The sequence below is a fragment of the Chamaea fasciata genome, unplaced genomic scaffold (assembly GCF_029207755.1).
Source record: "Chamaea fasciata isolate MVZ Bird 193981 ecotype frontalis unplaced genomic scaffold, bChaFas1.0.hap1 SCAF_61, whole genome shotgun sequence".
Classification (NCBI taxonomy): domain Eukaryota; kingdom Metazoa; phylum Chordata; class Aves; order Passeriformes; family Sylviidae; genus Chamaea; species Chamaea fasciata.
Window position 1 is genome coordinate 665,385 of NW_027094146.1, and position 70,924 is coordinate 736,308.

Below are 70,924 nucleotides of genomic sequence, written 5' to 3' on the forward strand. Positions count from 1 at the left end.
GCACAGCTAAAACTGTGTTTCCCTTCGCTTCCCTGGAATGGGCGAGGAGACTAAAACTGCCTGGGAGGTTCACCTTAGTTACAAATGGTTGTCTCCTCAACTACACCAAGCAGCCCAAAACACAAAAAACAACCCAAAAAAACCAACCCAAAAAAACTAACTACAGTCCCATCTTTTGCACAATGAGACCTTTTTGTGAAATCCTGATGACAGGGAGTGCTATACACCTGGGTGTATACAGTTTGCGGGAATTTTCCCTGGCCCCCCTTGCTTTCTAACAGTGCTCACCCAAGTGGCGTGCTAGGTGCGGCTGAGATGTGGGTCCTTCCCCTGTTACAAGCTATACAAAACCCGCAACCCCTCTGTCCATCAAGATCCTGTCCGTGACGCCAATTTAATGTCACGATCCGCTCACACAAGCGGGGTTCGTGATGGTTTGTTTTAGGGATCTCAGAGCACAAAAGACACAGCGGGGGACAAACTCAGTTTACTCAATCACAAATGCACCTTTATTTAGTGCCAACAAATGCCATAGTGGGGAGAGAAATAAAAAATAGTAGGAAAGAGAGAGAAAGAGGGGAAGGGGATTATAGCTACAAATGTGGAGGGTCGAGTCTTTGACGCCTAACGATGCCTATAGACGCGATCTTCTCCAGTGGGGTGATCACAAAAGTGAGCGGGCGTCTCCGGAGGTTTTATAGGTTGGTCAAGGCGGGAAGCAAAGCAAGGGGCACAGAGCCAAAGCAGGAACCAGCTGTGTAAAGGCTGAGTGCTCAGGAACAAGCTGCAAACCGTACCTCCAGTACGGACAGACCAGTTTGGACAGGCAGCCTTGGCTCAGTCCGCTGTGACCAGTTCCATTGTTCTTGCACTCCGCTCCCATGGAGATGCATACCAGTCCTCCGAGACTTGGCAAGCGTTCCACCTCAGCCGGGCCAGGGGCTGCTTTCAGAGTTTGGGGTCTCAGTCCTCAATCATTGGAGACAGTCGTGAGGCATATCACATCCTTGGACAGACTCTGACAGCTTCCTGTCATGGGCAGAGTGGGAGCTTCAGGCAAAAGCTTCATTTCTTCACTGGAGAAACTCCTGCTGAGTCATGAGGTGGAGAAATGACACCCAGCAGACACCATGGGTCCTCAAACCCCTCCAAGATGCCTGACTTTTCAAATTCCATCTAAGAGAGGAGACTGGGAGTGGCTGGATCCAATCCTAGTCCCAGACTTTGTCAAAGGTTTACGTGTAAAAGACTGGACAGGTGGAATTGAACTGCAATGCAATTTGTCCCCCAGGATTACCGATTCAATACCAGATATATTTCTATAAATACAGCTATGATTGATTCTGATCAGGATTAGACAGAAACATTTATTTACACAACAGAGCAAATAGAAAAAAGAGAGTTATTTACTCCACAGTATAGGAGCTGTAACAATTATATAGAATATAGTGCTCTAGGAAGCAATTTTGAAGTAAACAGGGCCTTGTTGGACTTGTTTGAGCCCGTTCCAGGCAGAGCCTCCTGCTCCATGAGGAACTGCCTTTCCTGTGCCATGACCAGGGCAGGTCCCGCTGCAGGAAAAGCCCCAGGCCAAGCCAACACAACGAAGGGCTCGGGCACAAGTGCAGAGTGCCGTGCTGGGAGCTGTGCCAGGGAGAGCCTGAGGCACCAAAGGCACCTTGGCAGCAGCAGCTGCTTCCAGGCCGTGGCCAGAAGCCTCCCTTGGCAGCCCGGCCTGCTGGCCCCCACTGCACAGCTGCTGCTTCAGGGCTCATTTCTGCCCGGGCTCTGCCCCAGCCCGCAGAGTGACACCTCAGCCCTGACTCTGGCACAGCCGCTGTGCCTGAGCCCTGCAAAGCCTCAAGGTCACCTGCGCCTCCCTGGCTCTGGCAGCCCCTGGGGCAGGGGGGGAAAGGCCAGAGAAGGGGCTGGCTTTGGCTGCTGGATGTGGGCTCCAGCAGAGACAAGGAGGACTCAAGGGAGTGGATGGAGTCCAGCCAGCAGCCCCTTCTCCCCATGCAATCCTGGAATTGTTGGGATGGGAAGAGCTCTGCAGTGCTCATCTCATCCAAACGCCTGCGATGAGCATCTTTCACCAGATCAGGTTGTTCAGAGCCCTGTCCCAGCTGGACTTGAATGTTTCCAGGGAGGGGGCATTGACCAGCTCTCTGGGAAAGCCTGTCCTGGTGGATCACCAGCCTCATGCTCAAAAATTTCTTCCTTATCTCTCCGCATCTGAACCTCCCTTCCTTCAGTTTAAAACCAGCACCCTTTGTCCTATTGGGACAGGCCCTCCTAAAACCTTTGTCCACCATTGCATTCCCAATGAGCCAGGTTTCCGTGGCAGTTGCCGGGACAGGTGACCCAGGTGTGCTGTCCCAGTGAGGGCTGCCATGGAACCAGTGCCCAGCACTGCCCCTTTCTGCCTGGCTGAGCTGCCTTTGGCCCTGGCAGCGGCGTTTGCTGCTGGTTCCGCGGCGCCTGAGCAGCCGGCGCGGCACAGGGCAGGTGGCCGTGGCACAGCCCCCAGCAAGGGATCCCCTCTGGCTCTGGCCACTGACACCAGCCCTGGGCAAGGGGCCCAGGCACTGGGCTCAGGCCAGTGTCCGTGGCCACAGCCCCTTGCCATGGCCCCGGGCAGCTTGGGATGATGATCCAGCCTCCCTCCTGGCCCAGACCTGGGCTGCAGCGCCCTTCCCCACAGCCTGTGTGCACAGAAGCACTTCCAGGGCTCTCTGCATTTCCCTTGCCCTCACTCTTGCCTCACTCACACACCTCCCAACAACCCACCTGGAGCTTTGACTTGCAAGGAGTTCAAAGCTTGTCTGTCCTTGAGGAGTTGGTCTAATTCTGCCTCCAGCCAACTCTAAATTTTTGTTTATCGTACATCTTCATTGGTGTCTAAAACATTCCTTGCATGGTTCTGCCTTGGGGAAGGGGAACCTCCTTGGTGACACCTTGGGCTTGCCACAAATTGAGGAGATTGTTTGGAACTTAGGAGGTTTTGATTGCTAAGAAAGGAAGAAAACCTCTCTTTGTCTGAGTGAACCCAGTCCTCTGAGCAAAGCAGGTCCCAGGTGAGTGAGGAGAGGCAGGATGGGGTTAGGGAATGTGGAGCATGGTTGTCCAAAGTGGATCAGACCTCAAGGCACAGCTCCTCTGACCAGGCCAGACTTCCTTAGGAGAGACCCTGGATCAGTATCAGTCACTTGAATGCTGCAATGACCTCTGCTCTCAAGAGAAAAATACCCCCTTTGAAAAGAAGAGTGTTGATTCCTTCGACGCTCTTTGAAATATTTCTCCATAACTCTAGGAAAAAAGACTTCCTAAGGAACTGCACCAGGCCAGAAGGAAATCAAGGCACAGCCGTGGTTTGTCAGGACTTGCTTTCTCCTAATCAGCCCAGTGATGCATTTGGTGCTGAGCCCTGGAACCTCAGGGCCTGAGAAGAGATTGCACAAACCTTTCCAGGAGTCAAAGTCAGAGGAAAAACCCAAAGTGTCTGGAAGCATTAAAGGGTCACCCTGTGGTCCATCCCCAACACAGGTTCCTCATGGAGTCCTTGGAGGAGAGAACTGGAGGCCAGGATTGCACCAAAACCTCTCAGAGACTCAGTGTGGGAAGGAAAAACCCAAAGTACCTTAAACACCCTGAGTATCTCAAAGCATTAATGAGCCCCACTGAGTGTCAATGCACAGCTCTCAAGGGACTCCTTAAAGCAGATAATTGGGGCCATGATTGCACAAACCTCTCAGAGACTCAGTGGCAAAAAGAAGTGCTTAAATGTCCCCGATTACCTTGAAGCATGAATGAGCTCCACCGAGTGTTGTTACTGAGTAAAAATCTCAAGGGACTGATTAGAGCAAATAATTGGAGGCCACGAGTGCACAAACCTCTCAGACTCAGTGTCAAAAAAAAGTCCTTGAATAAACCTTGAGTAGCCGGAATTACTGATGAGCCCCACTGAGTGCTTTTACTGATTGAGAATCTCAAAGGACTTGTTACAGTAGATAATTTGGGCAACAATGGCACAAACCTTTCACAAAGTCAGTTTTAAAAGGGAAGCATCAAGTACCTTTAAAAACCTGAAGTGCTTTGAAGCATTAATGAGTGCACTGAGTGTCATTACTGACAAAGCCTCTCAAGGGACTAATTAAAGCAGATAACTGGAGGCCGTGATTGCACAAACCTCTCTGAGACTCCAAGGCAAAAGCAAAGCCCTAAGTCCTTTGAAAAGCCTGCAGTCCCTGGGAGCATTAAGGAGCCCCCAGGGCCATTCCTGACCAAGGCTCCCCAGGGACTCCTTCCAGCACATCCTTGAGGCCACTGGGATGGGAGGGGGATGCTGAGGGCAGGACAAGGGGCTGACAGTGCCCAGCCTTGCCGGGGCTGTGCCAGGAGGCCCCAGGGCCTCAGGACAAGGTGACTCCTCACGGCCCTTGGTGGCACAGAGGCTGCTGTGGCCCAGGGCACCAAGACTTGGCTTCTCTTTGTCCCCACGTGTCATCACTGCCTGCACTTCTCTGCTCTGGCTGGGGCCTGGGGACACTTTCTCTGTCGTGTCCCTCAGCGGGACCCAGTAAAACTTCAAGAAACTTTGGAGCTGGATTCTGACTTTGAATTCTTGAGAGGTTTCTCCAGCTCCCTCTCAGGGACTGATGTTCAGGGCCTCAGCACAAGCCTGGAGAGGGTCACTCAAGCCCTTGTGCCGTGTCTGTGCGGCTGAGCTGGGCCGGGCTCCTGGCACAGAGGCAGCTCCTGGCAAGGGCAGCGCTGCAGAGAGACAGCTCTGCCCAGGAGCAGCTCCTGTGCCCAGCCCAGCAGGGCTGGGGCACTGCCTGCAGCCACCCCGGGCACAGCACACAGGCACAGAGGGCTTCAACTCAGCCTGGGCTGGCAGCACAGAGCAGAGCTCACTGAGGGCTCACTGGGGGACAAATCCTCGCAGCGTTAGGAAGAGTCACTCCCAGGCTGGGGGAAGAGAAGCTGCAGCTCCTGCAGGGATCTCCTGAAGCTGGCACATCCCACAGCTTTAAGGCCCTTCCAGGAGGACTCTGAGCGTGGCTGCAGAGCAGGCATGTGGCCCCAGGGCAGGGCTGGGTGTCCCTGCTGCAGCACCCGAGGCACAGCACAGGGCAGCTCCCTGTTGCCGGGCTCTGCTGCAGGGCTGAGCAGCCGGGGCTGCAGCCAGGGGTGCCCAGGGCTGTCGTGCAGAGCAGGGTCCTGCAGCCCAGGGCGCTGCGCTGGGCCAGGGACTCTGCTGCCTGCCAGGGACAGCTCTCAGCTGGCCCGGGGAGCTGCTGCCAGCGCTGGGGAGAAGCTGTGGGGGGAAGGAGCCACCCTGAGCAGGGCAGGTGCTGCTGCTGAGAGGGGCTGTGTGGGGCAGGGCTGCTCCCAGCTCCAGACCAGCCTGGGCACAGCTCCGGAGGACACTTGCCAAAGGAAGCTAAGCCTGGTATTGCTGCAAAGACCAGGAGCTTTCCTGAGAGTGTTTTCAATTTCCTGCTTGGAAAGTTGGGGTGATGACAAAAACATTTTTGCTTTTGATGCATTTTTCATTTATTCGTAGCTCTGTCAACTACTATTATGTAGTTATAAAACTATTATCTTTAATCAACTCTATTCAACTACTATGACTCTATTCAACTACTTTTATATACTTGTATTACTATAATCTTTCATTAACTCTACAACATTTCCTACCCTTTATCTTAGATTTTAGAACAATAAGCTTCAAAATATATTCCTGAAATACTGCCCAGTCTTATTGTCAGGAAGTGGACCTACAAGATGAACAGTTTGTTTTTAAACCAGAGTGTGAGCAGTCAGAAAAAAAAGTGGCACAAAGAAGCCCTTGGACCTACTCCAATGGGTTGACCCAGGGGTTTGTAGCTGTGGATACTGAATTTCCTATTCGATGTTTCTGTTAAATATCCTAATTAATCAACCTCTAATCAATTGTTGAAATCAGGGGCTGGGTGTTCCTCATTCCCACTGAGACACCTGGAAGTTTCCAAGAAAGGTCTGGTTTTTACTTCACTGTTGTAACGCTGTTGCAAGGGGTTTTTTTCTCTTCTGATTATAGGCAAAAGAGGATGAGTGAAGCAGAACAGGAATTGTAATCACAGAACCACAGAACATTCTGAGTTGAAAGGGACACCTAGGATCATCAGAGTCATGTTTAATCATGTACAGAGACTCCTGATTTGTAACTTTGGGTGGTCAGTCTCTCTGCTGGGAGCCTCCTAAAGGGCCTTCAGCCACTCCTCAGCCCTCAGCAGCAGCAGCAGCATCCCCTTTGCAGGGCCCAGCAGGGCTCTCCTGAGCTGCCCTTGCCCAGCTGCAGACAGACCCTGCCCCAGGCCGGGCCCTGCAGACAGGCAGGTTTCTGTAGGGCTGGGCCCAGGGCGCAGAGGGTGGCATGGGCTCTGTGAGCACTGGCAGGGACAAGGCTCCTCTCAGGAGGGAAATGTCCAGGCCCAGGGAGAGGCTCAGGGAAGGAGAGGGGGCTGAACAGAGCAGTGCTGGGGGCAGGAGGGCACTGTGGGTGTGTGGGAGGTGCTGTGCACAGCTGGGCACGGGAACACTGTCCTGAGTGCCTGGCTGTGTCTGCCCTGCCCTCCCAGGCACAGCCCCACAACATCTTCTCTTGGTTCTGCCCTCCCCTGATACTGTCACTGTCATCTGGTGCTCTCAGGGAGGCTCTGGCATTTGCAGCAGCTGAGCCAGGCACTGCCCTTGGGATTCTTGCCAGGCAGCTGTGTCCATGGGAATGGGGTGTCCGAGCTTCCCTGTGACCTGTGTGGCTGTGGGCAAAGCAGTCCATGGGAAAGGGGAATGAGCTGAGCCCCCTCCCTGAGATCCCATCGTGGGCACACCCGGGGATCTCCTTGCTGCGTCCTTCCAAGCTCTGAGCTGCCCTCCTGCCTGCAGATCTGTGCCAGAGCCTCTGGCAGTTCCCTGAATGTGCCACGGGGAAGTGCAGAGATGCCACAGCTGAGGAAATGCTGTTGGGTTTGCCAAGGGAGCTGTGAGTGTCCTTGGCAGAAGGGGGTGCTGAGGACCTTGCCCAGAGACCTTTGGAGAGGGTGAGACATTCAGGGATCCCTCTGCTCTGGGCAAGGTCTGGTGCAGCAGAAATGCTGGGGATTTCTGACCTCAGAGAACCAGGAATGATGTGTGGGCAGGAAAATAATGCCTATAATTCCTTCCTGTTCTCCATGCCATTTAGAAGTGGGAGTGAAGATGGCAACAAGCCTTTCTGCATTAGGAGTGATTCCACTGACAAATCCTGAATATCCAGGCTTGTCCCTCTGCCACATGGCCAAAAACCCAGGGCAGCGGGGCAGGGACGGCTCCTGGAGAGCCCCCATGCACAGGCCTGGCTGCTCCTGGCACACTCAGACAGCACAACTGGAGCTCAGGCAGGGACCTGGGTGAAGGTTTTCCCAGAGCAGGAACAAGGGTGGGTGAATCACAGTGGGACAGTCCACAGGGAATGACCCATGTTTGGCTCAAAGCAGCCAGCCCTGACTTGTCACTGTCCTTTATCCATGAACATGTCCCCATGTAAAGCCACAGCAAATGTCCAACAGCAGCTCCATCAGCTGCTTCCCTCCTGCTGGCATTGGCAGACACGCGGCAGCTGCAGCTCCTGCACTTCTGCCTCTTCCTGGGCATCTCCCTGGCTGCCCTCCTGGGCAATGGCCTCATCATCAGTGCCATAGCTTGCGGCCACCACCTGCACAGCCCCATGTTCTTCTTCCTGCTCAACCTGGCCCTCAGCGGCCTGCACCACTGTCCCCAAAGCCATGCACAATTCCCTCTGGGACACCAGGACCATCTCCTACACGGGAGGTGCTGCACAGCTCTTTTTCTTTCTGTTCTTCATGTCAGCAGAGTATTTGCTCCTGACCATCATGTGCTATGACCACTCTGTGTCCATCTGCACACCCCTGCACTACGGGACCCTCCTGGGCAGCAGAGCTTGTGCCCACATGGCAGCAGCTGCCGGGGCCAGTGCCTTTCTCAATGCTCTCATGCACACGGCCAATACATTTTCCCTGCCCCTGTGCCATGGCAATGCGCTGGGCCAGTTCTTCCACGAGGTTCACCAGATCCTCAAGCTCTCCTAGTCCAACTACTGCTTCAGGGAGTTTGGGTTCATTGGTTTTCCCATCTCTTTAGGATTACGTTGTTTTGTGTTCATTGTTTTCTCCTATGTGCAGATCATCAGGGCTGTGCTGAGGATCCCCTCTGAGCAGGGACGGCACAAAGCCTTCTCCACCTGCCTCCCTCACCTAGCCGTGCTCTCCCTATTCCTCAGCACTGCCATGTTTGCCTATCTGAAGCCCCCCCAATCTCCTCCCCATCCCCGGATCTGGCCCTGTCAGTTCTGTTCTCGCTGGTGCCTCCAGCCGTGAACCCCCTCATCTGCAGCCTGAGGAAGCAGGAGCTCGAGGCTGCAGTGTGGAAGACTGATGGCTGGATGGTTTCACAAACATTAAACTGCTGGCCAGTGTCTCAAAATCACTTGTCATAAAAGTCAGTTTTGATACCTCTTGTTGCTTTACTTTGGAGGTTCTTTTCCTTTGTTTTACTTTTGTAATATTGTCCACAAAGCAGTGTCACTGTTTGTGCCATTTCTCATTTTGTTTGTCTCCACCTTCCCTGTGGCCACAGACTGTGTCAATGAGGGGCTGCACTCCTGGTGGCTTTAAAGGAACCCAAGGATCTGGCAGGCAAGTTTTCTGCAGAGATCCCCCTTTGGTTCTCTTCTCTGGATGAGAGCTGGGGGCAGATCAGTGCTGGCACAGCAGCTGTGCCCAGGAGCAGCAGCCCTTGGTGTTGGCAGCGCTGCTCCCGTGGCCCTGCCCCGCTGCCCTCCTGGCCCTGGTGTTGCTGTAGGGCCGGAGTGCTCTCGGCGCCGGGCACAGGGCTGGGGCTGGCAGTGCCGGGGCTGCAGCAGGGACAGGCCATGGGCTCCGCTGGGGCAGCGCTGACGCCTCAGGGCAGGGCCTCGCTGCTCCAGGCTCCTTGCCCAGGCTCTCTCCAGAACACGCCCAGGCCCAATGCTGTGCACGGAAAAGCCCCGTGAGCAGCCCCAGGGTGGCCGTGGGCAGGCTGGGGGCAAACAGCACGGCTGGGGCTCTGCAGGGTCCCTGGGGGAGACGGGAAGGAGCAGCAGAGCAGGGGCTGATCCATCCCCACTGTGCTGGACACCCCCGGGCAGCGTCCCAGAGCGTCCTCATGCACCTGCCAACAACATCCCCCCTCTGCAGCCCTGGCCTCTCTCCCAGGTCACACGGGGGCCGCATCCTTGCAGACACAGACACGGCAGCTCTGGCTCAGGAGCCCCTGTTTGCAGTGCCCAGAGCAGGCCTGAGCACCCCCATGGTGTTGGTGTGGGGAGATGAACCTGAGGGAGCACAAATGCCATCAGCCCCTGGGGCCAGGAAGGGCTGGGGGACAGGAGAGAAAACCACTCAACTTTGTTGAGGCCTCTGAAGTCAGCCAGAAAGTTTGTTCCCATCAGCTGGGAGTTTCCTGTGCCACTGCTGACTTATTAAAATATGGATATTGATCTACTATCGATACCCAACTGTGACAGACAGAAGACTCTCTAACAGTTTAGAGTTAGAAAGTATATGTTTAATGCAACGCCAGGCAGTTGTGTGCGATCACTCCCTAAAATGCACTGCCAAGTTACAAAATCTCTTTCTTTTCAAAAGTGTTGAATATCCAAAATACTAATACATATTTATAGCACTAAAACCTCCCATTCTCTGCTTCATATTATAATTAGCTAAAAAGCTATTAAGCGTGTGTAGTTTGTTCTTTGAATTGGGTCAGTGGTCCTTTATATGGGGAGGGGGCGTAAAAAAGGAAGTAAGTGGAGTCTCCCTCATTGTAAACTTTCAACCTTTACAATGGATATCAAGATAAATGATAACTGGTCACACTCCTGTTTCCTTTCTCAGTGACTGTTGAATGGGTTTTAGGATGCTCGAGGATTTACAATTGTCTGTGTTCCTAAATCTATTTATCAGTTTCTTCTGTTTCTCATTATAAACACAGCTAAACAAACACAAAAATGACAAGCAATTAGTTATTTAGATCCAGGATCGTTATCCTTGATCGCAATCCTTTCATCTAACCATTAACTTCTAATTCTTTCCAGCACAGCTTATCTATCTACCTACTTTAACTAATTCTGGCAAAGCTTATCTTTAGCTAAAACATTAACTTTTCTCAAATCCTTACCTCCTTTGAAATTCATCTCTCAGCTCTCCCTTGATTTCCCCGTGGTCTGTTGCAATTCATTGGGAGATCTTTTTTCCTAGAATTACGGAGAAATATTTCAAAGGGCTTCTAATAAACGCACATTCCTGTTTTCAAGGGTGTATTTTTCTCTTGAGAGCAGAGGTGATTGCAGCATTCAGTGACTCATATTGACCCAGGGACTCTCCTAAGCAGGCAGGTCTGGCCTGCTCAGAGAAGCTGTGCCTTGAGCTCTGACCCAGTGGACAACCTTGCTCCACATTCCCCAACTCCATCCTGCCTCTCCTCGCTCACGTGGGACCTGCTTTGCTCGGAGAACTGGGTGCACTCAGGCAACGAGGGGTTTCCTTTCTTTTATTTTTGCAATCTAAAACCCCTGAGCTTCCCCATGGAAAACAGACAGTCTCCTTGTAATAGATACATAGTATTAAATTCGTGGATTAAAATTGTGTGTATTAAAACTTTGCAGTGGAATGTAAAAAACCCCTGAATTCCTGGAAAGAGTTCCAGGGCATCTCTTCGCATACCACAGTCTTTTCCCAGTCCAAACGTGTTACCTCGACATCTGCCAGAGAGGTAACCGGGAAACGGCCCATTAAGCATGGGCTGGCCACATCTTCAGAGCTCATCAGGAGATCCGATACCAATCTGGGCAGAAACCTTCTGACAGAAGATTCGGAGACTTTTCATTCAGACGTCTTCTCAATTTCTCAGGAAACTCTTTCAGATATCCCTTGCGGACACCAGACATTTCAATGATTATGTTATGTACATGATGTCATGTTCTTCGGGTTCTTTGTTACCGTCTTGTTTTCGCCTCAGGGTAGAAAAATGGTATAAAACACCTCCCCTGAGACCCCGAATTTGTGGGCAGTACTCCGGAGAAGCACCCTTTGCTGCTCCCGGGTTGTCCACCCAACATTCGATCGATGTTGTCCTGATTTATCGTGGCGTTTCCCGAAATCGCTTTTCAAATTTGTTAAATAAATCTTTGATTTTGGAAATTGGCTCTGATCATTTATAACATCCTCAGGTGTGTGCCAAGCCCAGGGTGCCACCAAGGAAGTTCCCCTTTCCCAAGGCAGAACCACGCAAGGAATGTTTTAGACGCACAGGAAGTTCTAAAATAAACACAAATCCAGAGCCTGGGCTCTCTCACTGTTCCCGGCTCCTGCACAGTCCCTCTCTCAGCCCCTTGGCCCCCCGGAATCCCCTCTGGGGCTCAGAGAACAGCCGGCAATGGAAGCTTGCCCTGAAAAGGCACCATTGTGGTGCTCCCCAGCCAGGCCAGAAATGGAATTTTGTTCCTTTAGCCTGGGTGCAGAGACCCCCTGGGGCCTTTTCTGCACAGAGTTCCAGCCCCCAGCGTTTGCCGAAGGCGCTCTCTGCACATGTCACACTGCCAGGGCCCTGTCCTTGCTGTCACCTGCTGTGGCTGGGCCCAAAGAGAGCTCCTGCGCTTGCATTTCCAGCTGCCGTGCAACCAAAGCTGAGGGATCTGGAGCTGCCTGAATGCAAAAACTGAAATACGAGCTTCTCTCGAAGGGGAAATCTCCCCCTCCTGTGCTAACCCATGGCAATGCTGGCAAATGCACCAGCCACGGCCAGAATTCAGATTTCACTGCTAAACTTCCTTATATCCAGGGATAGTTCCCATGGGAATATTGTCAGGACAAGTCTGGCTGGCAGTGGTTTCACAAGGGTCACTTCCCATCTGTCCCCAAAACTCTAGGGAAGGCTTTGTGCTTTCCTTCCAATGGGAAAAAACCCCTGTCCTGCTTCTCCAGGTGCCCATGGCTGAGATTGGGATTCCACCTCCAAAAATTCCCTCTATCCAAAGCCTGCTCCCAGACAAAATCTGCCATTAATGACAAGTCTGGGTGACCTTGGCCTAGTGAGTCTCTCACCTGCCTTCCAAACCCTGGGGCTCTGTATTTTCCTTCCTACGGAAAAGAACTGTCCTTCTTGTCCAGGTGCCCATGGCCAGAATTGGGATTCCACCTCCAACATTGCCTCTTGTGAGAGACTGGAGGAGATTGTTGGCTGGAAACATTTCGTGCGAGGGGGAGGAAGGGGCAGAGGCAGCCTTACCCTGCCCTGAACCCCAGCACTTCTCAAAGCATTGACTTGACCCTGTAACCCAAATCCCCCAGAGCCTCTATCCCAGCCCAGCAGTGTCTGCCAGTCCCTGGCACACCAAAGGCAATGCTCCACACCCACCTCTGCAGCCCCCAGCCCAGCTCCTGAGTGACCAGATGACCCAAAGTCCCATCTGGGGGAGGGGCCCAGGAAGACCAAGGGGTATTTTAGGCTGACCACAAGGCAAGCACACACGTTGACCCTAGCTCCTCTTGGAATTTCTGTCTGAACACTGCTGGAATCCAGGAGCTGGTAGCAGTGTGTGTTCTTCTCTCTCTCTCTCTATATTTTATTTGTCTTTCTCTCTTTCTGTGTCTTCCTCTTCTAATTCCCTCTTCTTGCAAATTTTGCTTAACTTAAAATTGAGCAGGCTTCCAGTTTGTGAAGTTGAATGGGCCAAGTTAACGCTTTGAGCAGTGTTTTTTTGTTGACTGAATGTCATAGTAAAGCTTTTGCTCAAGTTTCTCTGATTTTCTAAAGTTGCCAGTAAAGGCTGTTTTGTTGTTTTAAGCTTCTGAGAATCTCTTGTCGGTACTTCTCCATTGTTTCCAACTCAGAGTACACAAACAATTGTAATTCCTTTGCAATGTCTCACGGAGAGAGTTGTTTGGGGGTTGGGGCTCAGGGCTTCTCTGTCCTGCTTGGCACAGCCCAGGCAGGGCTTTCACAGCCACATCCCACACTCCGTTTCCCACCTGGACCCGCTGGTGCCTCTGAGTTCTGCCTGCCCAGCCCCAGGGACGCTCTCCTTGTCTGCCCATTCCCCCACGGTCTCTGGGCAGGGGTGGCCTCAGTGGGAGCTGTGACACCCTCCCTCAGACACTTGGAGGCTGCTGCTGGGTTGGACTTCTCCAGAGGCTTGTTCAGCCTTCAGCTCTTCAGTTCAGGAATTCAGTGGCCCAGGGCTCCATCAACATTCAGAACACGTTAACAGGCCAAGCCTCTGGGAATAATTTGATTTAAGTTTTCAAATTTTTCTGGTTAATTGGACAGATTTTAGAACTGTCCTCCAAGTGAATGTATAATATTTTAAAGGACACTGAGAAAAGATTTTTATGGTCCTGTTTAGAGGTTTTATTCCCTATTAATACACTGATATGTGCAATCTCCAATTGGCATTGAATCCAAGTGAGACATAGACTTTAAAGAATTAAGGATTTTAGAGAGGTTAAGATTTTAGTTAGAGATAAGCTTTGTAGGAATTAATTAAAGTTTGCTAAAAATTAAAAGTTTGTGGTTAGTTAAGGGAAACCAGATTTGAATTAACTTTCCCAGGCCTCAATAACTGATTGCTTGTCAACTTTATGTTTTGCTTAGCTGGGTTTGTAATGAAGAACAGAGAACCTGATAAATAGATTTAGGAGCACAAGACGATTACAGAAACTCCCTATTCAGAAACCCATTGAAAGTCATGCACCTGGAGAAATGGGAGTCCTACCAGAGCTCATTTGTCACATTTGCATTGAAAAGGTAGAAAGTTCAGAGCAAGGACGACTCATCTTACTTTCTTATTTTAAGCCCCCCTCCCCTTGAAAAGGAGCACCGACCCATTTCCAAGGCCAAACTAGCATGCTTAATTGTTTTTTTGCTAGTTACCATACTAAGCGGAGAATGGGATGGGGGGTGGGGGGGGGGCTCTGAATACGCATTTGTGTTTTGGGTATTCAACATCTTTGTAAATAAAAGGACTCTGTGATTGTCTGTAAATTGCGGTGTGTATTTGGGAGGCACCCCGCATGCCGCCCGGTGCTGCAACAGACATACACTTTCTAACTTTAAACTGTTAGAAAGTTTTTGTCCCCCTCACTTGGATATCAGTATTAGCTCGATATTCATATTTTTTTAATAAATCACAAGTACCTTCTAATTCACTTTGAATAGCTATGAAAATCAAGGCCCTTCCTGACTGACAATCAATCAGACTCTGTCCCTACCCCCACCCCACCATTTCCCCCATCCAAGCCCTGGGACTCAGAGCAGCCTTGTGCAAATCTGAGCTCCTTCCACCCCAGGCTGCACCTGCAGCTTTCAGCTCCTTGGCTCCAATTCCCACCTGCTTTCCTTGGAGGAGCTGCCTGAGACACAGAGGGATGTTCATTTCTTGTCAGCACACAAACCCAGGGGAAGGCACAGCTGCGTAAAATGCAAAAGTCATTTCTCTGCTGGGTATTAACATCCACTTTCCACAGCAGACACTCTCAGACCAATGGAAAAGACCTCCTGTGCCCAGCACAGATCCCAAGGTCTCCCCAAAACCTCCCTGCCCCGATTCTGGCCAGATTTGTTTTTTGCACACGCTGAAGACAGGAGCTCCCTCCATGCCTAGAGGAAGGAAAAGAGAACAAGTGGATGAAGAGCTCTCCTGTGCAGAGCCAAGGTGCAAGTGCCACCGGAGTGGGAACCACAACTCACCAGGTTTGTGTCCTTTCTCCTATGTGCAGATCATCAGGGCTGTGCTGAGGATCCCCTCTGAGCAGGGACGGCACAAAGCCTTCTCCACCTGCCGCCATCACCTGGCCGTGGTCTCCCTGTTCCTCAGCACTGTCATGTTTGCTCACCTGAAGCCCCCCTCCATCTCCTCCCCATCCCCGGATCTGGCCCTGTCAGTTCTGTTCTCGCTGGTGCCTCCAGCCATGAACCCCCTCATCCGCAGCCTGAGGAAGCAGGAGCTCGAGGCTGCAGTGTGGAAGACTGATGGCTGGATGGTTTCACAAACATTAAACTGCTGGCCAGTTTCTCAAAATCACTTGTCATAAAAGTCATTTTTGATACCTCTTGTTGCTTTACTTTGGAGGTTCTTTTCCTTTGTTTTACTTTTGTAATATTGTCCACAAAGCCGTGTCACTGTTTGTGCCATTTCTCATTTTGTTTCTCTCCACCTTCCCTGTGGCCACAGACTGTGTCAATGAGGGGCTGCACTCCTGGTGGCTTTAAAGGAACCCAAGGATCTGGCAGGCAAGTTTTCTGCAGAGATCCCCCTTTGGTTCTCTTCTCTGGATGAGAGCTGGGGGCAGATCAGTGCTGGCACAGCAGCTGTGCCCAGGAGCAGCAGCCCTTGGTGTTGGCAGCGCTGCTCCCGTGGCCCTGCCCCGCTGCCCTCCTGGCCCTGGTGTTGCTGTAGGGCCGGAGTGCTCTCGGCGCCGGGCACAGGGCTGGGGCTGGCAGTGCCGGGGCTGCAGCAGGGACAGGCCATGGGCTCCGCTGGGGCAGCGCTGACGCCTCAGGGCAGGGCCTCGCTGCTCCAGGCTCCTTGCCCAGGCTCTCTCCAGAACACGCCCAGGCCCAATGCTGTGCACGGAAAAGCCCCGTGAGCAGCCCCAGGGTGGCCGTGGGCAGGCTGGGGGCAAACAGCACGGCTGGGGCTCTGCAGGGTCCCTGGGGGAGACGGGAAGGAGCAGCAGAGCAGGGGCTGATCCATCCCCACTGTGCTGGACACCCCCGGGCAGCGTCCCAGAGCGTCCTCATGCACCTGCCAACAGCATCCCCCCTCTGCAGCCCTGGCCTCTCTCCCAGCTCACACGGGGGCCGCATCCTTGCAAGCACAGACACGGCAGCTCTGGCTCAGGAGCCCCTGTTTGCAGTGCCCAGAGCAGGCCTGAGCACCCCCATGGTGTTGGTGTGGGGAGATGAACCTGAGGGAGCACAAATGCCATCAGCCCCTGGGGCCAGGAAGGGCTGGGGGACAGGAGGGAAACCACTCCGTTCTGTCCTGGCCTCTGAAGTCAGCCAGAAAGTTTGTTCCCATCAGCTGGGAGTTTCCTGTGCCACTGCAGATGTTGTTGCTCAGAGCCAAGCGCTGCCTGGCAGCCATCCCCAAATTGCCCTGAGCATTTCCTTTGCTTCACCCTGGCTTTCTTTTGCTGGTACAAATTTTTCCCTATTGCCCATCCCTGCTCTCTCCCCAGCAAACAGCCCATCCCTGGTTGCCCTTTCCTCTCTGGGCCCACTCCCCATTTCACTTCCTGAGTTGGCATCATGGGAACATCCCTTGGGGTGCAGGATCATCCTCCAAGTGCTTCAGGAATTGTCTGCAGGCTCCTGCAGTGCCTTGTGCTGCTCCCTTGCCAGAGGCACCACAGGCCGGGGGGGCACGTGTGGGCTGGTGTGTCTGGCTGTGGGGCTCCCTGTTCTGGGCCATGAGGAGGAGCTGCAGAGGCTCTGCAGGACTGACAGGATGGGCTCTGGGGCTGTGAGGAGAAGCTGAGGGACCTGGGCTGCTGCACCTTCTGGAGAGGAGGCCCAGGCCTCATCCTGCAACTGCTGTAAGGCTGGTTTCAGAGAATCACGGAATCAGCAAGGTTGGAAAAGACCTTGGACATCATCAAGTCCAACCTGTGCCCTGACACCACCTTGTCTCCCCTGAGCCTCGTCTTCTCCAGGATGAACAGCCCCAGACCCCTCAGCTGCTCCTCACAGGACTTGTGCTCCAGACCCCTCAGCACCCTTGTTGCCCTTCTCTGGACACGCTCCAGCCCCTCCATGCCCTTCCTAAATTGGGGGGCCCAGAACTGGGCGCAGCACTCGAGGTGCTGCCCAACCAGTGCCGAGCACAGGGGAAGAATCACTGCCCTGCTCCTGCTGGCCACACCATTCCTGATCCGTAGGAGTGCCAGGGGCTGGGTGAGGGAAATGGTGGGGAGGGGGTGGGACAAAGTCGGATTGATTGTGAGCCATGAAGGGTCTTGATTTTTCATATCTATTCAGACTGCATTAGAATGTGTTGGGGGTCAATATCATTTGGCCATTGCTGATATCAGTCTACAAACAGGATCATGAAACAGGTCAAAACAGTTCTCTCTGCCTTGTTTTCTATACATTATATTCACTTTGAATACACTTCTGAAATCTCTATAATTGACCACAGAAGAATTGAAAGCTTAAAATATTTCCAGGGGCTTTTCTTGTTTGAGCGTTTTGAACAAATATTGATGAGCCTTTCTCACTGAATTCCTGAACTGAAGAGCTCAAGAAAGAAGAGGCCCCTGCAGTAGTAAAATTCATCATCAGCCTGCAAGGGGCTGAAGATCCATCCTCATCAGAGCAGGAATGAACAGAAATGGGCACAGCTTTCTGGCTGCCCCAGCTTGGGGATGGGCCCTGGGCCTGGAGCAGGAGCAGCTCTGCAGGGCCCCAAGGCTGGCGCTGTTGTGCTGGCCTGGGCAGATGGGATGGCAGCAGGGGCTGCAGAGCTCTCAGGACCTCAGGGACAGGGGAGCAGGGCACACAGGAAGCCTCTTCTGCCTTGGCCCAGCACCTTCCCCATGGCTGGGGCTGAGTCCTCTCTGAGCTGCAGCTGCTGCTGTGCCCTTGCGAGGGGCTGAGGCCGTGGGGCCCCTGCCCAGAGCCGCCTGCCCTGAGCAGAGCTGTGGGGCCAGAGGTGGCTGGGCTGTGCTGGGGAGAGACCCCTGGTGCTGCAGAGAGCTCAGGGCAGCTGGCAGAGCTTGCAGGGAGCTGGGCTGGGCTGGGAGAGCCTGACCCAGAAACCATCAGTGTCCATCTCAGCCTGTGTGAGCGTGCAGGGGCAGGACTCAGGCCAGCCCTTGTGGGGCAGGGCCAGCGCCTGTGGAAGGCATTGAAAACAGGCAAGTGCCCCACAGAGGAGGCTGCTCTGTGCCCTTGGTGGCATGGACAGAGCAGGGAGGGGCCAGGACATTTGTCACCCATGCCAGCCTCTGTCCCCAGGCATTGCCAGCCCCGGCTGCTCAGCCCAGGTTTGCGGGGCAGTTTGGCTCTGGCCCAGCTCCATCCTCCCGTGGGGCTCAGGGCCTGTTCCTGGCCATGGCCAGCCCTGCCCGGCCTCTCTGCTGGCCCAGAGCCCGGCAGAGCCTGGGGCAGGGCTGTCTGTGCGGGCCCACAGGGGCCACGGGCTGTGCAGGAGCTGGCAGAGGCTGCCCAGCAGGGAGGCCATGGGGCACAGAGCCCCAAGGCTGCTGTGGGCACCACGGCACAGGGGCCGTTCCCCCCCGCAGTGCTCCTGTCCCGCGCGGGGGCTGTGGCACCGTGGCTGGCCCAGGGCGGCACAAAGGGGCCACGCGGCCGCTGCCGGGGCTGACAGCAAGGCCAGGCACACGCGAGGAATTGCTGGGCATCGCCTGCGCTGGGCAGGGCTGACTGTGCCAAAGGCACAGCTCAGTTGCCCTTGGTGGCTGCAGGAAAAGTCCAGAGCCCAAAGAGCCTCCATGGCTGTGCTGGAGACCAGGGCTTGGGGAGGGAAAGGCAGGGCTGCTGCGGGATGGGCAGGGGATTGAATTCCAGCACTCATCCTGTTCTCTGATGATCCTGGCACCATGCTGGTCCCTGTTTCAGCCTGGAGCAGAGCAGATGTTTATGGGACAGGAGCCCTCTGGGGCTCTCCGGGACATGCACCTTGCAAGGTGCGCTGCTCCTCCTACAGCTGTTCTCTGAGAGATGCCAATCCCAGCTCGGCACCTCGGGGCACAAGTGGCACCGCCTGTTCATGCACACACAGCTGATGTCTGCCTGGAAAGGGGCACAGGTTTTCGTACTTGTGCATTTCATAATATACAAGCATATTTTTATTATCTGGGTCGTTTGAGTAGTTGAGGAAATGGCAAAGTTTTCCCACCAGAAATTTCCTGGATCTACTATATTCTTCTACTGATGGCATAACAAGAAATACTGCTCTTCTCTAGTTGTGTCAAAAAGATTCCGTTTATTATTTTCTTCACCTATTCCTTCTGGTGTTTCTAGCTCTCCTGTTTCAATTGCCATGACTATGGACATTTCTTTACTAGACCAGCTGGATCTATGTCCTTCCCGAGTCTCCCTGATTTCCTCCTCCAGACACTCTCTGGTCATTCAAGTGCCTCTCAACTGACTGGTTTCATGCTTTGATCTTCAGGCAGTTGCCCAATCTCTCTGAAGTTCACAGAAGTATCGTATCAGTCAACATCTTAAGTGTGTTTGTATCTATCACAGAATTTCCTTTTCGTATGTCTTTGTCGAAAACTCTTCCTGCATGGAAAGCCCTTGGGGATGGTGGACATGTCAGATGCTGCTGGGACATCACAGAGAGCTGAGGGAAGAGCTGGGATGCTTATTAAACTGTATGGTGTTCAACTTCTGTTTGTTGGCAAGAAACCTTTCTGTGCCTCTGAGTCTCACCAGGCCCGGAGCCCCAAAGGACACAAACCTGGTGAGTTGTGGTTCCCACTCCGGTGGCACTTGCACCTTGGCTCTGCACAGGAGAGCTCTTCATCCACTTGTTCTCTTTTCCTTCCTCTAGGCATGGAGGGAGCTCCTGTCTTCAGCGTGTGCAAAAAACAAATCTGGCCAGAATCGGGGCAGGGAGGCTTTGGGGAGACCTTGGGATCTGTGCTGGGCACAGGAGGTCTTTTCCATTGGTCTGAGAGTGTCTGCTGTGGAAAGTGGATGTTAATACCCAGCAGAGAAATGACTTTTGCATTTTACGCAGCTGTGCCTTCCCCTGGGTTTGTGTGCTGACAAGAAATGAACATCCCTCTGTGTCTCAGGCAGCTCCTCCAAGGAAAGCAGGTGGGAATTGGAGCCAAGGAGCTGAAAGCTGCAGGTGCAGCCTGGGGTGGAAGGAGCTCAGATTTGCACAAGGCTGCTCTGAGTCCCAGGGCTTGGATGGGGGAAATGGTGGGGTGGGGGTAGGGACAGAGTCTGATTGATTGTCAGTCAGGAAGGGCCTTGATTTTCATAGCTATTCAAAGTGAATTAGAAGGTACTTGTGATTTATTAAAAAAATATGAATATCGAGCTAATACTGATATCCAACTGAGGGGGACAAAAACTTTCTAACAGTTTAAAGTTAGAAAGTGTATGTCTGTTGCAGCACCGGGCGGCATGCGGGGTGGCTCCCAAATACACACCGCAATTTACAGACAATCACAGAGTCCTTTTATTTACAAAGATGTTGAATACCCAAAACACAAATGCGTACTCAGAGCCCCCTCCCCCCCATCCCATTCTCCGCTTAGTATGGTAACTAGCAAAAAAACAATTAAGCATGCTAGTTTGGCCTTGGAAATGGGTCGGTGCTCCTTTTCAAGGGGAGGGGGGCTTAAAATAAGAAAGTAAGATGAGTCGTCCTTGCTCTGAACTTTCTACCTTTTCAATGCAAATGTGACAAATGAGCTCTGGTAGGACTCCCATTTCTCCAGGTGCATGACTTTCAATGGGTTTCTGAATAGGGAGTTTCTGTAATCGTCTTGTGCTCCTAAATCTATTTATCAGGTTCTCTGTTCTTCATTACAAACCCAGCTAAGCAAAACATAAAGTTGACAAGCAATCAGTTATTGAGGCCTGGGAAAGTTAATTCAAATCTGGTTTCCCTTAACTAACCACAAACTTTTAATTTTTAGCAAACTTTAATTAATTCCTACAAAGCTTATCTCTAACTAAAATCTTAACCTCTCTAAAATCCTTAATTCTTTAAAGTCTATGTCTCACTTGGATTCAATGCCAATTGGAGATTGCACATATCAGTGTATTAATAGGGAATAAAACCTCTAAACAGGACCATAAAAATCTTTTCTCAGTGTCCTTTAAAATATTATACATTCACTTGGAGGACAGTTCTAAAATCTGTCCAATTAACCAGAAAAATTTGAAAACTTAAATCAAATTATTCCCCGAGGCTTGGCCTGTTAACATGTTCTGAATGTTGATGGAGCCCTGGGCCACTGAATTCCTGAACTGAAGAGCTGAAGGCTGAACAAGCCTCTGGAGAAGTCCAACCCAGCAGCAGCCTCCAAGTGTCTGAGGGAGGGTGTCACAGCTCCCACTGAGGCCACCCCTGCCCAGAGACCGTGGGGGAATGGGCAGACAAGGAGAGCGTCCCTGGGGCTGGGCAAGCAGAACTCAGAGGCACCAGCGGGTCCAGGTGGGAAACGGAGTGTGGGATGTGGCTGTGAAAGCCCTGCCTGGGCTGTGCCAAGCAGGACAGAGAAGCCCTGAGCCCCAACCCCCAAACAACTCTCTCCGTGAGACATTGCAAAGGAATTACAATTGTTTGTGTACTCTGAGTTGGAAACAATGGAGAAGTACCGACAAGAGATTCTCAGAAGCTTAAAACAACAAAACAGCCTTTACTGGCAACTTTAGAAAATCAGAGAAACTTGAGCAAAAGCTTTACTATGACATTCAGTCAACAAAAAAACACTGCTCAAAGCGTTAACTTGGCCCATTCAACTTCACAAACTGGAAGCCTGCTCAATTTTAAGTTAAGCAAAATTTGCAAGAAGAGGGAATTAGAAGAGGAAGACACAGAAAGAGAGAAAGACAAAATATAGAGAGATAGAGAGAGAGATAGAGAGAAGAACACACACTGCTACCAGCTCCTGGATTCCAGCAGTGTTCAGACAGAAATTCCAAGAGGAGCTAGGGTCAACGTGTGTGCTTGCCTTGTGGTCAGCCTAAAATACCCCTTGGTCTTCCTGGGCCCCTCCCCCAGATGGGACTTTGGGTCATCTGGTCACTCAGGAGCTGGGCTGGGGGCTGCAGAGGTGGGTGTGGAGCATTGCCTTTGGTGTGCCAGGGATTGGCAGACACTGCTGGGCTGGGATAGAGGCTCTGGGGGATTTGGGTTACAGGGTCAAGTCAATGCTTTGAGAAGTGCTGGGGTTCAGGGCAGGGTAAGGCTGCCTCTGCCCCTTCCTCCCCCTCACACGAAATGTTTCCAGCCAACAATCTCCTCCAGTCTCTCACAAGAGGCAATGTTGGAGGTGGAATCCCAATTCTGGCCATGGGCACCTGGACAAGAAGGACAGTTCTTTTCCGTAGGAAGGAAAGTACAGAGCCCCAGGGTTTGGAAGGCAGGTGAGAGACTCACTAGGCCAAGGTCACCCAGACTTGTCATTAATGGCAGATTTTGTCTGGGAGCAGGCTTTGGATCGAGGGAATTTTTGGAGGTGGAATCCCAATCTCAGCCATGGGCACCTGGAGAAGCAGGACAGGGTTTTTTTCCCATTGGAAGGAAAGCACAAAGCCTTCCCTAGAGTTTTGGGGACAGATGGGAAGTGACCCTTGTGAAACCACTGCCAGCCAGACTTGTCCTGACAATATTCCCATGGGAACTATCCCTGGATATAAGGAAGTTTAGCAGTGAAATCTGAATTCTGGCCGTGGCTGGTGCATTTGCCAGCATTGCCATGGGTTAGCACAGGAGGGGGAGATTTCCCCCTCGAGAGAAGCTCGTATTTCAGTTTTTGCATTCAGGCAGCTCCAGATCCCTCAGCTTTGGTTGCACAGCAGCTGGAAATGCAAGCGCAGGAGCTCTCTTTGGGCCCAGCCACAGCAGGTGACAGCAAGGACAGGGCCCTGGCAGTGTGACATGTGCAGAGAGCGCCTTCAGCAAACGCTGGGGGCTGGAACTCTGTGCAGAAAAGGCCCCGGGGGCTCTCTGCACCCAGGCTAAAGGAACAAAGTTCCATTTCTGGCCTGGCTGGGGAGCACCACAATGGTGCCTTTTCAGGGCAAGGTTCCATTGCCGGCTGTTCTCTGAGCCCCAGAGGGGATTCCGGGGGGCCAAGGGACTGAGAGAGGGACTGTGCAGGAGCCGGGAACAGTGAGAGAGTCCAGGCTCTGGATTTGTGTTTATTTTAGAACTTCCTGTGCGTCTAAAACATTCCTTGCATGGTTCTGCCTTGGGAAAGGGGAACTTCCTTGGTGGCACCTTGGGCTTGGCACACACCTGAGGATGTTATAAATGATCAGAGCCAATTTCCAAAATCAAAGATTTATTTAACAAATTTGAAAAGCAATTTCGGGAAACGCCACGATAAATCAGGACAACATCGATCGAATGTTGGGTGGACAACCCGGGAGCAGCAAAGGGTGCTTCTCCGGAGTACTGCCCACAAATTCGGGGTCTCAGGGGAGGTGTTTTAGACCATTTTTCTACCCTGAGGCGAAAACAAGACGGTAACAAAGAACCCGAAGAACATGACATCATGTACATAACATAATCATTGAAATGTCTGGTGTCCGCAAGGGATATCTGAAAGAGTTTCCTGAGAAATTGAGAAGACGTCTGAATGAAAAGTCTCCGAATCTTCTGTCAGAAGGTTTCTGCCCAGATTGGTATCGGATCTCCTGATGAGCTGTGAAGATGTGGCCAGCCCATGCTTAATGGGCCGTTTCCCGGTTACCTCTCTGGCAGATGTCGAGGTAACACCTTTGGACTGTGAAAAGACTGTGGTATGCGAAGAGATGCCCTGGAACTCTTTCCAGGAATTCAGGGGTTTTTTACATTCCACTGCAAAGTTTTAATACACACAATTTTAATCCACGAATTTAATACTATGTATCTATTACAAGGAGATTGTCTGTTTTCCATGGGGAAGCTCAGGGGTTTTAGATTGCTAAAATAAAAGAAAGGAAATCCCTCGTTGCCTGAGTGCACCCAGTTCTCCGAGCAAAGCAGGTCCCAGGTGAGCGAGGAGAGGCAGGATGGAGTTGGGGAATGTGGAGCAAGGTTGTCCACTGGGTCAGAGCTCAAGGCACAGCTTCTCTGAGCAGGCCAGACCTGCCTGCTTAGGAGAGTCCCTGGGTCAATATGAGTCACTGAATGCTGCAATCACCTCTGCTCTCAAGAGAAAAATACACCCTTGAAAACAGGAATGTGCGTTTATTAGAAGCCCTTTGAAATATTTCTCCGTAACTCTAGGAAAAAAGATCTCCCAGTGAATTGCAACAGACCACGGGGAAATCAAGGGAGAGCTGAGAGATGAATTTCAAAGGAGGTAAGGATTTGAGAAAAGTTAATGTTTTAGCTAAAGATAAGCTTTGCCAGAATTAGTTAAAGTAGGTAGATAGATAAGCTGTGCTGGAAAGAATTAGAAGTTAATGGTTAGATGAAAGGATTCCGATCAAGGATAACGATCCTGGATCTAAATAACTAATTGCTTGTCATTTTTGTGTTTGTTTAGCTGTGTTTATAATGAGAAACAGAAGAAACTGATAAATAGATTTAGGAACACAGACAATTGTAAATCCTCGAGCATCCTAAAACCCATTCAACAGTCACGGAGAAAGGAAACAGGAGTATGACCAGTTATCATTTATCTTGATATCCATTGTAAAGGTTGAAAGTTTACAATGAGGAAGACTCCACTTACTTCCTTTTTTACGCCCCCTCCCCATATAAAGGACCACTGACCCAATTCAAAGAACAAACTACACACGCTTAATAGCTTTTTAGCTAATTATAATATGAAGCAGAGAATGGGAGGTTTTAGTGCTATAAATATGTATTAGTATTTTGGATATTCAACACTTTTGAAAAGAAAGAGATTTTGTAACTTGGCAGTGCATTTTAGGGAGTGATCGCACACAACTGCCTGGCGTTGCATTGAGCATACACTTTCTAACTCTAAACTGTTAGAGAGTCTTCTGTCTGTCACAGTTGGGTATCGATAGTAGATCAATATCCATATTTTAATAAGTCAGCAGTGGCACAGGAAACTTCCAGCTGATGGGAACAAACTTTCTGGCTGACTTCAGAGGCCTCAACAAAGTTGAGTGGTTTTCTCTCCTGTCCCCCAGCCCTTCCTGGCCCCAGGGGCTGATGGCATTTGTGCTCCCTCAGGTTCATCTCCCCACACCAACACCATGGGGGTGCTCAGGCCTGCTCTGGGCACTGCAAACAGGGGCTCCTGAGCCAGAGCTGCCGTGTCTGTGCCTGCAAGGATGCGGCCCCTGTGTGAGCTGGGAGAGAGGCCAGGGCTGCAGAGGGGGGATGTTGTTGGCAGGTGCATGAGGACGCTCTGGGACGCTGCCCGGGGGTGTCCGGCACAGTGGGGATGGATCAGCCCCTGCTCTGCTGCTCCTTCCCGTCTCCCCCAGGGACCCTGCAGAGCCCCAGCCGTGCTGTTTGCCCCCAGCCTGCCCACGGCCACCCTGGGGCTGCTCACGGGGCTTTTCCGTGCACAGCATTGGGCCTGGGCGTGTTCTGGAGAGAGCCTGGGCAAGGAGCCTGGAGCAGCGAGGCCCTGCCCTGAGGCGTCAGCGCTGCCCCAGCGGAGCCCATGGCCTGTCCCTGCTGCAGCCCCGGCACTGCCAGCCCCAGCCCTGTGCCCGGCGCCGAGAGCACTCCGGCCCTACAGCAACACCAGGGCCAGGAGGGCAGCGGGGCAGGGCCACGGGAGCAGCGCTGCCAACACCAAGGGCTGCTGCTCCTGGGCACAGCTGCTGTGCCAGCACTGATCTGCCCCCAGCTCTCATCCAGAGAAGAGAACCAAAGGGGGATCTCTGCAGAAAACTTGCCTGCCAGATCCTTGGGTTCCTTTAAAGCCACCAGGAGTGCAGCCCCTCATTGACACAGTCTGTGGCCACAGGGAAGGTGGAGACAAACAAAATGAGAAATGGCACAAACAGTGACACTGCTTTGTGGACAATATTACAAAAGTAAAACAAAGGAAAAGAACCTCCAAAGTAAAGCAACAAGAGGTATCAAAAATGACTTTTATGACAAGTGATTTTGAGAAACTGGCCAGCAGTTTAATGTTTGTGAAACCATCCAGCCATCAGTCTTCCACACTGCAGTCTCGAGCTCCTGCTTCCTCAGGCTGTAGATGAGGGGGTTCACGGCTGGAGGCACCAGCGAGAACAGAACTGACAGGGCCAGATCCAGGGATGGGGAGGAGATTGGGGGGGGCTTCAGGTGAGCAAACATGACAGTGCTGAGGAACAGGGAGACCACGGCCAGGTGATGGCGGCAGGTGGAGAAGGCTTTGTGCCGTCCCTGCTCAGAGGGGATCCTCAGCACAGCCCTGATGATCTGCACATAGGAGAAAGGACACAAACCTGGTGAGTTGTGGTTCCCACTCCGGTGGCACTTGCACCTTGGCTCTGCACAGGAGAGCTCTTCATCCACTTGTTCTCTTTTCCTTCCTCTAGGCATGGAGGGAGCTCCTGTCTTCGGCGTGTGCAAAAAACAAATCTGGCCAGAATCGGGGCAGGGAGGTTTTGGGGAGACCTTGGGATCTGTGCTGGGCACAGGAGGTCTTTTCCATTGGTCTGAGAGTGTCTGCTGTGGAAAGTGGATGTTAATACCCAGCAGAGAAATGACTTTTGCATTTTACGCAGCTGTGCCTTCCCCTGGGTTTGTGTGCTGACAAGAAATGAACATCCCTCTGTGTCTCAGGCAGCTCCTCCAAGGAAAGCAGGTGGGAATTGGAGCCAAGGAGCTGAAAGCTGCAGGTGCAGCCTGGGGTGGAAGGAGCTCAGATTTGCACAAGGCTGCTCTGAGTCCCAGGGCTTGAATGGGGGAAATGGTGGGGTGGGGGTAGGGACAGAGTCTGATTGATTGTCAGTCAGGAAGGGCCTTGATTTTCATAGCTATTCAACGTGAATTAGAAGGTACTTGTGATTTATTAAAAAAATATGAATATCGAGCTAATACTGATATCCAACTGAGGGGGACAAAAACTTTCTAACAGTTTAAAGTTAGAAAGTGTATGTCTGTTGCAGCACCGGGCGGCATGCGGGGTGGCTCCCAAATACACACCGCAATTTACAGACAATCACAGAGTCCTTATATTTACAAAGATGCTGAATACCCAAAAAACAAATGCGTATTCAGAGCCCCCCCCCCCCCCATCCCATTCTCCGCTTAGTATGGTAACTAGCCAAAAAACAATTAAGCATGCTAGTTTGGCCTTGGAAATGGGTCGGTGCTCCTTTTCAAGGGGAGGGGGGCTTAAAATAAGAAAGTAAGATGAGTCGTCCTTGCTCTGAACTTTCTACCTTTTCAATGCAAATGTGACAAATGAGCTCTGGTAGGACTCCCATTTCTCCAGGTGCATGACTTTCAATGGGTTTCTGAATAGGGAGTTTCTGTAATCGTCTTGTGCTCCTAAATCTATTTATCAGGTTCTCTGTTCTTCATTACAAACCCAGCTAAGCAAAACATAAAGTTGACAAGCAACCAGTTATTGAGGCCTGGGAAAGTTAATTCAAATCTGGTTTCCCTTAACTAACCACAAACTTTTAATTTTTAGCAAACTTTAATTAATTCCTACAAAGCTTATCTCTAACTAAAATCTTAACCTCTCTAAAATCCTTAATTCTTTAAAGTCTATGTCTCACTTGGATTCAATGCCAATTGGAGATTGCACATATCAGTGTATTAATAGGGAATAAAACCTCTAAACAGGACCATAAAAATCTTTTCTCAGTGTCCTTTAAAATATTATACATTCACTTGGAGGACAGTTCTAAAATCTGGCCAATTAACCAGAAAAATGTGAAAACTTAAATCAAATGATTCCCAGAGGCTTGGCCTGTTAACGTGTTCTGAATGTTGATGGAGCCCTGGGCCACTGAATTCCTGAACTGAAGAGCTGAAGGCTGAACAAGCCTCTGGAGAAGTCCAACCCAGCAGCAGCCTCCAAGTGTCTGAGGGAGGGTGTCACAGCTCCCACTGAGGCCACCCCTGCCCAGAGACCGTGGGGGAATGGGCAGACAAGGAGAGCGTCCCTGGGGCTGGGCAAGCAGAACTCAGAGGCACCAGCGGGTCCAGGTGGGAAACGGAGTGTGGGATGTGGCTGTGAAAGCCCTGCCTGGGCTGTGCCAAGCAGGACAGAGAAGCCCTGAGCCCCAACCCCCAAACAACTCTCTCCGTGAGACATTGCAAAGGAATTACAATTGTTTGTGTACTCTGAGTTGGAAACAATGGAGAAGTACCAACAAGAGATTCTCAGAAGCTTAAAACAACAAAACAGCCTTTACTGGCAACTTTAGAAAATCAGAGAAACTTGAGCAAAAGCTTTACTATGACATTCAGTCAACAAAAAAACACTGCTCAAAGCGTTAACTTGGCCCATTCAACTTCACAAACTGGAAGCCTGCTCAATTTTAAGTTAAGCAAAATTTGCAAGAAGAGGGAATTAGAAGAGGAAGACACAGAAAGAGAGAAAGACAAATAAAATATAGAGAGATAGAGAGAGAGATAGAGAGAAGAACACACCCTGCTACCAGCTCCTGGATTCCAGCAGTGTTCAGACAGAAATTCCAAGAGGAGCTAGGGTCAACGTGTGTGCTTGCCTTGTGGTCAGCCTAAAATACCCCTTGGTCTTCCTGGGCCCCTCCCCCAGATGGGACTTTGGGTCATCGGGTCACTCAGGAGCTGGGTTGGGGGCTGCAGAGGTGGGTGTGGAGCATTGCCTTTGGTGTGCCAGGGATTGGCAGACACTGCTGGGCTGGGATAGAGGCTCTGGGGGATTTGGGTTACAGGGTCAAGTCAATGCTTTGAGAAGTGCTGGGGTTCAGGGCAGGGTAAGGCTGGCTCTGCCCCTTCCTCCCCCTCACACGAAATGTTTCCAGCCAACAATCTCCTCCAGTCTCTCACAAGAGGCAATGTTGGAGGTGGAATCCCAGTTCTGGCCATGGGCACCTGGACAAGAAGGACAGTTCTTTTCCGTAGGAAGGAAAGTACAGAGCCCCAGGGTTTGGAAGGCAGGTGAGAGACTCACTAGGCCAAGGTCACCCAGACTTGTCATTAATGGCAGATTTTGTCTGGGAGCAGGCTTTGGATAGAGGGAATTTTTGGAGGTGGAATCCCAATCTCAGCCATGGGCACCTGGAGAAGCAGGACAGGGTTTTTTTCCCATTGGAAGGAAAGCACAAAGCCTTCCCTAGAGTTTTGGGGACAGATGGGAAGTGACCCTTGTGAAACCACTGCCAGCCAGACTTGTCCTGACAATATTCCCATGGGAACTATCCCTGGATATAAGGAAGTTTAGCAGTGAAATCTGAATTCTGGCCGTGGCTGGTGCATTTGCCAGCATTGCCATGGGTTAGCACAGGAGGGGGAGATTTCCCCTTCGAGAGAAGCTCGTATTTCAGTTTTTGCATTCAGGCAGCTCCAGATCCCTCAGCTTTGGTTGCACGGCAGCTGGAAATGCAAGCGCAGGAGCTCTCTTTGGGCCCAGCCACAGCAGGTGACAGCAAGGACAGGGCCCTGGCAGTGTGACATGTGCAGAGAGCGCCTTCAGCAAACGCTGGGGGCTGGAACTCTGTGCAGAAAAGGCCCCGGGGGTCTCTGCACCCAGGCTAAAGGAACAAAGTTCCATTTCTGGCCTGGCTGGGGAGCACCACAATGGTGCCTTTTCAGGGCAAGCTTCCATTGCCGGCTGTTCTCTGAGCCCCAGAGGGGATTCCGGGGGGCCAAGGGACTGAGAGAGGGACTGTGCAGGAGCCGGGAACAGTGAGAGAGCCCAGGCTCTGGATTTGTGTTTATTTTAGAACTTCCTGTGCGTCTAAAACATTCCTTGCATGGTTCTGCCTTGGGAAAGGGGAACTTCCTTGGTGGCACCCTGGGCTTGGCACACACCTGAGGATGTTATAAATGATCAGAGCCAATTTTCAAAATCAAAGATTTATTTAACAAATTTGAAAAGCAATTTCGGGAAACGCCACGATAAATCAGGACAACATCGATCGAATGTTGGGTGGACAACCCGGGAGCAGCAAAGGGTGCTTCTCCGGAGTACTGCCCACAAATTCGAGGTCTCAGGGGAGGTGTTTTATACCATTTTTCTACCCTGAGGCGAAAACAAGACGGTAACAAAGAACCCGAAGAACATGACATCATGTACATAACATAATCATTGAAATGTCTGGTGTCCGCAAGGGATATCTGAAAGAGTTTCCTGAGAAATTGAGAAGACGTCTGAATGAAAAGTCTCCGAATCTTCTGTCAGAAGGTTTCTGCCCAGATTGGTATCAGATCTCCTGATGAGCTGTGAAGATGTGGTCAGCCCATGCTTAATGGGCCGTTTCCTGGTTACCTCTCTGGCAGATGTCGAGGTAACACCTTTGGACTGTGAAAAGACTGTGGTATGCGAAGAGATGCCCTGGAACTCTTTCCAGGAATTCAGGGGTTTTTTACATTCCACTGCAAAGTTTTAATACACACAATTTTAATCCACGAATTTAATACTATGTATCTATTACAAGGAGATTGCCTGTTTTCCATGGGGAAGCTCAGGGGTTTTAGATTGCTAAAATAAAAGAAAGGAAACCCCTCGTTGCCTGAGTGCACCCAGTTCTCCGAGCAAAGCAGGTCCCACTAGAGCGAGGAGAGGCAGGATGGAGTTGGGGAATGTGGAGCAAGGTTGTCCACTGGGTCAGAGCTCAAGGCACAGCTTCTCTGAGCAGGCCAGACCTGCCTGCTTAGGAGAGTCCCTGGGTCAATATGAGTCACTGAATGCTGCAATCACCTCTGCTCTCAAGAGAAAAATACACCCTTGAAAATAGGAATGTGCGTTTATTAGAAGCCCTTTGAAATATTTCTCCGTAACTCTAGGAAAAAAGATCTCCCAGTGAATTGCAACAGACCACGGGGAAATCAAGGGAGAGCTGAGAGATGAATTTCAAAGGAGGTAAGGATTTGAGAAAAGTTAATGTTTTAGCTAAAGATAAGCTTTGCCAGAATTAGTTCAAGTAGGTAGATAGATAAGCTGTGCTGGAAAGAATTAGAAGTTAATGGTTAGATGAAAGGATTCCGATCAAGGATAACGATCCTGGATCTAAATAACTAATTGCTTGTCATTTTTGTGTTTGTTTAGCTGTGTTTATAATGAGAAACAGAAGAAACTGATAAATAGATTTAGGAACACAGACAATTGTAAATCCTCGAGCATCCTAAAACCCATTCAACAGTCACGGAGAAAGGAAACAGGAGTGTGACCAGTTATCATTTATCTTGATATCCATTGAAAAGGTTGAAAGTTTACAATGAGGAAGACTCCACTTACTTCCTTTTTTTACGCCCCCTCCCCATATAAAGGACCACTGACCCAATTCAAAGAACAAACTACACATGCTTAATAGCTTTTTAGCTAATTATAATATGAAGCAGAGAATGGGAGGTTTTAGTGCTATAAATATGTATTAGTATTTTGGATACTAAATAAATATATATTAGTATTAGTATAATATGTATTAGTATTAGTGCTATAAATATGTATTAGTATTTGAATTTGTAACGTGGCAGTGCATTTTAGGGAGTGATCGCACACAACTGCCTGGCGTTGCATGGAGCATACACTTTCTAACTCTAAACTGTTAGAGAGTCTTCTGTCTGTCACAGTTGGGTATTGATAGTAGATCAATATCCATATTTTAGTAAGTCAGCAGTGTGTAGTAGTTTGAAGGCAAAACAAATGAGAGGCTCCAAGTCAGACATACAATTTAGTAGGAAAAAAAAAAAAAAAAGGAAAGAAAGTAAAATAAAATCGATGCAATAATACAAAAGACCACTGACAGAGTCAGACTACAACCTGAGCAGAGTGATGGAAGCAGTCCAGATGAGGTGGTCTTCCTGAAGCAGTGATCCTGTAGAAAGGTCTGGTAGCTCGGGTCCTCTGGGAATCCAGTGGGTAAGCGCCCCTCTGGTGTTCAGAGTCTCAGCTGATATCCAGGTTGGAATGTTTGGTTCCTCCCTCTGGGCGGAGCATCTCACAATGGGATGGTGAGTCATGTGATAAGGCCTGATGGGCCCATTAACAGGAGGTAGTCCAGGAGGGGGTTATCTGTGAGCTGTGTAGCAAAGGTGCTGATGGCCCATTAACAGAAGATAAGCCAGAGTGGAGGAGGCAGGGAGCACTGCCTCACCTGGTTTCAGCAGTTCATGAAGATGGTGATAGAATATACTTCAACCCAGGACAAATTTTTAAAGCCCCAAAATCCCCTAAATTCACCCCAAAATTTCCACCCAAAATCCCAAAAATTCACCCCAAAATTCCCACTAAAAATAGGAACTTTTAGAGTCCCAAAATCCCCCAAAATTCACCCAAAATTCCCCAAAAATGACCCCAAAGATTCCCACTAAAAATCGGGATTTCAGAGCCCCAAAATCCCAGAACATGATCCCAAAATCCCGACTGAAAACTGAGATGTTTTTAAGCCCCAAAATCCCCCAAATTCACCCCAAAATTCCCACCCAAAATCCCCCAAAATTCCCATTAAAATTGAAATTTTTAGAGCCCAAAAATCCCCAGAATTCACTCCAAAATTTCCTGCTTAAAGTTGGAATTTTTAAAGCCCCAAAATCCCAAAAATTCCACCCAAAATGCCAAAAATCACCCCAAAATTCCCCCCAAAATTGGAATTTTTAGAGCCCCAAAAATCCCCTAAATTCACCCCAGAATTTCCACCCAAAATCCCAAAATATGACCCCAAAATTTCCACTGAAAACTGAAATTTTTTAAGCCTCAAAATCCCTCAAATTTACGCCAAAATTCCCCCCCAAAATTGGGATTTTTAGAGCCCCAAGAATCCCAAAAATTCACCCAAATATTCGAATTTTTGAAGCCCTAAAATCCCCAAAATTCACCCCAAAATTTCCACCCAAAATCTCAAAAATTTACTCCAAAAATTCCCACTAAAAATTTGGATTTTTAAAGCACCCAAATACCCAAAATTCACCCCAAAATTCCCACTAAAAATTGGGATTTTCAGAGCCCCAAAATCCCCCCAAAAAACCCCCAAAATCCCCACTAAAAATTGGAACTTTTAGAGCCCCAAAATCCCCCAAAATTCACCCAAAATGCCCCCAAAATGACCCCAAAAATTCCCATTAAAAATCAGGATTTCAGAGCCCCCAAATCCCAGAAAATGACCCCAAAATTCCGACTGAAAAATGGGATTTTTAGAAGCCCCAAAATCCCCCAAGTTCACCCCAAAATTCCCACCCAAAATCCCCCCATTAAAACTCAAAATTCCCACTAAAAATTGGGATTTTCAGAGCCCCGAAATCCCCAAAAATTCACCCAAAATGCCCCAAAAATGACCCCAAAAATTCCCACTAAAAATCGAGATTTCAGAGCCCCAAAATCCCAAAAAATGACCCCAAAATCCCGACTGAAAACTGAGATTTTTTTAAGCCCCAAAATCCCTCAAATTCACCCCAAAATTCCCACCCAAAATTCCCACTAAAATTGAGATTTTTAGAGCCCAAAAATCCCCAAAATTCACCCCAAAATTTCCTGCTGAAAGTGGGAATTTTTAAAGCCCCAGAATTTCCAAAATTCCCTCCAAAATTCCCACCTAAAATCGCTCAAATTTACCCCAAAATTCCCACTAAAAATTGGGATTTTTAGAGCCCCAAAAATCCCAAAAATTCACCCCAAAATTGGAATTTTTAAAGCCCCAAAATCCCCCAAAATTCACCCAAAATGCCCCCAAAATGACCCCAAAAATTCCCATTAAAAATCAGGATTTCAGAGCCCCCAAATCCCAGAAAATGACCTCAAAATTCCGACTGAAAAATGGGATTTTTGAAGCCCCAAAATTACCCAAATTCACCCCAAAATTCCCACCCAAAATCCCCCAAAATTCTCACTAAAATTGAGATTTTTGGAGGCCCCAACTCCCCAAAAATGACCCCAAAATTCCCACTAAAAATTGGAATTTTTAGGAGCCCCAAAACCCCCAAAATTCACCCCAAAATTCCCACTAAAAATTTGGATTTTTAAAGCCCCCAAATCCCCCAAATTCACCCAAAATTCCGACTGAAAATTGGGATTTTTGAAGCCCAAAAATCCCCAAAATTTCCACCCAAAAATCCAAAAAACCCCCCAAACCCCCTCCCAGTACAAACCAGTCCAAACCAGTAAAGAAAAATCCCAAACCAGTATAAACCAGTACAAACCAGTCACCCCAAATCCCTTCCCAGTTCATCCCTCTTCATCCCAGTGACCCCTAAACCCTGTCCCAGTACAAACCAGTAAGGAAAACCCCCAAACCAGTACAAACCAGTATAACCCAGTACAAACCAGTACAAACCAGTATAAACCAGTATAAACCAGTATCCCCCAGCGCCGGGCCCTGGCCCAGAGCCGCTCCCTGGAGGCCACCGAGCGTCGAGAGATCCCAGTTCAAACCAGTACAGACAGGTGAGGGCACTGGTTTATACTGGGATGAACTGGGAGTGGGTTTGGGGTCACTGGTTTATACTGGGATGAACTGGGAGTGGGTTTGGGGGTTACTGGTTTATACTGGGATGGACTGGGAGTGGGTTTGGGGGTCACTGGTTTATACTGGGATGAACTGGGAGTGGGTTTGGGGGTTGCTGGTTTATACTGGGATGGACTGGGAGTGGGTTTGGGGGTCACTGGTTTATACTGGGATGAACCGGGAGTGGGTTTGGGGTCACTGGTTTATACTGGGATGGACTGGGAGTGGGTTTGGGGTCACTGGTTTATACTGGGATGGACTGGGAGTGGGTTTGGGGTCACTGGTTTATACTGGGATGGACTGGGAGTGGGTTTGGGGTCACTGGTTTATACTGGGATAGACTGGGAGTGGGTTTGGGGTCACTGGTTTATACTGGGATGAACTGGGAGTGGGTTTGGGGTCACTGGTTTATACTGGTTTATACTGGTTTCGGGGTTTCTGGGCGTGGTGTAACCATTGCCCCTCCCCCCAGAGGTGAACCGACCACGCCCTTCGTCAGGACACGCCCCCTTCCCTTATATGGAGTGACAAGGGCGGGACAAACTGGGCGGGGCCTGGGGGTTACTGGGTTGTACTGGGAAGAAGTGGGAGGGGCCAACGCGGCTCTGACCCCGCCCACCTCACTGACGCGCCAGCCTTATGTAAATTTATGCAAATGAGAGGCGAAATAAATGCGGGTGACGTCATTTGTACGCCGAGGAGCAAAGCGGCGCCGCGAGGAATGATGGGATAAACCGAGGCACAGAGTTCCGCAGGGCATGACGGGATACACCGAGGCGCAGAGTTCCGCAGGGCATGATGGGACACACCGAGGCGCAAAGCGGCGCCGCAGGGCATCACGGGATACACCGAGGCGCAAAGCAGTGCGGGGCATGACGGGATACACCGAGGCACAAAGCGGCGCGGGGCATGACGGGATACACCGAGGCGCAAAGTGGCGCCGCGGTGCATGACGGGATACACCGAGGCGCAAAGCGGCGCCGCAGGGCATGACGGGATACACCGAGGCGTAATTCGGCGCGGGGCATGACGGGATACACCGAGGCACAAAGCGGCGCCGGGGGAATGACGGGATACACCGAGGCGCAGAGCGGCACCGCGGGGCATGATGGGATACACCGAGGCGCAAAGCAGCGTGGCGCATGATGGGATACACCGAGGCGCAGATCGGCGCCGCAGGGCATGACGGGATACACCGAGGCCCCAAACGACCCCAAAATTGTCCCGAATTTCCCCCAAAAAAATCCGCCCCAAATTTCCCCCAAAATCCCCAAAATTCCCCTCAAATTTCCCATAAATGTAAAAAATTCCCAAAATTTCCTCAAAAGTCCCAAATAATCCCCAAATTTTACTAAAATCCCCCCAAAATTCCCAAAATTTCTTCAAAAATCCCCCAAAATTCTTCAAAATTCAACAAATATCTCCCCCAAAATTGTCCCCAAATCCCCCCAAAATCGACCAAAATTCTCCCCAATTTCCCCCCCAAAACAGCCCACAAAAATTCCCAAAATTTCCTCAAAAATTCCCCAAATTTTACCAAAATCCAAAAAAATTCCCAAAATTTTGTCAAAAATCCCCCCAAATTCCCCAAAATTCTCAAAATTTTTTTCAAAAATCCTCCAAATTCTCCCAAATTTCACCAAAATCTAAAAAAAATCCCAAAATTTCTGCAAAAATCACAAAAATCCCCCAAAATTCCCAAAATTTCCCTCCCAAATCACCCAAAATTTCCCCCGATATGACCCAAAATGGTCCAAAAATTCCCAGGATTTCACCATTGCTTCTCCGAATTCCTCCAAATCCCCCGAATTTCCCCCTAAAATTCCCAAATTTTCCCAAAATTCCCCCAAATAACCCCGAAATTTCCAGAAAAAAAAAAAAAAAATTCCCCCAAAAAGTCCCAATTTTTTTTTCCAAATTCCTCCCAAAATCCCCCAAAATTTCCCCCAAATCCCCTGAATTTTCCCAAAATCCCCAAAATGCCCCCAATTTTTTCCAAATTACCCGAAATTTCCCCCAAATTCTCCCAAATTTCCCAAAAAATTCCCCCAAATTTGCCCCAAAATGACCCCAAATCCTCAAAATTCTCCCAAAATTCCTTCAAAACTCCCCAAAATTCCCCCAAATTTTTCCAAAATCCGCCAAATTCTCTCCCCACAGAGCGCCCACTGGTGGCCCTTGAGGTCGGAAAGTTTTGGGGGAAAAACCCCAAAATTTGGGGTGAAAATTTGAGAATTTGGGGGAAAATTGGGATTTTTGGGGTCGTTTTGGGGGGAATTCTGGGGGGGAAATGGAGGATTTTGGAAATCTGGGAGAATTTTGGGGAAATTTTGGGAGATTTGGGGTGAAAATTGGGAAATTGGGGATTTTGGGGGGAATTTTTAGGGGATTTTGCGGGAAAATCGGGAAAATTTTGGGATTTTTTGATGGTTTGGGGTCGTTTTTAGGGGGATTTTTGGGGAAAATTTGGGGGAAAGCCCCCAAAATTTGGGAAAATTGGGAAAAAAATTGGGAACATTTGGGGGGACTTGAAAGATTTGTGAACTTTTGTGGAAAATTTTGGGGAATTTTGGGGGAATTTTTTGAGGATTCTGTGGGAAACTTTCGGAATATTATAAAAAATTGGGAAAAATTGAGAAAAATGGGGAAAAATTGGGAAAAAATTGGGAAAAATGGGGAAAAATTGGGAAAAATGGGGAAAAATTGGGAAAAAGTGGGAAATTTTGGGAATTCTGGGGGAAAATTTTGGGAATTTTTTCGAGGAAAAAAATTGGAATTTTTTGGGGGGGAAATTTGGAGTTTTTGGGAAATTTGGGGATTTTTGTGGGAATTTTGAGGGATCCCCGCTCTGCCCCATAGATCCCGAATCCCAAACCCCGCCCCACAGATCCCATCCCCGCCCCCCAGATGGCTCCTGCCCCACAGATTGTCCCGCCCCCGTCTCTGCCCCACAGGAGCCGCTGGAGCCGCCCCACAGGATCCGGCGCCCCCCGAGTGACCTCCTGAGCAACCCCTGCCACGGTGAGCCCCACGGCTGAGCCCTGACCCACGGATCTGTGACCCACGGCTGAGCCCTGACCCACAGAGCCCTGACCCACGGATCTGTGACCCACGGCTGAGCCCTGACCCACAGAGCCCTGACCCACGGCTGAGCCCTGACCCACAGAGCCCTGACCCATAGATCTGTGACCCACGGCTGAGCCCTGACCCACAGAGCCCTGACCCATAGATCTGTGACCCACGGCTGAGCCCTGACCCACAGAGCCCTGACCCATAGATCTCTGCCCCACAGATCCCTGCCTTGCCAGGGGCCGGGGCTCAGGCCTTGGCCTTTTGGATTCATGGAACACATCCAGGTTTGCTCAGCACCAGAGACACCTTTGCCTTGTCTGTCCCCACCTGTCATCAGTGCCTGCAGTGATGGAACCTGGAGACACTTTCTCCATTGGGTCTCTCTGTGTTTCTCATTAAAACTGCAAAAAACTTCAGTATTTTAATTTACCTTTGAGTTCTTGAGAAGTTTTTGGAACACTCTTTCAGGGACAGAGTTGAATGGAAACACCAAATCCACGGGAGGGTCGTTCAAGTCCTTGTGCTGTTTCTGTGCTGCTGAGCTGGGCCGGGCTCCTGGCACAGAGGCAGCTCCTGGCAACAAAGGAAACTTTTAGAAAGACATTTCTCCTGAGGAGAAATCCTCCTTCAGATGGGTCACCTGTATTATTTGAAATGTAGACTCAGAGTGAAAGTTTACAGTGGCATAACAACCTTTTCTGTTCCTTTCTCATTAATTGTTAACCCTCTCCTTTTTGTTTGCTTTGGTTACTTTTGCTTTTAACAGTAGAGAACATCATTCTTACATGGAATATTAGGTTTTGCACTTAGGCTAATTGATATCTATGCCTATAGAACCCATACCTATGGAATATTAAGTCTTAAATACAATACGTATGTTTCATGAGTAAATAAACACGTTGAAGTGAACAAGTGTCCCCCAGCCCCTCCAGGATCCCCAACTGTTCCCTCAGCGCCCATTCGCCCGCCCCCAAAGCGTCCCCGGATCCCTTGAACGCTCCGACCCCACAGATTCCCCTTGGAGCGACTTCAGGGAATTCATCTCCAATCATCCCCCCTGGCCTCGGAGCCCCTCGGAACACGGTTCTGCGCCTAAAAACTCCTGCCCCGCCCGGGGCCCTAGAGAGCTCGGTTACAGCTCCCCAAGCTCCCCGCAAGTGCTCCCGAGCCGTACACGTTCCCCCCGAGGACCTCAAATCGCGGCTCGGACACAAAAGTGTCCCCAAAGCGCCTTCCCGGAGCCCCAGACGCCCCGTTCGAGCCACTTCCGGGACTACAGCTCCCAGCATGCTCCGCGGCGCACTCGGAGCGCTCCTCCAGCCGTGACTCCATCTCCCATCATGCCCCGCGCCCCGCCGACAGCCATTGGAGCTGCGCCTCGACCTCCCGTGATGCTCCGCGGCGCCGTTCAACCCTGTTCTACCCGCGCCTACAACTCCCATCATCCCCCGCGCCACAGAGAGTCCCCTCAGAGCCCCCCAGGTGCCCGCCCGGACCCCGAAGGGCCCCGGATTCCCCTCCCTGACCTCCAAGTGCCCCCCTGGACCCCGAATTGTCCGACAGAATCCCTAAGTGCCCCTCCAAGTGTCCACCCGCTTCCCAAATGTGTCCTCCAGACCCTCAAGTTCTCTCCAAATTCCCTGCCCCAAATGTGCCCCAGAAATGTCTCCATGAACCCCAAAGTGGCCCCTTTTACCCTGTCTGAGAAAATGCTAAAGAAGATGACAAAAGGACTAAAAATAGAGCAAATCAGCATGAAGAAGAAGAAATCAATAGCCAGTAGTGGTCAAGCAATTCATGAAGGGAAGTGTGTTACTTAGAACCAATGACCAATGACGTTTTTCGTTGCTAAAAATATATTGATTTTTTAATGTCAATATAAAAATTAGGTAATAAAATATAGAAAAATGTTATTATAAAACTGAAAAATAATTTTCTAATTTTATTATTTACATAAGTTTGTTTTTATAAAAAAATGCTGAATTTTCTTTTATGTTTTGGGAGCGCAGTCCAAGGTGGGTGATGTCACACGTGGTGAGGTTGGGTGAGAAGCAGGTTGTCCAAACAGGGTCAGCCTGCAAGGGGCTCATTCTTCGCTGTGCTCAGAACTCCTAAGGAGACATTCCGCACCAAGATCACCTAAAGAACGCTTCAGTCAACTCTTCAATGAAATGAAAAATAAAAAAAATACTCCTGCAATTAAAAAACCAAAAATCACGAGGTGCACTTTGATATCTTCCTCCTTAAGAGAATTCCGAACCGATTCCAAGCAGCTGCACAAGCCATGGAGACTTGAAGACAACTGAAGGAAGACAAAGAGCTCCGCAGGGATTTCGGTGGTTTTTTATCCGGTGGATTTGGGGCTGAGTCCAGGAGCCCCGAGGAACAGACCCCTGAGGAACACCACTGGTGACCGGCTGCCAGCTGGATGCAGCGCCATTCCCCACCACCCTCTGCCTTTGCCTCCCCAGCAAAGAGTGCTCCTGTCCAAGCCGTGGGCCGCCAGCTTTTCCAGGAGTGTGCTGTGAGAGACAGTGTCAAAGGCCTTGCTGAAGTCCAAACAGACAACATCCAAAGCCTCTCCCACATCCACCACGCAGGTCACCTGTTCATAGAAGAGGCAGGTTGGTCAAACAACACCTGCCCCTCCTAAACCCGTGCTGGCTGGCTCTGATCCCCGGGCCGTCCTGTAGGTGCTGCATGATGACACTCAATATAAACTGCTCCGTGACCTTACCGGGTACTGAGGTCAGGCTAACTGGCCTCTAATTACCAGTTCCTCCTTCCCACCCTTTGTGTGAATGGCTGTCACACTGGCCAGTTTCCGGTCCTCCGGATCCTCACCAGTGAGCCAGGACTGTTGGTAAATGATGGAGAGCGGCTTCACAAGCTCATCTGCCAGCTCCCTCATCACCCTGTGGTGGATCCCACTTGGGCCCACAGATCTGTGAACATCCATTTGGCTCAGCAGTTCTCTGGCTGCCTCCTCCTGGATAACAGGGGCACCATTCTATTCCCTGACACCATCTACCAGCCCAGGAGGGCAGCTGTCCTGAGGACAAGCCATATTCCCACTAAAGACTGAGGCAAAGAAGGCGTTAAGCACTTCTGCCATCTCCTCATCTGCAGTTCCTAAGTTCCCTCCCACATCCAGCAGAGAACAAAGGTCGGTTTTCAGCCTTCCTTTTGCCGTTAATATATTTGTAAAACCATTTTTTATTTTCCTTCACAAACTTGCTGCCGTTGGTAGGACATTTAGTGACAGAAGCTGCAGCTCGTTCTCCAGGAAGGGTTCTTGGAAAGAGCAGACAGGACTGTGGAGAAGATTCTGGGACAGCTGAAACAGCTTTTAAAAAATGAAACAAAAATGGAAAGAACCAATCCAAGATGGTTTTCTCTATTTATTTCTATGCTCCCTTTTTCCATTCTGCACTACTTCTCCATCCCATTAACTACAAATGGATCTCACCTCTAAGATCCATGACTTGGCAAGTTTTAGACGCTGTAAAACACCATGAGCTACACACAATTTGCCTACCCCCGTTTTTCTTGGAAAGCAATGCTGGAGACGCAAGTGCAGTGCTTGGGCCAGGTACGAATTCTGCATTCAAGGAATGTTCTCTGACAGTGTGTGACCCTCAGCAGGGACAATGCACAGCAGCAGCCAAGGGGATTGCTCTGCCACAGTGCAGGAGTCAAGGCTCTGGGTCTTGGCTCAACGGGGCAAAGTTCCCGTGTTTGGAAGGCTCAGGGGCTGCCCCCGGGCGCACGGGGCTCGGCGTGGCGCTGAGCGGGCGACGGACAAACGGCCCCGGGGAAAAACGGCCCCGGGGCTTCAGTTGCAGCGGCAGCAGCGGCAGCGGCAGCAGCAGCAGCAGCAGCAGCAGCAGCAGCAGCAGCAGCAGCAGCAAGAAAAGCTCCTCTTGCGACTCCCTCCTGCTTCTCCTCTCCCTCTCCTGCAGTCCCACACCCGCTCCCAGTCTCCCTGTCCCGGTGTCCCCCTCCTCTCCCAGTGTCCCTCTCCCCTGCAGGGCCGGGCCATGCCCCCGGCCCGTCCCCGGCCCCGGGCGGGGCTGCCCCGTCCCCGCCCCCGGGCCTCCCACCGCGCTCTCGCCTCCGCCCGCCTCTGGCTGTCCTGGCGATGGCGGTGCTGGGCGGGGATCGGTGCCTGGGCCAGGGACAGTATCGCCGCGCTTTGCCTCCGCCTGTTCCGAGCCCGGCCCCGGCCCCTCCCGGGCCCCGCGGACACACGCGGCGCGGCCGCTCCCGCCGCCTGCGCTGCGCCTTCCCCGGCCCGAGCTCCGCCGCTGGCCAGCGCGGCCGCCGGCCCCGAGCCGCCAGTGTCGCCTTCCCAGGAGCGAACGCCTGGGGATGCCCGGCCTGGGGTGGTTGAGGGGCGCTCAGGGGCCGTTCCTGGCCCCAGGCCGAGCGCTGACAGCCGCGTCTCTCCGGCAGGGAAGGCGCAGCGGGGCCTCCAGGAGCAGTACCGGCTGGGTTCGCTGCTGGGGCGCGGCGGCTTCGGAACTGTCTTCGCGGCGACGCGGCCTTCGGATGGCGCCCCGGTGAGCGGCGGGCGCAGGAGGAGGGGGTGCAGGAGGAGGAGGAGAAGGGCGGAGGAGGAGGAAGAGGATGGGGCTGGGCAGGGCGGGCGGTGAGCTCAGCCCGCTGCTCCCCTTGGCTTGCAGGTGGCCATCAAAAGGGTGCTACGGAACCGTGTCCAGCACTGGGGAGAGCTGGTGAGTGAGCGGGGGCCAGCGGGAGAAGCCGGGGCGTGCCGGGCGGGGACGAGCCGAGGCCCGGCAGGGTGGAATCCGCCAGGACGCCTCGAGGGAGAGCGGGCGTGCGGCCACTGGAGGGTGCAGAACATCCCGGGCAGGGTGAGCGCTTCCCCACCCCTGGCAGGGCCTCAGCCCCACTGACGGCATCGTGGTCCTCCCACAGCCCAACGGCACCAGCGCACCGCTGGAGATCGTGCTGCTGGACAGGGTCTCCACTGGCTTCCCTGGTGTGGTCCAGCTGCTGGAGTGGGTGGAGCTCTCCAACAACATCGTGATGGTGCTGGAGCGCCCGGAGCGGTGTCAGGACCTCCAGCATTTCATTCGGGCACGGAGGTTCCTGTCCGAGGAGGTGGCGCGGGAGCTGTTCCGCCAGGTCCTGGAAGCTGTGCGGCACTGCACCAGCTGCGGGGTCCTGCACAGGGACATCAAACCCCAGAACATCTTGGTTGACCTGGCTACCGGGCAGGCCAAATTGATTGACTTTGGCTGTGGCACCTACCTGCAAGAGAGAGCATACACTCAGTTTGCAGGTGAGCCCACGCAGGGGTGTGCTCCCGGTCCCAGCATCTCATGGCCCAGCCTGGGTGTGGCAGCAGGGACTCTCCCTTTTGCTGCCAGACACGGCACTGAGTCTTCAGCCAAGTGGCTTTTGAGCAGGGGTGTGTGAGGGGCCAGCTTCCAGCCCTGCTGGCAGCCTTTGCCAGCCACTCTGCCCAGGACTGGCGCTGGGGTTGGGGCAGGCAGCTCGACAAAAACACCTGTGGGTGAGAGTAGCAGAGAAGCGGGGGCTAGAAGCAGTGCAGCAGCCAGTTTGGTGTGCAGGCAAGAATGGGCTTGGGCTGCTCTGCCTGCCTTATTTGCCCTGGCTTCATAATGTTTTTTGGGGCAATGCAGGCAGGGAGGATGAGGGCATGGTTTTTCCCCGGCGCCGAGTGGGTTTTTCCTTTGGATGTCATGGCCAGGCCTTGCCACGGCTTCCGCTGCCCCCTTCCGACACTAGTAGCTTTTTTTCCAACCCTGAGTTTGTAAACAAGTCACTGGTGCTGGTGAGAGAGCAGCAGGTCACCCCACGTGCCACTGGTGCAGCCCCCGCATGCCCAGGGATGCTGGGGCCAGGCTCTGGGAGCAGCAGCATCCCCCTGATGAACTCCATCTGTATTCCATAGGAACACCATCCTACAGCCCCCCGGAATGGACCCACTGTGGCTGGTACTATGGCGAGCCAGCTACCATCTGGTCCCTGGGCATCCTGCTGCACCAGATGGTCTGTGGAAGACACCCTTTCAGGAGGGGTCAGAAGATCAGCTGGGGCCATCAGCTCTCCCTGCCACAACGGCTCTCTCAAGGTGGATGCTCATCTCCGGGCACGGGGGGAATACCAGTGCTGGGAGACAGCAGTTGGCTTGTGAGCATCCTGCTTTGGCAGCTGCTGAGGAGGTGGCACATGTCCTGCTCTCCTGATCTCCTCCAAAACAGGGAATTGGTGGGAAAGTTTAGGCCCAGCTCTGAGCACATGCAGCATGGCCTGGGCATGGGAATAGTGGGACAGGAGCTTTCTCCAACTGACTGGCGGCTTCTGGTTTCTCTCCCCAGATTGCCAAGATCTGATCAGGTGGTGTTTATCAGTGCACTCCTTGGACAGGCCCTCATTAGAAGACCTGTTCTGTGATCCTTGGATGCAGGATACTCATCTGCCCTAGAAGAAGGGAGAGAGCCACAGGCACACTTCGATGCAGGGCCCTGGTAAGTTCCAGCTGCACACATGCCTTGGTGATCAGAAGCAGAGCAACCCAGACTTTTTGTCCTGCCTGTGTCACTGCGCAGGGCTCATGGGATGGGCACAGGCAGCCCTCGTGCTGGAGCCGAGCTGCTCTGCCCAGCACTGGTGGCTGCCATCCAGGCTGGTTTTGCTTGTCCTGGTTCACTGACAGCTGGGGCCCTGGGCAGAGCCCTGAGAGCCTGGTCTCACCCCCAGGGAATGAGAAGGAGCCCCTGGAGAAGCTGGACAAGGTGGGGCTGCTGCTGCCGGAGACAGCGAGGACAACATCAAGGATGAAAACCTCTTCTGGGACCTGGCCACCACAAAGGTAAAGATGATTGACTTCGATTCTGGCATCTTCTTCAAAGCCAGGCTCCACAGCCAATTTGCAGATGAGTCCACGCACAGGGGGATGCTCCCAGATTTGGGCATTGCACGGCCTGTCCAGGAACCACAGGTTCCTCCCTTTGCTGGGGCAGGTCCAACTGATTGTTCAGTGGGCTGCCAAGCTGCTTTTTGGCAGGGCTGGGGGCACAGGCTGGGGTGGTTACGAAATGGGAGTTGGCTCCTGGCCCTGCCAACAGCCCCCACCACCCACCGTGCCCTGGGCTGGGGCTGGGGCAGCCAGCCCGACACAAACAAACCCCCAAGGTGGGAGCAGAGGTGGGACTCCAGAGCCTGTCCATGGGCTGCTTTGCTTTGCAGGCAAGGAAGGGCTTGGGCTGCTCCACTGCCCTTGTTTGCTTTGGAATCACCATTATTTTGGGGGGCAGTGCAGGGGGGAAGAGTGAAAGCATGGGCTTCCCTCACTGGTGGGTGGGTTTTTCCCAAGCATGTCGGAATTGGCCCTTCCTCAAGCCCCTGACAGAGATCACATCTTTTAACTTTTCCCTTGTTTCCCCTTTTTGTCTGTTAATTTGTTGTTTGTTTTTATAAAGGAAGTGTTCTAGGTGGTGTCCAGTCTGGATTGGGAAGTGCTTGGGACCAGCTGTGGCGTGGATGGGCCGCGCCCTAGGAGAAGGCTGAGGACGTGGTTTGGGAGCAGCTTTTCTTCCAGCGGCGGATGGCGTGAGGTGGGTCCCCGTCTTCTTGGCACGGGTGGGGTAAGAGCTTTTGGGAGATGGCAGCCAGCACAGGAGCATCTTGCTCTGGGCAGCTGCTGAGGGCTGGATGCGCCGTGGCTGGCTGCAGGCTGGGCACACGTCCTGCCAGCAATGATGGGCAGCTTTGGGCCCAGCCCTGAGCACGGCCAGCGTGGCCTGGGCACCGCGGGCGGCTGGGACAAGGGCACAGGAGCCTTCAGCTGACGGGCGGTTTCTGGTTTCTGTCCTTGCAGCCGGGCTCTGCGGGTGCTGAGGCTGCTCTGGGCTCTGCCAGGGCTCTGCTGGGCTCAGCACCGGGCCGGGATCAGCCAAAGAAGAAACGGTGTGCCCTGCAGCAGAGACTTGCCTTGAGCATTTTGGCAATGCGGCTCAAGTTTGCAGAGTGTACATCTCCAAGAGAAAACATGATACCGCCCAAAAAATAAACTTCTTCAATACCTTCTGAAATGAAATCAATCTGGGATGGGCCCAAATGACATTTTTAAGCTTGCTCAAGCTGTAGCTCAGCTCTTCTCTGAACAGTTCTGTCCTCCACCTGCCTTTTCCTTCACAATGCTCTCTATTTTTCCCCAATGAGTTCCCAGCCCATGCCAGTCTCCATCACACTGTTGCCTTCCTTGGTGCCCCTCAGCATGAGGAAGACTGAGTCCCAGGCTTAGGGACTGTCGCTGGCTGAAGAGTAGCAATGTCTCAGAGGCCCAGAGACATTTTAGTGTCATTCAGAGCTGCTCTCCAGCCCTCAGCTCTCCTCACTGCTGAGTTCCCACTCCCTTTTTGTCGTCCTTCCAGCAGGATGACCAAGGGGCTCTTGGATGTCTCTGTATCCATGCACAGAAGGCTCTGTCTGCGCCAGGGTTTCCATAATGTCTTTGTACCCATGGGTATGGAATGAACACAGAGAGGGAAAGTGTCAGGCACGGTGCTTGTGCACTCCTTCCTTTCTATACAAGACACATCCATGCACACCCCACATACAGATGGATTAAAAGGATAGGGATGGATAGAGATTTTCCACAGAGCTCTAACTTTGGCTCACTTGTAAGCCGGAAGCCAGGGGATTTTTTCCCAGCTTTGTGTGAGTAGGTGTCTAAGAGCTGAGGAGAGCAGCATTTAGAAGCAGTTTCAGGATTTCTAGGCAGGAAATGGAGCTGACAACCATCAGTGTAACTCGCTGTATTCATCGGGATGGGCTGCTGGTTCTTTAGGAATATGGCACAATGGAGAGACAAGACTTGGAACAATCCCAGCTCTCTGTGGATTTGTGCAAAGGGAGAGCAGCAGGAAAACTTTGTGTCTGCTTTGGGGGACACAAGGTCCACGGAGCTGGGGTGGCAGAGGGAAACGCGGGCTGGTGGCAGGTGAAGTCCTGTTTCATGACATCCCAGAGTGGCACAGGACAAAGCTAAAAGCACCCACCACCCCACTGATGAAATCCTTGGGCTGCTACACATAGTATAGGAAAAACTGCTGTCACACAATCCATTGGGATTTAAAACTTTCATTTGCAACACTTTTGCTCCAAGTTTCAAACTGCCAAAGTTTTACACTCAAGATGCAGTCGTACACAATCCATCTTTCAATTTCCTATTGCTTTAAGTTTAAATTTACTTCATATTAGAAAATAATTCCAAAATCTGCAAAAGAATGCAGCTGATGAATCCTTGCCACGAGCACATTTACAAAGCAACTGAGTTCTCATTTCAAAACATCACTTACACCTTTTTAATCCACACTTATGGAAGACTTTTAACTACACGGTTTTTGGGCAGTTTTTATCTTTTGTAATTTTTCCGGTTTTCTCTTTTCTTTTTTTTTTTTCTTTCTTTTTTTTTTTTTTTTTTTTTTTTAACAGAAAACACATCCTAAAGAATGTGTTTCCTTTGTTCCCTGTTCCTGTATGGAGCAGCTCCCTTCCCGCTGGCCCTGCAGGGCTGAGGCTTTTCCCCGTTGCTGGGCACAGACTGATGGAGCAGCACTGCTGAACACGGCGACACACAGAGGGAGCAGAAGCAGCTGCCTGTGTCCACCTGCAGCTCCAAGGCCCAAACTGGTTCCCCCCTGTCCCAGCTGTTGGGGGGGTCACACTTTTATTGGGGTCCCTCATCTATTCAGTCCCCACCCTCCCCGGGCTGCTGGGAGTCCCAAGAACCCAAAAAGCTCCCCCCTCTTCTGTCTCCCCACTTACGGGTACTGGGACTGACTGGGCCCATACTGGGACTGACCGGTGTTATAAATGCATATTATAAACTTGGCTTTTTGCAAGATGTGTTCTATATGGTTAAGAATACTGTGTAATGATATAAGTTTTTTTTAGTTCTGCTATTAGTAAAGAAAATTAGGCATAGAGGTACTAGATGATATAGTATGCTTAAACTGTCTGTTTGGTCGGGATAACATCTAGTGAACATGTGAAGGAGACTCTGCTATTGAGATACCAACTATCAGCATCTACCATCTGAAGAAAGTATGGACCAAGGCCCAAGCTGGAGGTGATAATGAAGACACAGCCAAGAAACACGCATGCCCTAAAACAGCGGACCCAAGGAGGGACCATGCAAAACAGTTCCCGGAATATGGAAACTAGTTTATGGAAAAATATGAACATTCAACAGGTTGATACAATGGAAATGGTATTTAAAGAATGACTCTGATACAGCAGTGTGGACTAGGCTAAATGCCAAGTCAACCGGCCAAACGTAGTTAGCTTTTTTTTTTATCTCCTAACTGACTCATTTTCTATTAAACCTGTTTCTGAAAATTTACATAGAAAGTGAACCTTGTTTTTCACAGACTGGGCTCATACTGGGACTGACCGGGCTCATACTGGGAGCAGCCACTGCCGGCACCGGGACACCCCAAAAACACCTCTCGGGGAGCCCCCGATGTCCCCCCGAGGGGCATCTGCTGCTCGGCTTTGGAGCCCCGCGAGCTCCAAACATCCCCCCAACAAACCCCAAACCCAGGGACCCCCCGGGATATTTGGGGCGAGCTCCCCCTCCCCGGCCCCCTGCGGGATGGGGGCGATGATCCCGGCGGTGCCGCCAGTTCAGGGAGCGCTGGAGCCGCCGCTCCCTCCGCTCGTCTTCTCCTCCCGCTCCTGCCGCCGCTGCGCCTCTTCCTCCCTCCCTCCTCCTCCTCCCCCGGGCCCGGGCCCGGCCTGGGAGGGCGGGGCCAAGGAAAGGGCGGGAACTGGGACGGGAAAGGGGCGGGGTCAAGGGAACGCGCGGTCCTAAAACTGCCCGGTTTCGCCTAAACTCGCCAATTGTGCCGAAAATCCACCAGGTTTAGCTTCAAATCATCCAAATGGGCCAAAAATCTCCGGGAACGGGACCAGGACCGAGACAAGATCAGCACCGGAACCCGCAGCAACACCAAGGCTGAGACCGTCACCGCAACTGAGACCGGCCCCGCACAGACACCGGCACTGGGACCAACATCGAGACCGAGACCAAAACCAACACCAGAACTGGTACCGGGACCAAGACTGAGACCACGACCGACACTGCGACCGGCACCGGGAGCGCTTCGGAACCGGCCCCGGGAAGGCTCCAGGACCGCGGCCAGAACCGAGACCGGCAGCGCTCCGGGACAGACCGAGACCGGCACCGGAACCAGCACCGACACTGGCGCTGATCCGAGACCGAGAGTGAGACCGAGCCCGAAACCGGGACGGGGATCGGACCCGGAATCGCTCCGGGATCGCTCCGGGACCGCAGCGCTCGCTCCGGGGAGTTTTGGCCGCGCCTCCGGGCGGGACTGGGCGGGACCGAGCTGGGAGATTCGGAGCTTCCCAAGGCTGAAAATGACTCCTTTAGTTTTTCGAATGTGTCTCCCTTAGTATTTTACACAGACCAATCTGATTGGTGACAAAAAGACAAACCTCATCAATCACACTAGTCAGACCAGAGGGACATCAAGAAGAAGTCTCTCCTAGGAAAAGGAATGAAAAACAATGCTACAGTTTTTAGAAAAACACTCCTCTTGGTTACAGAAAATTCCCCGAGAAAAGAATTTCACAAAACCAAAAGATCTCAGGCACGAAAGCAGGGCTACAATCTCTCTTGGCTTTTGCAGTACAAAGAGAGGGAGAAGAGAAAATAATTAAGGTCTAATCAAAAGGATAATCGGCAAGGTGACTTCCCAACACGGAACACAGGGAATGTGGGTCACCGGGGCTCTGCCCAATGTGGCTCCTCCAGTGGGGGCTGGAGCTGGAGCAGAGCTCGAAGCTCTTTCTGCACCGGGGGCACTGGCAGGGCTTTCCTGATGGTGCCTTGGTTGGTATTGGGTCAAGGCTGAGCTTTGTGAGAAGCTCTTCCCACACTGGGGACACTCTTGGGGCCTCTCCCCAGTGTGGATTTTTAGGTGCAAGCTCAGGCTGGCTCTGTGGCTGAAGCCCTTCCCACATTCCCCACACTTGTACGGCCTTTCCCCAGTGTGGATGTTCTGGTGCTGGATCAGGTTGATTTTCTGGCTGAAGCTCTTCCCACATTCCCCACACTCATAGGGCCTTTCCCCGGTATGGGTCCTTTGGTGGAGGATCAGGTGGGAGCTCCGCCTGAAGCTCATCCCACATTCCCCACACTTGTAGGGCCTTTTCCCAGTGTGGATTCTATGGTGAAAGATCAGCCTGGACCTCAGACTGAAGCTCTTCCCACATTCCCCACACTCATAGGGTCTCTCTCCGGTGTGGATGCTTTGGTGGCTGATCAGACTTGAACTCTGGATGAAACTCTTCCCACATTCCCTACACGCATAGGGCCTCTCCCCAGTGTGGATCTTTTGGTGTAGCCTCAGGTTGGCTCTCTGCCTGAAGCCCTTCCCACATTCCCCACACGTGTACGGCCTTTCCCCAGTGTGGATGTTCTGATGCTCAATCAGGGTGGCTCTCTCTGTGAAGCTCTTCCCACATTCCCCACACTGGTAGGGTCGTTCCCCTGTGTGGAACATCTGGTGGCGGAGTAGGCTGGACCTCTGGCTGAAGCTCATCCCACATTCCCCACACTCGTAGGGCTTCTCCCCAGTGTGGATCCTTTGGCGGAAGTTCAGGTTGGCTCTGTACCTGAAGCCCTTCCCACACTCCCCACACTTGTACGGCCTTTCCCCAGTGTGGATGTTCTGGTGCTGGATCAGGTTGATTCTCTGTCTGAAGCTCTTCCCACATTCCCCACACTCGTAGGGCCGTTCACCTGCGTGAATGCTTTGGTGGCAGATCAGGCTGTTGGCCTGGCTGAAGCTCTTCCCACACTCGGAGCACTTGTGGGGCTTCTCCCCATCACGAAGCTGCTCATGGACCACCAGCTCTGAGCTCTGGCTCCATCTCCGGCCGCCTTCCCGGCCCGGCCTGGCTCTTTCCTCCTCACATCCTCGCCAGCTGCGTTTGCAGCCCCTCCTCCTCAGGGACCTCCGGCCCTTTTCCTCTCCGTTGCATTCCTGCCCCGTGGAGCCGTTCAAAACGGCCTCTGCCACGAGCTTCTGCCGCGGGGATTTGTTCTCCCTGCTCTCCATGCTCGGCTCCTTGTCTGGGGGAGGAAGGACAAGGACAGGATGGGATTTGCCTCCGTGTCACAGGGAAGGGGAAGGAGATCCCCCGTCTGCTCGGTGCCTGCCCTCCCTGGGCTGCGGCGAGTCCCAGGAACCCTTAAAGCTCCCCCCTCTTCTGTCTCCCCACCTACGGATACTGGGAGTGACTGGGCTTACACCGGGAGCAGCCACTTCCAGCACCGCGACTCCCGAACCCCCTTCCCGGCCATCCCGCCCCTCCAGCCCCTAACGGGGTCCCGGCAATCCCAGGGGTCCCCCCCCTCTCGGGGTCCCCGCTTTGCGGTTCTGGGCTCTCCTCTCTCTGGGCTCCCGCTCAGGGAAGCGGCGGCTCTCCCGGGCTCCCCAAACCCGGTGTTCCCCCGCCACCGCCGGGGCTCTGCCGACACCGGGACACCCCAAAAACACCTCCCGGGGAGCGCCCGATGTCCCCCCGAGGGGCATCTGCTGCTCGGCTTTGGATCCCCGCGAGCTCCAAACATCCCCCCAACAAACCCCAAACCCAGGGACCCCCCGGGATATTTGGGGCGAGCTCCCCCTCCCCGGCCCCCTGCGGGATGGGGGCGATGATCCCGGCGGTGCCGCCAGTTCAGGGAGCGCTGGAGCCGCCGCTCCCACCGCTCGTCTTCTCCTCCCGCTCCTGCCGCCGCTGCGCCTCTTCCTCCCTCCCTCCTCCTCCTCCCCCGGGCCCGGGCCCGGCCTGGGAGGGCGGGGCCAAGGAAAGGGCGGGAACTGGGACGGGAAAGGGGCGGGGTCAGGGACAGGGCGGGAATCGTGAGGGGAGAGTCGGGGCGAAGGCGACGCGCGGTCCTAAAACCGCCCGGGTTCGCTTAAAATCACCAAAATGCGCCTAAATTTCTCCAAAAGGGCCTAAAATCCACCCTCACACGGATCAGGTTTGGCCTCAAATCACCCTAAGAGGCCTGCAATCCCCACAAAGTGGCCTAAAATCACCCAAAGGGCACTAAAAGCCACCCTATAGCCACAGGGTTCGGTCTAAAATCAGCCCGTTGGGGATAAAATCATCTAAAGGGGTCTAAAACCAACCAATATCGTCTAAAATTGCCCAAACTGGTTTAAACTCACACAAAATGGCAAAAAATCACCGTAAAACTCCTAAAAAGGGCATAAAATCAACCCTGAAAAGACCTGGTTTGGCTTAAAATCAATGAAATGTACCTAAAGCCCACCCTAAAACCCACCAGATTTGGCCTAAAATCATCCAAAGGGGCTGAAAATCCACCCTAAACCTGCCCAGTTTGGCCTAAAATTACCCAAACCCGCCTAAAATCTCCGGAAGTGGGACCGAGACTGAGACCAAGATCAGCAGCAGAACCGGCACCAGCACCAAGAGTGAGACCGACACCGGATCCGAGACTGGCACCGAGAGCGGCACCGCTGCAGGACCGGGACCGGAACCGACACCAGAACCCACACCGGCACTGCACAGGCACCGGGACCGGGACCGAGACCTGAAACCGGCACCACAACTGGCACTGGGACCAAGACTGAGACCGAGACCGGCACAGGAACCGAGACTGGCACCGCCCAGGGACTGGGACTGAGAACGAGATTGGCACTGGGAGCGCTCCGGGACCAAGACCGGCACCGGGACCGGGACCGGGACCGGCACCGGCACCGCCCGGAGACCGGGACTGAGACCGGCAAAAAATGGCTCAAAGGTCACCAAAAACGCCCCAAAAGAAATCAAAAATGCCTGGGAAGTGACAGAAAATGGCTGAAAATTGGCCCAAAAATGACCAAAAAATGACAAAAAAGGCCCCCAAATTTACAAAATATGGCTTGGAATGACATAAAGTGGCCGAAAAATGTGACTAAAAATGACCCAAGAGTGACAGAAAATCGACCAAAATGCCACGGGATTGGGGAGAACCCAGAGGGACACATAATTCCCAAAAATTTTTTAAAAATTCCCCAAAAATGGCATAAAAAAGAAAAACTTTCAAAAAAACTTGAAAAAGTCCTCAAAATGGCTCAAAATAGAAAAAAAAAACCCACCTGAAAATGCCTTCAAAAATTCCAATAATATTCCCAAAATTTCCCAGGCTTCGCAGAATTTCCCAAATTCAAAAAAATTTCCTGAAACACCAACAAAAATCACCCAGAAAATAAAAGAAAAAAAAGCCAAAAAACCCAAACTCTTAAAATGTCCAGAAATATTAAAAAAACCTGCAAAACTCCCCAAATTTCTCAAAACTTCTCTAAAACCTACCCAACGTCTCGGAATTCTCAAAATTCCCAAAATATACCCCAAAATCCACATATACCAACAGAAAACACTCTAAAAATGCAAAAACACCACCCCAAAAGTTCCTAAAAATACTTTAAAAATCCCCCCAAATACGCTAAAAGTCTCCCAAAATCAAAAAAAAAAAAAAAAAACAAAAAAACAAAAAACCAAAAAATTCCCAGAAGAGGAGGATACTTGAAGAGGATATGTGGGATAAAAAATTCTCAAAATTCCCACGTTAGGACCCAAAATTCCTAAGATTTTCTATGCTTCGACCTAAAATTACCCAAATTTTCCATGTTTGGACCCAAAATCCCCTCTAGTGAGCTCAAAATTCCCATGCTTGGACCCAAAATTTCCCAAATTCCTGCATTTGGTCCCAAAATTCCCCGAAACTCCCGAAAATTCCTAAGAGTGGCCCCAAAATTCAAAAAATTTCCCAAAGGAACACCTCGAAATGCCCAATTTGGACCCCAAATTTCCAAGAATTAGCTGTACAGAGCCAAAAATTCACAAAAATTCCTTTATGGGCCCCAAAACTCCACTATGGAGATGCCAAGACTCCCCCAGACCCCCTTACATCCCATGCAGAGAACCCCAGATCCCCTGTAGGGTCCCCCAGGCGCCCCCGGACCCTCTATCGAGCCCCTATATATCCCCTCAGACCCCCCTGGGGACCTCCAGACCCCCCCAGACCCCCCAAATCCCCCACAGGGACCCACAGACACCCCCAGACCTCTCCGGACCCGCTACAGGCTCCCGCTGACCCCTAGAGATCCCCTACAGACCCCCCAACCCCCCAGAACGCCACAGAGACCCCCCAAATCCCCCACAGACACCCAGACCCCATTTAGGGACGCCCGGAGCCCCTTTACGGACCCCGCTGGACCCTCTACAGAGCCCCAGACCCCGATAGAGCCCCGAGACCCGCCCAGCCCCCTTTAGGGATCCCCAGACCGCCCCAAAGCCCCTACAGACCGCCCCAAATCTCCTGCAGATCCCCCACCAAATCCTCTAAGGAGACTTCCAGGTCCTCTCAGACCCCTATAGATCCCCTAGAGATCCCCTATGGATCCCCTATAGATCCCCTATAGACCCCCATTCCCCCACCGCAGGTCTCGGACACGCCGGAGCCGGCTCGGGAGACCGGGAACAAAGATGGCGGCGCCCGGGAGAGCCACCTCTGGGTCGTCTGCGCATGCGCTGGACGGAACGCGCCAGCAGATAGGCGGGGCCCAAGGGACAAAGGGGCGTGGCCAATGAAAGGGCGGGGAACGAATGCAACGAGGCGGGGTCAGAGAAGGGGCGGGAACTGGGAGGGGAAAGGGGCGGGGTCCAGGAAACGGCGGGAATTCTGAGGGGGAATGGGCGGGGTCAAGGGAACGCGCGGTCCTAAAAGGGCCCGGTTTGGCTTAAAATCACCCAAAAGACCCTAAAATCTCCGGCACCGAGACCGAGACCAGCACCAGAAACGGCACCAGCACCAAGACCGAGACCGAATCCGGAACCGAGACCGGCACCGCTCCGGGACCGGCACTGTGGGACCGACACCGAAACCGGCACCAGAACTGGTACCGGAACCAAGACTGACACCGACACCGACACTGGGACCGGCGCCGGGAGCGCTTCGGAACCGGCACCGGCACCAGGACTGCTCCAGGACTGCGGCCAGAACCCAGACCGGGAGCGCTCCGGGATCGAGAACGAGACCGGCACCGGAACCAGCACCGAGACTGGCACCGCTCCGGGCCCAAGACTGGGATTGGCACTGGGAGCACTCCGGGACCAAAAACGGCACCGGCACCGCTCCGACACCGAGACTGAGACCAGGACTGAAACTGGAACCGGCACTGGCACCGAGACTGGCACCGCTCCGGGATCGAGATCGGCACCGCGACCGGAATCAGCTCCGGGAGCGCTCCGGGACCGAGACTGAGACCGAGGCCGAAACAGGGACCGGGATCGGACCCGGAATCGCTCCGGGATCGGCTCCAGGATCGCTCCGGGACCGCCGCGTTCGCTGCGGGGAGTTTTGGCCGCGCCCCCGGGCGGGACTGGGAGGGACGGGGAGGTTGCCCTGGGCCGGGCGGGACCGCCTCGGTTCGCATCGTTCCGAGGCGGCCACCCCGGTCCAGATGATCCCAGTCTCTATGGTTCTGATCCAGATGGTCCAGCCTGTGAAATCCCAGTCCATGTGATCCCAGTCCATGTGATCAAGAACTCTCCAAGTTTGATTTACTATCAAACCACATCCCACCCACCCAGCCCCACACAGTCCCGATCCCAACATCCGCCCACAAAAATATCCCCAAACCAACTGTTCCATTTAGAGTTGTAACCCGTTCATTCTTATCCCATCCCCACTCACGTGGACCACCATGATACCCTGAGGTTGCCAGGTTCAGGTGACGACTTCTGGGATGTGATTCTTGAGTACTGGTATATCTAACAGTGGCTTCAGACCACGGCCACTCAGCTGGCTCCTGGCCATGGGAGTGTGGCAGGATACAGAGAAGTATTAATAATGTTAACATGGTTATTTTGTTTTCATGTCACTTGAAGTGTCCCCTCGGAGTTCTCCTGCAATAGGAAAACACAGAAAAATCTGCCACCTAAGGGCAGAACATTAAAATGATGGAATTATCCAGCGGGTATTTATCCGATGTTCTTTTCCTGAGGCATCAGATGCTATCCACGCAACTTTATTCAGAGAAGTTTTCAACACAAGTGGTACTTCTCCCACCGTAGGGAGGTCTACCAAAACAGGGTGTCCCGGGTCATGAACTGGATTTTCGGGATCATTTGGTCCTCTTTGTGAGGAGATTAAGCTCAGAGGATTTGGGCAAAAAGCAGTAATTTTGGCGCACCCATTTACCCCCCATCTTTCATTTTCACTTTGCACAGCTTTATGCAACCGGCCATCCCAGCCTCCCTCTTGTGGTTTCAGAAGTCGTTTTAAAAGACCATTAGTCCTTTCTACAATTCCGTTAGCTTGAGGGTAATAGGGAGTGTGAAAAGTCCATTTTATCCCTTCACCTTTTGCCCATTCCTGTACTACTTTAGCAGTAAAGTGTGACCCATTATCAGATTGAATTTCCTGTGGTTTTGGGAAAGTCCCGAACCATATCTGCAATGCTTTAACAGTGTTTTCCCCTGTAGCCCTTTTAAATGCCTCGGCCTGAACTAATCCAGATGTAATCTCAACCCCCACTAACACAAAATGTTTACCTCCTGATTGCTTAAAGGGACCCATGTAATCTACCTGCCATGCATCCCATAAGCCTTTACCTGTCCTCAAGTGTAGTGGGTCATCCTCTAAAGGATGTCTTTCTAGCCGTTTGCGACGCTGCTCACAGGCTGAAATGCAGGTGTTACACATTTCTCTGGTAACGGGCCAAGCCCGGGCATGAGCTTCCTTGTATAAATCTTTTGTACCTGTGTGTTGTCGTTTTACATGCAGCCATTCTAATAAGTGCTCCCAATCTTCAGTAATTTCATCCTTTTTCAGAGGACTTAATTTTGCTAATTCATCAGCTCTGTTATTCCATTCTCCTGCTGGATTATCATCTGTCTGGTGAGAGGCTACCCACCCTACAGCAAAATTCCCTTGACTTGCAATTTGTAAAATTTCTTGCCACTTTTCTTTCTGCCACACTGGAATTCTGTTAACTTCCCAATCATTCTGTTGCCAGAAAGGCAGCCATTCAGTGCAGCCCTTATATACAGCATAGGAGTCAGTGTAAATACAGACAAGAGAGGTGTTTTGTGCCTCCCTCTGGAAAACACTCCAAACAGCTCTAAGTTCCCCAATTTGGGCACTGCCTTCCCCTTCTGTAATGATCCACTCTCCAGAAGAAGTGTGCAAAGCTACAGCTCTGTATTTCCACACTTTTCCTTCACGCTTAGCTGAGGCCTCAGTAAACCATGAATGTGCTGTTTGCTCAGGGGAGAAGGGAGGGGCTATTTTAAGAACTGAGGCAGGTTTGTCTTGGCTGCTATTCAGATTCTCTGTGTCTTGTATTGGTAAATTTTTCACAGCGCCTTCAGTAATTGAAAAGATGTTATTATAATGCTCTATTTGTGCATACCATTTCCTTACTGAGGCTCGTTGTGCTACCCCTTCAGGAGGTGGAGTCCCTGTGATCACTATTTTAATGACTTTAAAGGGACCTCTCAACACAATTGGTTGTTTTCTTGTGATCTTTTCTACTTCTATGAGAGTTTGGGTAACAACAAATAAGCCTTTCTCCCAAGTTGCATATTTTTTTTCAGCATCTTTCGAGCCACTGGAGTAGAAGCTAACGGGTCTGATTGGGCCTTCAGGACCCCTTTGCCATATATGTACTGACAATCCTGAGGTAGCAAATCCCCATTCTACCTGAAAAGGATCTGCTGGGTGGATAGGGCCTAGGGCCTGATGAGCTGTGGCTTCAAAAATCAACAATTGTAATGCTTCTTCCTGAGAAGGGCTCCAGTCCCATTTTACTCCCTTTCTCAAAATATCATAAAGAGGTCTGGCAATAATTGAAAAATCTGGAATGTGTTTTCTCCAAAATACCAATAGTCCTAGAGCTTGTTGGAGTTCTTTTCTAGATTCAGGCATCTTGATTTGATCTAAAGAAGTTAGGGTGTCTGGTGGGATGCATATCATACCTCCTTTCCACCAGATGCCTCAAAATTTCACTTCTTGAGAAGGTTTTTGTATTTTTCTGAGGGGATCTGCAAACCAAGGCTTTCTAAGTGGGAAATTATTTTCTGTTGAACATCCTCCACTACTTCTCTTTCTTCCCCTGCCACTAAAATATCATCTATGGATTGGTAAACAGCTACAGTGTCAGGTTTAGATAGTTCTTCTAATTCTTGGGCTAAAGCATGGTGGGCTAAAGTGGGGGAGTGTCGCTACCCTTGGGGTAGACGTGTGAAGGTATATTGCTGTCCCTCCCATGTAAAGGCAAAACGGTCCCTATCTTCTTGTTGTATGGGTATCATGAAAAACATGTCTTTAACATCTATTGTTGCCATAATAGAGTGAGCTTTTTCCTGAATTGATATTATTAATTCAGCTGTATTTGGGACCGCTGCTGTAAGAGGGTCTGTGTTGGCATTAAACCGTCTGTAATCAACTGTCAGTCTCCACTTTCCATTGGGTTTTTTAACTGGCCAGATTGGTGAGTTAAAAGGGCTGTGAGTGTTAACAATTACTCCTTGATCTTTCAATTCCTGAATGACTGGCTTGATGCCATCTTTAGCACCAGAGGGTAAAGGATATTGTTTCACAGAAGTGATTTTGCTGAACGGTAGGGAAGGAGCTGTTTGTAGCAGCCTGATGTTAAGGCTGGGAGCTCCGAAAGACCAGAGAAAGCCTTCTGAGTCTTCCCATTGTCTCCCAGCAAGTATATCCATCCCTAACAAACTGTCAGGAATGTTTCCAATGACCATTTGGACAGCTATTGGGTTGTCTTCTCCGGGCAGTGTGAGTTTTACTAGAGCCATACTCATAGACTCTGTAGTTCCCAGGGCATTTAAAACACAACATGGTTTTTTGCTGGGAACAAGCCCACACTTTTGGGCGTGTGTGATTTTCAATGCACTGATTTGGGCCCCTGTGTCCACAACAAAAGTTATTAATATTTGTTTGGGGCCAACTATTGCTGTAATCAATATGTCCCCTGTTCTCGGGTCCTTTGTGAGCTTCCTCAAAAACATCCAGTCTCCGTTTCTTCGCTCACTATCAAGAAACGGAGTTTCTAGTTTAAAGGAGGTTGGTGTGTTTCACTTCCCTGAAGCAGGGAGAGAGCATGCTGTGTCTCATTGCTTAAAACCTGTGTTGGGGAATGTTGTGGCTGGTTGCCCAAGGCTTGTGGAAGAGGAGGTGCACTGAGTTGTTGGTTGGATGATTCCAACACAATAGGTTTGGGACAGGGCCAATTGGAAATTATTTTAGCCAATTTATCATAAGGGAAGTTATCCATTACTTCTCGTGGAACTCCCCTTTTCAGCCCTAGCAACCACAGCTGCTGCCGGCTGGAAATTTGTTTTCCCTTTTCTGGTTTTTCATTAGGAGAAGCAATGTGCCTGACTCCTCTGGGTTTTTCTGGTTTGTCCTCTGAGTACTTCACTGGTCCATATTTTCTACTGTAACTTATTAACTCCTCTGCTACCTCACTCCATGTCCAAAGTTTATGACTGCTGTTAGATTGTGTGCTAGGAGTTGTGAAAGGTGAGGAGTCAGTGGAACCAGTTTGATCTCTTGTATGTCCGAGAAATCTTTCAAGTCTGTCTACCGGAGTGATAGATGCTATTGTTTTTTGAAGAAGAATTGCTGTTGGTTTAAGAGACTCTGGCAGACCTCGAATGAGGGGGGTCATAATCTCAGGTTTGACAGGCTGTTGCATTGGCGACTCACAGCCAGAGATTAATTTTCTTTCCTGTATCATTTGCAAGCATGCAGCTTTGTGTATGTTTTCTAGGAGTTGGTCTGAGGTGCCGACTATTGCCAGAGGGTCGCCCCTCTCAAGGGGGTTTAACCCCCCTGCCCAGTGAGCTGCACGCTGTGTCAGGGACCATGGAGCATGTGTGTTTCCTGTTGTTAAGAAAACTCCATGTCCCCAGTAGCCACTTGCTTCTTGTTCACTTAATTTAATTTGGTCACCCCCTGTGAGGGAAACTCTGAAAACATACTCCGTCTCTGATTCACTAGGGAGGCGGGAGTATTCTGTCTTTAATTTAGCTAATTCAGTGGCTGTGTATGGTATTTCTTTGGTGGTTATGTGGGGATCACCATCTTCTTCATTTATATAATTATATTCTGTTTTGATGAGAGGTCTCAAGTTGGAGCAACAGTGTTCCCCACAATTTTGCATGTGTACTAATTCTTTCTGAGGGTGTATTTGTTTCATGTTGTATGTCTCCTTTCCTTCTATTTTTCCTTCTGTGGGTGAATCTGCAGATTTTAAGTTTTTACTTCGCCCTTCTGCAAGGGAAATCTGCAGCAAATAATTCTGATTTCTTTCCTGTTCTAATTGTTTTTGCAAAGCTTCTACCAAATTCTGCAGGGATTCTATTACTGCTTTTTCTTCACTCACCCGTTCAAAACGGGTTTCTATGGCTGCCGAAAGACAGGCCCCCAAAACTGAGCAAAGAATGGTTTTATTTCTGCCCAGTTTGTATCTAGCATCATGTTGCAAAGAATATATTCTATCTACAATGTTTTCAAAGTTAAACCAATTATTCTGTGCCCACCTTTCTCCATCTGAAGAAGGTCAAGCACCATGTTGCACTAGCAAAGCATAAAATGCATTCTTATCTTTTTCACTCATTTTGTGCAGGGACCAAAACCACTCTCAGGGAGGTACACTTCAAGTTACACCAAAGGCACAGCTAAAACTGTTTCCCTTTGCTTCCCTGGAATGGGCGAGGAGACCAAAACTGCCTGGGAGGTTCACCTTAGTTCCAAAGAGTTGTCTCCTCAACGACACCAAGCAGCCCAAAACACACAAAACCTAACTACAGTCCCATCTTTTGCACAATGAGATCCTTTTGTGAAATCCTGATGACAGGGAGTGCTATACGCCTGGGTGTGTACAGTGTGCGGGAATTTTCCCTGGCCCCCCTTGCTTTCTAACAGCGCTCACCCAAGTGGCGTGCTAGGTGCGGCTGAGACGAGGGTCCTTCCCCTGTTACAAGCTATACAAAACCCGCAACCCCTCTGTCCATCAAGATCCTGTCCGTGACACCAATTTAATGTCAGGGTCCGCAAATATACGCAGGGAACCTGATGGTTTGTTTTAGGGATTTCAGAGCACAAAAGACACAGCGGGGGACAAACTCAGTTTACTCAATCACAAATGCACCTTTATTTAGTGCCAACAAATGCCATAGTGGGGAGAGAAATAAAAAATAGTAAGAAAGAGAGAGAAAGAGGGGAAGGGGATTATAGCTATGAACGTGGAGGGTCGAGTCTTCGATGCCTAACGATGCCTATAGACGCGATCTTCTCCAGTGGGGTGATCACAAAAGTGAGCGGGGGTCTCCAGAGGTTTTATAGGTTGGTCAAGGCGGGAAGCAAAGCAAGGGGCACAGAGCCAAAGCAGGAACCAGCTGTGTAAAGGCTGAGTGCTCAGGAACAAGCTGAACAAGCTGCAAACCGTACCTCCAGTACGGACAGCCCAGTTTGGACAGGCAGCCTTGGCTCAGTCCACTGTGACCAGTTCCATTGTTCTTGCACTCCGCTCTCATGGAGATGCATACCAGTCCTCCGAGACTTGGCAAGCGTTCCACCTCAGCCAGGCCAGGGGCTGCTTTCAGAGCCTGGGGTCTCAGTCCTCAATCATTGGAGACAGTCGTGAGGCATATCACATCCTTGGACAGACTCTGACAGCTTCCTGTCATGGGCAGAGTGGGAGCTTCAGGCAAAAGCTTCATTTCTTCACTGGAGAAACTCCTGCTGAGTCACGAGGTGGAGAAATGACACCCAACAGACACCATGGATCCTCAAACACCTCCAGGATGCCTGACTTTTCAAATTCCATCTAAGAGAGGAGACTGGGAGTGGCTGGATCCAATCCTAGTCCCAGACTTTGTCAAAGGTTTACGTGTAAAAGACTGGACAGGTGGAATTGAACTGCAATGCAATTTGTCCCCCAGGATTACCGATTCAATACCAGATATATTTCCATAAATGCAGCTATGATTGATTCTGATCAGGATTAGACAGAAAGATTTATTTACACAACAGAGCAAATAGAGAAAAGAGAGTTATTTACTCCACAGTATAGGAGCTGTAACAATTATATAGAATATAGTGCTCTAGGAAGCAATTTTGAAGTAAACAGGGCCTTGTTGGACTTGTTTGAGCCCATTCCAGGCAGAGCCTCCTGCTCCATGAGGAACTGCCTTTCCTGTGCCATGACCAGGGCAGGTCCCGCTGCAGGAAAAGCCCCAGGCCAAGCCAACACAACGAAGGGCTCGGGCACAAGTGCAGAGTGCCGTGCTGGGAGCTGTGCCAGGGAGAGCCCGAGGCACCAAAGGCACCTTGGCAGCAGCAGCTGCTTCCAGGCCATGGCCAGAAGCCTCCCTTGGCAGCCCGGCCTGCTGGCCCCCACTGCACAGCTGCTGCTTCAGGGCTCATTTCTGCCCGGGCTCTGCCCCAGCCCGCAGAGTGACACCTCAGCCCTGACTCTGGCACAGCCGCTGTGCCTGAGCCCTGCAAAGCCTCAAGGTCACCTGCGCCTCCCTGGCTCTTGCAGCCCCTGGGGCAGGGGAGGAAAGGCCAGAGAAGGGGCTGGCTTTGGCTGCTGGATGTGTGCTCCAGCAGAGACAAGGAGGAGTCAAGGGAGTGGATGGAGTCCAGCCAGCAGCCCCTTCTCCCCATGCAATCCTGGAATGGTTGGGATGGGAAGAGCTCTGCAGTGCTCATCTCATCCAAACGCCTGCGATGAGCAGGGACATCTTTCACCAGATCAGGTTGTTCAGAGCCCTGTCCCAGCTGGACTTGAATGTTTCCAGGGAGGGGGCATTGACCAGCTCTCTGGGAAAGCCTGTCCTGGTGGATCACCAGCCTCATGCTCAAAAATTTCTTCCTTATCTCTCCGCATCTGAACCTCCCTTCCTTCAGTTTAAAAACAGCACCCTTTGTCCTATTGGGACAGGCCATCCTAAAACCTTTGTCCACCATTGCATTCCCAATGAGCCAGGTTTCCGTGGCAGTTGCCGGGACAGGTGACCCAGGTGTGCTGTCCCAGTGAGGGCTGCCATGGAACCAGTGCCCAGCAGTGCCCCTTTCTGCCTGGCTGAGCTGCCTTTGGCCCTGGCAGCGGCGTTTGCTGCTGGTTCCGCGGCGCCTGAGCAGCCAGCGCGGCACAGGGCAGGTGGCCGTGGCACAGCCCCCAGCAAGGGATCCCCTCTGGCTCTGGCCACTGACACCAGCCCTGGGCAAGGGGCCCAGGCACTGGGCTCAGGCCAGTGTCCATGGCCACAGCCCCTTGCCATGGCCCCGGGCAGCTTGGGATGATGATCCAGCCTCCCTCCTGGCCCAGGCCTGGGCTGCAGCGCCCTTCCCCACAGCCTGTGTGCACAGAAGCACTTCCAGGGCTCTCTGCATTTCCCTTGCCCTCACTCTTGCCTCACTCACACACCTCCCAACAACCCACCTGGAGCTTTGACTTGCAAGGAGTTCAAAGCTTGTCTGTCCTTGAGGAGTTGGTCTAATTCTGCCTCCAGCCGACTCTAAATTTTTGTTTATCGTACATCTTCGTTGGTGTCTAAAACATTCCTTGCATGGTTCTGCCTTGGGGAAGGGGAACCTCCTTGGTGACACCTTGGGCTTGCCACAAATTGAGGAGATTGTTTGGAACTTAGGAGGTTTTGATTGCTAAGAAAGGAAGAAAACCTCTCTTTGTCTGAGTGAACCCAGTTCTCTGAGCAAAGCAGCTCCCAGGTGAGTGAGGAGAGGCAGGATGGGGTTAGGGAATGTGGAGCATGGTTGTCCAAAGTGGATCAGACCTCAAGGCACAGCTCCTCTGACCAGGCCAGACTTCCTTAGGAGAGACCCTGGATCAGTATCAGTCACTTGAATGCTGCAATGACCTCTGCTCTCAAGAGAAAAATACCCCCTTTGAAAAGAAGAGTGTTGATTCCTTCGACGCTCTTTGAACTATTTCTCCATAACTCTAGAAAAAAAGACTTCCTAAGGAACTGCACCAGGCCAGAAGGAAATCAAGGCACAGCCGTGGTTTGTCAGGACTTGCTTTCTCCTAATAAGCCCAGTGATGCATTTGGTGCTGAGCCCTGGAACCTCAGGGCCTGAGAAGAGATTCCACAAACCTTTCCAGGAGTCAAAGTCAGAGGAAAAACCCAAAGTGTCTGGAAGCATTAAAGGGTCACCCTGAGGTCCATCCCCAACACAGGTTCCTCATGGAGTCCTTGGAGGAGAGAATTGGAGGCCAGGATTGCACCAAAACCTCTCAGAGACTCAGTGTGGGAAGGAAAAACCCAAAGTACCTTAAACACCCTGAGTATCTCAAAGCATGAATGAGCCCCACTGAGTGTCAATGCACAGCTCTCAAGGGACTCCTTAAAGCAGATAATTGGGGCCATGATTGCACAAACCTCTCAGAGACTCAGTGGCAAAAAGAAGTGCTTAAATGACCCCGATTACCTTGAAGCATGAATGAGCTCCACCGAGTGTTGTTACTGAGTAAAAATCTCAAGGGACTGATTAGAGCAAATAATTGGAGGCCACGAGTGCACAAACCTCTCAGACTCAGTGTCAAAAAAAAGTCCTTGAATAAACCTTGAGTAGCCGGAATTACTGACGAGCCCCACTGAGTGCTTTTACTGATTGAGAATCTCAAAGGACTTGTTAAAGTAGATAATTTGGGCAACAATGGCACAAACCTTTCACAAAGTCAGTTTTAAAAGGGAAGCATCAAGTACCTTTAAAAACCTGAAGTGCTTTGAAGCATTAATGAGTGCACTGAGTGTCATTACTGACAAAGCCTCTCAAGGGACTAATTAAAGCAGATAACTGGAGGCCGTGATTGCACAAACCTCTCTGAGACTCCAAGGCAAAAGCAAAGCCCTAAGTCCTTTGAAAAGCCTGCAGTCCCTGGGAGCATTAAGGAGCCCCCAGGGTCATTCCTGATCAAGGCTCCCCAGGGACTCCTTCCAGCACATCCTTGAGGCCACTGGGATGGGAGGGGGATGCTGAGGGCAGGACAAGGGGCTGACAGTGCCCAGCCTTGCCGGGGCTGTGCCAGGAGGCCCCAGGGCCTCAGGACAAGGTGACTCCTCACGGCCCTTGGTGGCACAGAGGCTGCTGTGGCCCAGGGCACCAAGACTTGGCTCCTCTTTGTCCCCACGTGTCATCACTGCCTGCACTTCTCTGCTCTGGCTGGGGCCTGGGGACACTTTCTGTGTCGTGTCCCTCAGCGGGACCCAGTAAAACTTCAAGAAACTTTGGAGCTGGATTCTGACTTTGAATTCTTGAGAGGTTTCTCCAGCTCCCTCTCAGGGACTGATGTTCAGGGCCTCAGCACAAGCCTGGAGAGGGTCACTCAAGCCCTTGTGCCGTGTCTGTGCTGCTGAGCTGGGCCGGGCTCCTGGCACAGAGGCAGCTCCTGGCAAGGGCAGCGCTGCAGAGAGACAGCTCTGCCCAGGAGCAGCTCCTGTGCCCAGCCCAGCAGGGCTGGGGCACTGCCTGCAGCCACCCCGGGCACAGCACACAGGCACAGAGGGCTTCAACTCAGCCTGGGCTGGCAGCACGGAGCAGAGCTCACTGAGGGCTCACTGGGGGAGAAATCCTCGCAGCGTTAGGAAGAGTCACTCCCAGGCTGGGGGAAGAGAAGCTGCAGCTCCTGCAGGGATCTCCTGAAGCTGGCACATCCCACAGCTTTAAGGCCCTTCCAGGAGGACTCTCAGCGTGGCTGCAGAGCAGGCATGTGGCCCCAGGGCAGGGCTGGGTGTCCCTGCTGCAGCACCCGAGGCACAGCACAGGGCAGCTCCCTGTTGCCGGGCTCTGCTGCAGGGCTGAGCAGCCGGGGCTGCAGCCAGGGGTGCCCAGGGCTGTCGAGCAGAGCAGGGTCCTGCAGCCCAGGGCGCTGCGCTGGGCCAGGGACTCTGCTGCCTGCCACGGACAGCTCTCAGCTGGCCCGGGGAGCTGCTGCCAGCGCTGGGGAGAAGCTGTGGGGGGAAGGAGCCACCCTGAGCAGGGCAGGTGCTGCTGCTGAGAGGGGCTGTGTGGGGCAGGGCTGCTCCCAGCTCCAGACCAGCCTGGGCACAGCTCCGGAGGACACTTGCCAAAGGAAGCTAAGCCTGGTATTGCTGCAAAGACCAGGAGCTTTCCTGAGAGTGTTTTCAATTTCCTGCTTGGAGAAGGATGGGAAAGTTGGGGTGATGACAAAAACATTTTTGCTTTTTATGCATTTTTCATTTATTCGTAGCTCTGTTAACTACTATTATGTAGTTATAAAACTATTATCTTTAATCAACTCTATTCAACTACTATGACTCTATTCAACTACTTTTATATACTTGTATTACTATAATCTTTAATTAACTCTACAACATTTCCTACCCTTTATCTTAGATTTTAGAACAATAAGCTTCAAAATATATTCCTGAAATACTGCCCAGTCTTATTGTCAGGAAGTGGACCTACAAGATGAACATTTTGTTTTTAAACCAGAGTGTGAGCAGTCAGAAAAAAAAGTGGCACAAAGAAGCCCTTGGACCTACTCCAATGGGTTGACCCAGGGGTTTGTAGCTGTGGATACTGAATTTCCTATTCGATGTTTCTGTTAAATATCCTAATTAATCAACCTCTAATCAATTGTTGAAATCAGGGGCTGGGTGTTCCTCATTCCCACTGAGACACCTGGAAGCTTCCAAGAAAGGTCTGGTTTTTACTTCACTGTTGTAACGCTGTTGCAAGGGGTTTTTTTCTCTTCTGATTATAGGCAAAAGAGGATGAGTGAAGCAGAACAGGAATTGTAATCACAGAACCACAGAACATTCTGAGTTGAAAGGGACACCTAGGATCATCAGAGTCCTGTTTAATCATGTACAGAGACTCCTGAATTGTAACTTTGGGTGGTCAGTCTCTCTGCTGGGAGCCTCCTAAAGGGCCTTCAGCCACTCCTCAGCCCTCAGCAGCAGCAGCAGCATCCCCTTTGCAGGGCCCAGCAGGGCTCTCCTGAGCTGCCCTTGCCCAGCTGCAGACAGACCCTGCCCCAGGCCGGGCCCTGCAGACAGGCAGGTTTCTGTAGGGCTGGGCCCAGGGCGCAGAGGGTGGCATGGGCGCTGTGAGCACTGGCAGGGACAAGGCTCCTCTCAGGAGGGAAATGTCCAGGCCCAGGGAGAGGCTCAGGGAAGGAGAGGGGGCTGAACAGAGCAGTGCTGGAGGCAGGAGGGCACTGTGGGTGTGTGGGAGGTGCTGTGCACAGCTGGGCACGGGAACACTGTCCTGAGTGCCTGGCTGTGTCTGCCCTGCCCTCCCAGGCACAGCCCCACAACATCTTCTCTTGGTTCTGCCCTCCCCTGATACTGTCACTGTCATCTGGTGCTCTCAGGGAGGCTCTGGCATTTGCAGCAGCTGAGCCAGGCACTGCCCTTGGGATTCTTGCCAGGCAGCTGTGTCCATGGGAATGGGGTGTCCGAGCTTCCCTGTGAGCTGTGTGGCTGTGGGCAAAGCAGTCCATGGGAAAGGGGAATGAGCTGAGCCCCCTCCCTGAGACCCCATCATGGGCACACCCGGGGATCTCCTTGCTGCGTCCTTCCAAGCTCTGAGCTGCCCTCCTGCCTGCAGATCTGTGCCAGAGCCTCTGGCAGTTCCCTGAATGTGCCACGGGGAAGTGCAGAGATGCCACAGCTGAGGAAATGCTGTTGGGTTTGCCAAGGGAGCTGTGAGTGTCCTTGGCAGAAGGGGGTGCTGAGGACCTTGCCCAGAGACCTTTGGAGAGGGTGAGACATTCAGGGATCCCTCTGCTCTGGGCAAGGTCTGGTGCAGCAGAAATGCTGGGGATTTCTGACCTCAGAGAACCAGGAATGATGTGTGGGCAGGAAAGTAATGCCTATAATTTCGTTTCTTTTCTCCATGCCCTTTAGAAGTGGGAGTGAAGATGGCAACAAGCCTTTCTGCATTAGGAGTGATTCCACTGACAAATCCTGAATATCCAGGCTTGTCCCTCTGCCACATGGCCAAAAACCCAGGGCAGCGGGGCAGGGACGGCTCCTGGAGAGCCCCCATGCACAGGCCTGGCTGCTCCTGGCACACTCAGACAGCACAACTGGAGCTCAGGCAGGGACCTGGGTGAAGGTTTTCCCGGAGCAGGAACAAGGGTGGGTGAGTCACAGTGGGACAGTCTACAGGGAATGACCCATGTTTGGCTCAAAGCAGCCTGTCCTGACTTGTCACTGTCCTTTATCCATGAACATGTCCCCATGTGCAGCCACAGCAAATGTCCAACAGCAGCTCCATCAGCCGCTTCCCTCCTGCTGGCATTGGCAGACACGCGGCAGCTGCAGCTCCTGCACTTCTGCCTCTTCCTGGGCATCTCCCTGGCTGCCCTCCTGGGCCACGGCCTTGTCATCAGTGCCATAGCTTGCGGCCACCACCTGCACAGCCCCATGTTCTTCTTCCTGCTCAACCTGGCCCTCAGCGGCCTGCACCACTGTCCCCAAAGCCATGCACAATTCCCTCTGGGACACCAGGACCATCTCCTACACGGGAGGTGCTGCACGGCTCTTTTTCTTTCTGTTCTTCATGTCAGCAGAGTATTTGCTCCTGACCATCATGTGCTATGACCGCTATGTGTCCATCTGCAGACCCCTGCACTACGGGACCCTCCTGGGCAGCAGAGCTTGTGCCCACATGGCAGCAGCTGCCGGGGCCAGTGCCTTTCTCAATGCTCTCATGCACACGGCCAATACATTTTCCCTGCCCCTGTGCCATGGCAATGCGCTGGGCCAGTTCTTCCACGAGGTTCACCAGATCCTCAAGCTCTCCTAGTCCAACTACTGCTTCAGGGAGTTTGGGTTCATTGGTTTTTCCATCTCTTTAGGATTACGTTGTTTTGTGTTCATTGTTTTCTCCTATGTGCAGATCATCAGGGCTGTGCTGAGGATCCCGTCTGAGCAGGGACGGCACAAAGCCTTCTCCACCTGCCTCCCTCACCTGGCCATGCTCTCCCTGTTCCTCAGCACTGCCATGTTTGCATATCTGAAGCCCCCCCAATCTCCTCCCCATCCCCGGATCTGGCCCTGTCAGTTCTGTTCTCGCTGGTGCCTCCAGCCGTGAACCCCCTCATCTACAGCCTGAGGAAGCAGGAGCTCGAGGCTGCAGTGTGGAAAACTGATGGCTGGATGGTTTCACAAACATTAAACTGCTGGCCAGTTTCTCAAAATCACTTGTCATAAAAGTCATTTTTGATACCTCTTGTTGCTTTACTTTGGAGGTTCTTTTCCTTTGTTTTACTTTTGTAATATTGTCCACAAAGCAGTGTCACTGTTTGTGCCATTTCTCATTTTGTTTGTCTCCACCTTCCCTGTGGCCACAGACTGTGTCAATGAGGGGCTGCACTCCTGGTGGCTTTAAAGGAACCCAAGGATCTGGCAGGCAAGTTTTCTGCAGAGATCCCCCTTTGGTTCTCTTCTCTGGATGAGAGCTGGGGGCAGATCAGTGCTGGCACAGCAGCTGTGCCCAGGAGCAGCAGCCCTTGGTGTTGGCAGCGCTGCTCCCGTGGCCCTGCCCCGCTGCCCTCCTGGCCCTGGTGTTGCTGTAGGGCCGGAGTGCTCTCGGCGCCGGGCACAGGGCTGGGGCTGGCAGTGCCGGGGCTGCAGCAGGGACAGGCCATGGGCTCCGCTGGGGCAGCGCTGACGCCTCAGGGCAGGGCCTCGCTGCTCCAGGCTCCTTGCCCAGGCTCTCTCCAGAACACGCCCAGGCCCAATGCTGTGCACGGAAAAGCCCCGTGAGCAGCCCCAGGGTGGCCGTGGGCAGGCTGGGGGCAAACAGCCCGGCTGGGGCTCTGCAGGGTCCCTGGGGGAGACAGGAAGGAGCAGCAGAGCAGGGGCTGATCCATCCCCACTGTGCTGGACACCCCCGGGCAGCGTCCCAGAGCGTCCTCATGCACCTGCCAACAACATCCCCCCTCTGCAGCCCTGGCCTCTCTCCCAGCTCACACGGGGGCCGCATCCTTGCAGGCACAGACACGGCAGCTCTGGCTCAGGAGCCCCTGTTTGCAGTGCCCAGAGCAGGCCTGAGCACCCCCATGGTGTTGGTGTGGGGAGATGAACCTGAGGGAGCACAAATGCCATCAGCCCCTGGGGCCAGGAAGGGCTGGGGGACAGGAGGGAAACCACTCAGTTCTGTCGTGGCCTCTGAAGTCAGCCAGAAATTTTTTCCCATGGGAGTTTCCATGTGGGAATTGAAATACAAACCAAAACTGAAGGAGGAAGTCCACTGCAGTTTAGGTTGTTCTTCACGAGATTGTTCAAGTCGAGCACAGCCATTCTGTTCAGCAGACACACGGGCAGGGGCTTCTTGGAGCGCTGCTCTGGCACCCATTCTTTGGAGGAGGGGATTGCAGGAAAAAAGAAGGGAAGCCCATCAGCTACTGAAGAGGAAGAGTCACTGACAGGAAGCAGTGGGTTAAGAAATGTGAGGGGAAAAAAGGCAGAAAACATGAGGTGACAAATGTGAGAAATGGGAGTGAAAAAAGGAGGGAAGTGTGAGGGAAGAAAAGGGTAGGAAACCTGTGTGGGAAAGGGTGAGAAAACGGAGGGGAAAATGGTGAAAATGTGAGTGAAAATAGGAGAGGAAGGTGAGAGGAGTAAAAGGCAGGACATATGACGGGAAAATTCTAAGAAAAGTGAGTGGAGAAGGGTGAGAAACATATGGGGAAAATGGAGGGAAATGTGCGGGGAAGAGAGTGAGAAAGTTTACTGGCAAAGAGAGAGAAACAGGCTGCAAATGTGAGGGGAACCTGGTGAGAATCCTGAGGGGAACATTGTGAGAAACCAGAGGGCAGAAAAAGGCAGAAAACATGAGGGGGGGAAAAGGGTGGGAAGTTTGATGGGAAAAGTGGCAGGAAACAAGAGTGAAAAAAGGGCACAAAATGCTAGAGGAAAAGTATTAGGAACATGAGGGGGAAAGAATGATAAATGTGAGGGGAAAAGTGGGAGGAATGGGAGAGGGAAACGCTGGGAAACACGAGGACAAATGTGAGAAACATGAGGAGACAACCTGGAGAAAAATGACTGATGAAAGGAGAAAAGCATGAGGGGAGAAAATGGTAGGATTAATGAGGGAAAAACTGTGAGAATCATGAGAGAACAAAAAAGCAGGAAAAAGTGGGAAGGTGGGGAAATGTGAGAGGTAAAGTGTGAGGAAAGGGAGCTGAAAAGGGTGGGGAAAAGAAGTAAAACTTGGGAGGCAAACATGACAGGAAAACTGTGAGACTCGGGAGGGGGAAGGGGTGGAAATGTGAGAGGGAAAAGAACAGGAAACGTGAAGGGAGAAAAGGAGAGAAGGCAGTATTGGCATGACAGCTGAAAT

The 70,924-nt window shown here is 51.7% G+C and overlaps 1 long non-coding RNA gene across 1 annotated transcript; it reads right to left on the reverse strand.

The window, feature by feature from the left end:
- Window positions 1–31,856: 31,856 nt before the first annotated feature.
- On the reverse strand, window positions 31,857–38,686 carry LOC136304240 (uncharacterized). Its single transcript, XR_010724442.1, has 3 exons — window positions 38,632–38,686; window positions 37,871–38,013; window positions 31,857–32,025 (listed from the first exon to the last, which is right to left on the reverse strand). It is a non-coding gene; the product is annotated as an uncharacterized lncRNA (long non-coding RNA).
- Between the last annotated feature and the right edge of the window lie 32,238 nt (window positions 38,687–70,924).